This window comes from Aedes aegypti, chromosome 3 (genome assembly GCF_002204515.2).
Source record: "Aedes aegypti strain LVP_AGWG chromosome 3, AaegL5.0 Primary Assembly, whole genome shotgun sequence".
NCBI lineage: Eukaryota > Metazoa > Arthropoda > Insecta > Diptera > Culicidae > Aedes > Aedes aegypti.
This window is the reverse complement of record NC_035109.1, coordinates 28,169,417-28,234,979: the sequence shown is the minus strand read 5'-3', so window position 1 is coordinate 28,234,979 and position 65,563 is coordinate 28,169,417. Positions and strand designations below refer to the sequence as shown.

Genomic DNA, 65,563 nt, shown 5'->3' with positions numbered 1-65,563 from the left:
CCAATAGCTTATCACCCGACATACGGAACGTCAGAAGCTGGGCATCAGAATTCCACATTAATAATTTCTCTGAACACTGAAAAATTAACTAGCTGGCTTCTTCTTTTTTCACATACATCTGGCTGTAGTTTTTTGTCCCCATTACTTTCACAACCGGGCGCAAACCCCCGATTTTAATTTAGAAGTTCTTCAAACAAAAGCAGCACTAATGTTTTTTTTCCTCTGCAAACGTACTGCACCAATCGTAACTGCAACATCAATACAATAATTCAATTAATCAATTTTCACAAGCAAAAATCCTCGAATATAACATTATTAATTAACGTTTTTATGTTTTCCGGGTGGCATAGCACTACCAGCCGTTTCAAAATGTTGTCAGCCGAATCAGAAATTGAACGCGGAATCGAAACAAGCACGTCAAGAAATTCAAAATGCAGCCAAATGCGTGTAATATTTATCGGATCCGAAATATGATCCGAAAAGCAATCTAAAAAATTAAGGTGAATATGCATTTAACCCATGTCTCAAAACTACAAGAACACAAATCTAGAGAACCAGAAAGCGGTTCGAGCTGAAAACTTAATCGATTAGTCACGATCAACTTATTATCCTATATCAAAAATTCATTCTTCAAATCATAATAAAGAAATTTGCCGAAGAGATAAACTCAATTCAACGAATAGCAGAAGAGATATTCATAAGTTTGTTTGTTATTATTAAGCTCAATATGAGATTAAAGCCCTGCAAACATCTACAAAAATCCCAAACAAAATTGGCTCAAAAGGGATTTGTTTCTTCAGCAACATCCTCCATTAAGGTTTGAAGATTGAGTTTTCAATGTGGGATGATAAGTTTCTACTTACATTACAGTACCAGCGTGTTTGGAACATTTTTCAAAATTTCTCCATAGTAATTTCCATATAAACCTACATTGTCTTTAGGCCACATTTAAATCACCACCTGGAAAGCTGAAAATTTCACAGAACACTATTTTTATGGTAAGGATGGTAAAGCACATATGGGAGATTGGATTTTCAAACATTTTTTAATTTTGAACCGCCCTACTCGACACCTATGATAGTAACAAGTTCATCATATCACCCACAACCGTCTACGTCGGCGGGTCATGCTGATAATCCCGACCTGGTTGGTCAAGCTAGCTTTGATGATTCAACCTGGGATCTAAATTTGCCTTCAATTTTTTTTTTGAATTGTTAGGATCCAGATTGAGGGAGAAAAAGCTGTCAATAACAGGCACTAGAGCCGCAAATAGGTCGAGGGTTGATGATTTCCGCTCAACGTTCGATGAACACATCGGAATAACATATTTAAGGAATCTTCGCCGGCTGTTTGAACTTTTCGAGGTCGCACATGATCCAACTGAAGGGCATCTTTTTGTAACCGGAAGTGTATCGTCTTTAAAAGCCTTGTTACTGCACAACGGAAATGGTTACTCCAGTATTCCAATGGCTTACACTTATACTTACATAAAGAGGAATATAACGTGCTGCAACACCGCTGACGTTATGACGGATCCCTGTAGTAACTTGTCCGTATGAACATGAAACTATTGAGAACCAGAGCTACCGGTCCAAAGCCCGGATAAAGTGTGGATGGTTGTGATGGTTGTTATCCATGGCCATCATGTAAAGAAAATGGATACAGTGGGGGACCGAAATCCGTTTAGTCTCGAAATCGTAGACGTACGAATCTCGGTCCCCCACAATGAACCCCAACGCCAAGGTGTGATGCGACCCGTGCCGATGGAAGAATGGTTGAGGGGGTTTCATAAATGCTCAATCACACACGGAGCCTGAAGAGCACCAGGGCGAACTCTTCAGTATGCAGCTCTTGCTGCATTATGGCAGGGTAATGATGCAGTTGACCTTTATTTCCCTAGCGACTCGTGGGACCAACAAAATGAATACCAGTGTTAGCAAACCAAACAAAGGTGACGACTGCCTCACACAGTCGGAAAAGATGGAAGTGGAGAACTCACTAAGCCAGCTTGGGCTTACAGAAGACCAGCTACTGTGCAGTTCACAAGAGGAGATGGAATCTATTCCGTCCCAGAAACCCAACGCACCGGGCAAGTCCAGCGCGGGACATTCAGAAGATCCTGGTATCCCCTCGTCGATTGAATCGGTGAACACGGACGACGACAAGGATGATGGAATCAAGGTCGTTATCAACACCCCTAAACCTGTACCATCCAAAAAAGGACCCAAAATGGACGATCCTATGGATGGTGAGGAAGCTGAAGGCAATGTAACTCCCAGAAAAAACCTAACGCGCTCACAAAGGAAGCAGCTCAAAGCTCTCCGGGAAAGCGGACTAAGCCGAAACGAGGCTTTATCCAAAATCCTGGCAAATGAGGGTACTGTGCTTGCTTCTTCTAAGCGAACGAGAAACGACCTTGATAAATCTGCTACGGTTGAAGAGGATTCAAAGCCGAAGAAGATGAAACATCAGTTAGATCCCCGAGAGCGCGCTGAAAAATCCTCAAGCTCAGTGCCACAAAATGGTGGGTCCAAACGACAAGCCACTGGTCAGAGCTACAGCGATATGACCAAGCGTGTGAAGGTCGGGATAATACCCAAAGACTTTCCAACCGCCCAGCTCACGACGGCTCAACTAGACGTTCTACAGGATGCTCTGTTGCTTAAAGTGGAACAACAGCGTGATGAGCCACTGAAACCCGAATTCTGTAACCTTGTCTACAAATCTGGCTACATGGTTCTAATTTGCAAGGATCAAGAGACAGCTGAGTGGGTGAAAGAAATAACACCTTCAGTAAATACCTGGGAAGGTGCTGAGTTGGTTGCACTGAACGAGGAAGACATTCCCCGCCAAGAGCTTCTTCGAGCATTCTTCCCTCAAAGCTCAACCTTCGCGGACGAACGCATTAAGGCTCTCATAGAGAGCCAGAACGGGTTGAAAACAACGAATTGGCGTATCGTGAAAAGGTCCATCCTCAATGACATCCATGTCGAATGGATCTTTACGGTAGATGGATCGTCAATGGACATGCTGTCGAAATCCAAGTTCATCCTCAACTACCGATTTGGAGAAATCCAGTTGAGGAAAATTAAGAGGACACCCTCCGTTTCCAACCACAAGCCGAATAAGGAGCTGGCCCAAGAAAGTTCTGAGGAAGCCCCTGATTCAAACAGTGGTAAAAGGAACGCAATTTCTCGCCCAAAGACCACCATGAAGGCTAGCGTGTCCGCTCCTAAAGGAAAAGTTCCGAGCTCAGCTTCAATTCCCTGCTCAAGTGGTACCAACCCAAAGGTATCTAAAACTAGCAGTGGAAAAGAAATGAGTGAAGTCTTGACCACAGGGGCGAAACTCGCAGGCCTGGATGTGATGGGTGGGAAAAACAAAGTTCTGAAACCTAACCCGAAACAAAACCGTGATGATCCGCAACATCCAAAGAAGGGCGATGCTCGCCTGGATAAAAGCGGAACTCCTAAATATGGCGCTTAAGGCAGTTCAAGTGAATATCCACCACGCACAGAGTGCAACAGATGTACTCTGTCGGAGATTCACAAAAGAAAAATTGACGGTGGCGCTTATTCAGGAGCCGTGGGTCAATAAAACCAGGATACTAGGTATTCAACTAAACTCATGTAAGTTGGTATATGATGATAGCCAGCTATCTCCAAGAGCGGCTATCTTAATACGCAATAACACTAAATGTTTTCCTATTACAGAATTCATTAAAAAGGACATCGTGGCAGTCAGGATGGAGGTGCCCATCGCTAGGGGAAAATCTGAGATCCTCATGGTTTCAGCGTATTTTCCTGGCGATGCGGAGAATATTCCTCCACCAGAGATAGCTGCGATTGTCCATTACAGCCGTATCCACAACATCCCGTTCGTCATTGGTTGCGACGCGAACGCGCATCACACCGTATGGGGAAGTACAGATATCAACACCAGAGGTGAGTATCTTTTACAGTTTCTTTCCTCCAAAAACATCAATATATGCAATGTTGGCGACAAGCCTACATTTTCAAACTCCATTCGACAGGAAGTGTTGGATTTGACTTTATGTAGTCCATCTATTTCTGACAAAATAAAAAATTGGCATGTTTCTGATGAAACATCAATGTCAGACCATAAACACATAATATTCGACTGGGAAGGGGGTCTAACGATAGAAAGAACGTTTAAAGATCCTAAGAAAACTGATTGGGAAACCTATTCAGCAATTCTCCAATCTGAATCATACATAATTGAAAATAATATTAAATCCATAATGCAGTTGGAATCAGCGTCCACCTGCATTAAAAACAAAATTCTTAATGCTTTTCAAGAGAGTTGTCCGACTAGAACAACTAGTTCGAGTAGAGATGTTCCATGGTGGAACAAAACTCTAGATAAGCTCAGAAAAACAGCGCGTAGAGAATTTAACCGCGCTAAGCGTACTTCCGTTTGGAGCCTATACAAAAAAGCTCTAACAGACTATAATAAGGAGTTAAGGCGCTCAAAACGGAAATCATGGGTTAGTATGTGCGAGAACATAGAGATGACCCCCGTGGTAGCCAGGCTTCAAAAAACACTCTCAAAAGAACACTCCAATAGTCTGGGTAGTATCCGTAGAGTCGACGGTTCATTCACTGTAGAGCCAAGCGATACATTGAGTGAAATGTTAAGAATTCACTTCCCTGACTCAATTCCTCAATCAAGAATCAATCAAGAATAAGTGAGATTGTTGTTTCAGTTCCACAACAAACCATATCTTTGGTTTCTGGGACAAAAAGAGACGCAATTAAGGTTGCCAAAGAAGCTTTTACTTGTGCCAGAGTTGAAAGGGCTGTGAGATCTTTTGAGCCATTCAAATCTGCTGGCATGGATGGGATTTTCCCAGCGTTAATCCAAAAAGCGGAGAAAACGCTAATCCCACACATGGTAGAGATTTTTAGGGCGAGCTTGATTTTAGGGCATGTTCCAGATGATTGGCGTCAAGTTCGAGTTGTCTTCATTCCTAAAACAGGTAAAAAAGACAAAACAAATCCCAAAGCATTTAGGCCGATCAGTTTGTCATCCGTGATGCTTAAAATCATGGAAAAGGTATTGTGCGAATACATAAATTCTAAATTTATGAAAGCAATGCTTCTTTCACAACACCAATTTGCGTATCAGAGTGGCAAATCCACGATCTCAGCACTACATTCGTTAGTCAATAAGATCGAAAAAACACTACAAGCTAAAGAAATCGCTCTTGTAGCATTTCTTGACATTGAGGGTGCATTCGATAATGCTTCTTATTCGTCTATAGGATCGGCAATGTTGAGGAGGAATTTCGACCCATGCATTGCTACCTGGGTACATGCTATGCTAGCCAATCGACAGATCTCCTCTGAGCTAAGTGGTTCGTGCGTCACTGTAAAGGCTACAAGGGGGTGCCCACAAGGTGGGGTACTTTCACCGTTGCTTTGGTCACTGGTGGTGGACGAGCTTCTCGATAGCTTAGAAAGGAGAGGCTTCGAAGTGGTAGGATATGCAGATGACGTGGTCATTATTGTACGAGGCAAATTTGAAGACGTTATATTCGAAAGGATGCAGCTAGCTCTTGATCATACCTTTTCCTGGTGTCAACGAGAGCAACTAGGAATAAATCCTTCCAAAACCACCATCGTACCTTTCACAAAACGTAGGAAGGTACAATTGAGAACCCTTCTCCTAAACGAAACACAATTGACTTGCTCAAAGGAAGCCAAATATCTTGGTGTCATACTTGACTCCAAGCTAAATTGGAATTCACATCTTCAAACAGTGGTGCAAAAAGGCCTCAATTCACTCTGGGTATGCTCCAGAGCACTTGGTAAGAAATGGGGCCTGAAACCAAGTATGATTATGTGGATCTATAAAACCATTGTTCGTCCTAGAATAACTTATGCTTCTCTTATCTGGTGGCCTAAAACAAAAGAGGCTACGGCAAGGGCAAAGTTAAATAAAATCCAACGTATTGCCTGTATAGCAATTACTGGTGCAGCACGCAGTACACCCACCTCTGCCTTAGACGCGATGCTTAATCTGCCCCGGCTGGATCAATTCATAAAGCTGGACGCTGAGAAAAGTGCGTTGAGGCTGAAACGAACAAAAACCCTACTATCAGGTGATCTTACGGGTCACCTCAGTCAGAGCCGTAGCGTTGCCTCATGGCGCCCTTGGCGAACCTCTATTTGCGCGCCCCTAGTCAAAGTCAAAATTTAACTTTTTTTTTCTCATGAAACACGTTAAACTTACCATAAAAATTCCAAAAGGTTTATTTTCAATTTTTTTTCTGCGGCTTCTATATGAACTCATTTTTAAAAACACAGAAGAAGTGTCATGCTAAAGCTTAAGTGTTCACTTACATTTAAAATACATGAACTGTTAATTGATTTTAAGAAAAACCCTAAAATTTGTTTTTAGATGAACTGTCTGAGTATTGTGTTGTTAATACATTTGTTGATGAAATTCCATGATATTAGCGTGAAAGAAATCGGCGGAAAAATAATAAGCTTTTAACAATGTTAGCATATATTAATAACAAATCTCAATACTATGGAGTTAAATTTTTTGAATTGTGTGTGATAAGTTCGTCTGAATGAGTCATTCTTATTCCGTATTTTTTTAAGTCAAAATTGGTGTAAATATTCTGTTTAGGATTCTGAAGATAAATTTGTCAGGTCCCTGTACAGGTTTTATCTACGATTCTGTCAGGGAATTCTTTGAAAATTGTATCCAAGACGGATTGCAGTGATGAATTTTGTAGAATCATACTCAAATATAATGCAATCAAAAGTATTCTGACTAGTATTCAATCAAAATGACACCAACTACACACTTAAATTATTTTACGGATTCCTGTGAAATCTCAACAGCTGAACGGTTCGGTAAAATATATTAACGGAGTACGATAAATTTTCACAGTATTCGGTAAAAAATCACCGGAATCCGTAAAATTCCGACGAAATTACGGTGTTTTATTTCACCGAACTGTTCAGCTGTTGAGATTACGGTGAAATTCATTATAGGAGCTTAGTGTGTATTCTGTTAAAATCTAGATATATGTCCACGATTTCCTGTGATAAGATATGTTGTTTTCAACAGCGTTCTTATTGTTGTAATGAACGGTGTTTAAAACAGTCTTAGTTCTAAATTCGTATGAAATTTCTTCTCACAAAAATAAATCATTCAGCTAAATGTCAGAATGTACCTGGCTGCCAGACATACTTGTACACTAGTTTCAAAAAATAGTAATAAATTTCAAAAAATAACTAGCAAATTTTAAAGTAAATTTAAAGAGTTTATAATTTTAAGAACTCTTGTCAGGAATCTTCAAGTTCTGAATACTGAAATCTTCTGAGATGCTTTCAACACATATTGTTAAAATATCACAAATGTGTTAATTTTTCCACTTTGAATTTGACACTTATTGGCTATGACTCTTCCAAAACTTTGCCAAGTGCGTAACGCATTTTGGCGCCCCCTGAGAGCTGGCGCCCTTGGCGGGTGCCAACCTGGCCAACCGCACGCTACGGCACTGACCTCAGTATATTAAATGAATTTTCTATAAATCCAATTGTAGAAAAGTGTAGTGACAGGATGGAAATGGTAGTCAACTATGACATACCCTATAAGGTGATCATGTCTTCTCGTCAAGAATGGGAAGAAGGTGGACCCAACATCCCTCCAGGGTCTATTAAATTCTACACAGATGGTTCCAAAATGAATAATCTGGCAGGTTCTGGAGTCTACGGACCCCGAACAAAAACCTCAATTCACTTAGGACAGTGGTCTACAGTATTTCAGGCAGAAATATATGCTATCTTAGAATGAGCGTTACTATGCCTGAAGAGGAAATACAGACACGCAAGTATATGTATTCTCTCCGACAGCCAAGCGGCTCTTCAGGCGCTTAACACTTACACGTGCAACTCAAAACTAGTGTGGGAATGCATTCTAGCTTTGAAAAAACTAGCTCTCTGCAATCGAGTTAACTTATATTGGATCCCAGGGCATGCGGGTCTAGAGGGAAACGAAATTGCTGATGAGCTGGCCAGAAACGGATCTGCTAATAGGTTCACTGGCCCCGAGCCATTCTTCGGAATATCAGACAGTTTCTTAAAAATGGAACTGAACAACTGGCTGGTTAGCCAGACCTCATCAAATTGGGATGCATCTCCTAATACGAGTCAGTCAAAAAGGCTTGTAAATATAAACCCAAAGAAAACCCAACAACTATTAGGTCTCAGCAAAAGGGATCTCAGTTTATACACTGGTCTAGTAACAGGACACTGCCCCAGCAGATACCATTTACAAAAGATCGGTGTTGTTCAAAACTCCAACTGTCGCTTCTGTGACGATGAGCGAGAAACATCAGAACACCTCATCTGCTATTGCAGTGCACAAATCCATTGTAGGTCCAGGATATTTGGTAAGCCCTTCTTAGAGCCTGCCGATATAAGGATCGCAACCCCCAGCAATGTTATAGGCTTTATTAAGCTAATTGCACCAGACTGGGGGAATCCTCACACTGCAGCTTAGGACCATTATTTCTCAATAATAAGGTGTTCATGAGCTCAGAAGTACATAGATCATTTAGTGACATACATGTCACTGGATGATGTATGTACTATACATACAGTAAAAGGGTATATCACAATAGTTCAAGTTAATTGGACGCAGTGATTCAACACCCGACAAAGAAGGAAAAAAAAAAACGTGCTGCAAGACATTTTGTATTTGATTAATTACCATAATTTTAAGGTGACACGGGAGACCGTGTTATTTTCCCTATCTTTTGTCTCACTCTAACAATGAACATCAAAACTTTGTGGAAGCAAATCTCGAGTTTTAGTGAACCGATGATGCTGAAAATGTACTGGGTTATGCACTACATATATAGAATCATAGTGATATAATTTTCGCATCGATATATGGAGTGATTCTTGGGATTTGCTTCTTCAAATGGATAGGGGGATTATGATGACGTCTCGTGCGGCCTTAAATGGAAAATAATTGCAGATTTCAAGCCGATCGATATTCCAAAGTTTCCATGTTTTGTTTGCCTGTGGGACAGGAGCAATGATGGGGATAATGAATCAGCACGGCCATCACGTCTTCCTTTTAATAAGTACCCAGACAATAAACCAGTGCTTTAAAAAAACAGTGCTATAAAAAAAGGCTAGCTATAAAAAACTAGACATTGATGTTACATTGAAAATGCATTCTTTGATTCGTCATCTTGCAAGGATTCCTTCAAACCTTGGAAGTTTTTCAGACGAGCAAGGTGAGCGACCTCATCAAGATTTTAATGACATTAAACAACGGTTCAAAGGGAAAAATAACGTTAATGCAAATGGAGCATATTGCTGGAGATAAAATCGACAAAAATAGCTAGAAGAACATAAAGGACAATCACCAACCAAAACAAAATATTTCGTTGTTCACAATACATGTAGAAAAAGGGTAACTAAAAAGTATCATGAAACATATATGTATTCCATTTTATTTTTCTCAATCCGAAATTCTAATTTACCGTGGTGCATCAATATCCGGACGCTTAGGAGGCACTAAATGTTCCAGCTCTATTTTCACCCCTTTATTGTCTCATCTAATTGAAGTGTGGTTCTCATACAATTAGTTTAGGCTCCCATATTCTTAGAAACGACGAATATTTTAACAAAAATTGCAAAAATAGCATGTAAACTGCGAAAATAATGAAGCATGTCGTGTCCAGAAATCCGGACACATGAATAGATATGCCGGACACTTATAGATCGAAATCCGGACAGCTTTATTGAAATTGACCATTTCTATACGAAACTCATCAAATCAACTTTTCAAACCTCAGAACATGACTTTTCTGAGAACGTATCACTCGCATAAGCTACGTAATGGCTATATACACACAACTTTACATGTAACTTACCTTTTCTCTGACCTCCGTTCCTTGCTTGCGGTTGGATTCGAATACTGTGTTATAGCGTTACTGCAATAATCATTTTGATCAGTTTTTATGTGCTGAACTATTGAGTTTCCACTGATTATGTTGATATTCAACTTAAACCTTGAATTTTCTACGAATATGCTTGCCAAATATTCGTTTACACTGCATATATATGACGATATAATATAAGTCCGGTTATAGAACCACTGGCTCATAAATCCGGACAGCATCTTTTCACTCCTAAAATAATCAAATTACACATTAAATCACCATTTTCACGCATTAATTTTAAAATCTATCATCACAATCACCATTCTGAACAAAACAAGTAAAAAACTAACAGTTGCCTACACTTTTGCGAATGGACCAATGCCGGTAAGTCAGTACAAAAATACGCAACCAAAACTTGCACGACGAAGGAAAAGTCCCAAACAGCAGTTGAGATTTTATTTTTGTTTTGATGTATTTTGGCAAGGCTTACTAGATGGCAAATTATAGTTAAATGATTAAATTAAATTATATCTAAAGATAGGGTCAGTATTCTCTTAGTAGGGGTATAGTCGCACCAGTGGCTTTTACGGCCATTTCGCTATTAAACGTTTCAAAATATTTTTTGACATGAAGGGAGGAGAGGAGCTTTTTATCTAAGTACCATTGATACACAGCATAATAATGTTCAAAAAATGATCGAAATAATTAGTTTTGCTTAAAATTTGAGCTCCCTTGAGCCTATAGTAAACCTATTGTTCCTATAGTAGCACTACTGAGAGAAACTATTTTTTATTATACGAAATTATTGATAAATTAATAACTTTTTATACATCAAACACACCTTAAAGGAAAAATATAAAAGTTTTGTAAAAATACGGTTTTGATTTGTATTTTGCCAACGCCATGGTGCTAGTGCTACTATAGGAACAAAAATTAGAAATAGTGCTACTATAGGCACATTTGTTCCTTTAGTGGCACAAGCGATAATAAATACAAACATATGAGTTTTCGTAGTTTTAATATTTTTTCTACAAAACCAAGATAAAAAGCTTTCAGATGATGTAAAAATAATGACTGTTTGGGCAAATGCACTGCCCTATTATTGTAGTAGCGTATGTCAAATATAGATGTCATTAGAGTTAGATCCATCGATGTATGTATTAATAAAGCTTAGAAGTTTCTATACCTCCGCCATGGCAGGACGGTTCATTTTACCACCTTTCGTTAATAATTAAAACACAACGTAGGAAGAAAAATTTATCCCTTGCGCGATCAATGACAATAGCGTTATTTTTCGATTTTATATAAATATTTGTTCTTAGCTATGCGGCTATTAGTACATCGACCCTACGTAAAAATATTATCAGATTAATGTGGATTTTCATCGTTAAAATCATGAATTCTGATTAAGCGTCCGGATATTGGTACCGTCCGGATTTTGATTCATCACGGTACATTGTAGCAAAATCATAGAAAGGTGATGTACAAAAAATAAAGCAGAAGATAATGTAGCTGCAAATAAACTCTACTGTTATATCAAGGAATTGTAGATCTCCGTGAATAAATAAATTCGTTTTGAAAATGTATATTTTTGATACCGCCATGCGGGGTGACATTGGGCCTAGGGGGTAACATTGACCGCCTCTTTCGATGCATCTCATAATAAGTAGGAACGTCAAAAAACTAATCTATGGCCATCTATTGCCTATTTTTAAAATATTCTTTAAGTTTGACACATTGTTTTCATTGTTCTGGCATTATCTTGCTGGAAAAATATTGGCCCAAAGTTACCCTTATGGACCAATGTCACCCCGCCTTACGGTATTTGTGAAAATGCTTAAATGTCCAATAACAATTGAAAGGCACTTTTTGTGACCATATGAAGTATTGTCATTACACTGTTCATATGTATTTGAGAAATGAAGGCATATAGCCATCACACTAGCATAAAATTTGATAAAAATAAGTGAAAAGTTTGTTAGTCTGATAATAAATCTTCGAGCTGTTTAGTAGAATACCTATAAGTAGATGAAAAAACCGAATTTAGTACTATACCATTTAATTCCACTAGAGTTTGTATCCTTTGACAGATACGCGTATTTCGACCTCAACTGTAAGGCCGTCTTCAGTGTCGTGTACTAGACTCGACTTGTTAGTCTGGTTTATTTTAAATTCATTATAGTAAACAAGAAACAAAATATACTGCAAGGGATCCTCCATAAACCACGTGATTGTATTTTTGGTATTTTTCATCCCCCTTCCCCATGTGGTCAACTCTTCAAATTTTTATTTTTATTTATATGAACCGTAACTTTTGAACAGACCTCCTCCCATAAAATGAACACGCAATCTATGGACGGTTCCACAGTATGGTAAAAGAGTTGTTCATAAACCACGATATTTCTGGTTAGCTGGTGGATTGTAGTACCATTAAATCCGCTTATTTCAACCATTTACATCAAATATTCCATCATTTGCAATATTTTAAAAATGGGGAGGGTACAAAAAAGGGGAGGGGGCTCCCTTCAAATCTTAGTACAACTCTTCATATTGTATTTCAAGTTTAAAACATAATATGGCACATGAATTCCACTATCCTGAATATAAAACACTGTGTCGGTTGATTGATTACATTAGATTTTTAAATAAAAGAATGCAAAATTTTCAAGTATATTTTAAAAATGACCTGGGGCAGACACCAACATTCTGAAAACGCCATTATTTTTGTTTATTTTTATGCCCGGGGTGTCCGGTCTCTGTGCATTCAGATCGACTTTTTTTGTCGAACTGTGTAATTCTTCTGAAAGCCAAAAAAAATTGATAATTTGTCTAATTGGATTTAAAACCTGCATAAAAATTAGTACGAGCTCCGTAAAACTGCCCTAAACTGCCATTTGATTTTCCATGTTCATCACTGAAAGTGTCCATCCTCATTTGATGGTCTCTTTCACTTCGACTGAGGGGAATTGATTGTAACATCATATTAATTACGTATATCACCGCCTTTGATGTTCGTTTTGGCGGTTGATGACATTGAGTTCTTCATTTGCCTGATACAGTTTCTAGAGAAATGTAATTACTTGATTTTCAATTTGATTTACACAGATTGGATAACGTTGCGTTGGTTGTTAATTAAATTTGATTATCTTATACATATTCGGAAGATATCGATAATTTCATGTTACTTTTAGTAAAACTATTCTGACTACTTATTTATATTTGAGAATTTTATACAATTCATCTACATAATAGTTCATTATTGTCAACGTATCATTGTTCTAACCAGTTTTGTTTCTCATAAATGCCTTGAATATCCAATCGATAAAATACTTCACTCCTCAAAACATTTTAATTTTCAACAACTCAATTCCTCAAACAACGTTATTAAATACATTCCTCTAAATTATAATTCTTCACAAGCTCTGGTTTTTACATCAATCACCAAACCGCACCGCAGATCGTCAATCTTACATTGTTTCAAGCCATTACCAGCTCAGGCCATACAGAGCTCGCAGCGATGCAATGACAGAATCATCGAGCAGCAGCAGCAGATCTCGAGAAATGGTTATCACACCGCATGAAGAAAACCCACCCGGCCAAGAAGGAATGCACCCTCTTTTGCTATTGGCTAATGACAAGCTGGGCCCCGAAGATCTTTGGTAGGATTCTACAAACATGGACTAGCAAATTGGTCACATAGCTGTTCTGATAGTGTCAACTAAAATTTTTACGCGAAGCAATCGTTATGAAACGGTGCAGGCAGTTGCGTACAGGCGTAGCCCTTTTGGGCAGCGCACAATTGTCGGGCTTCGTACAAAGAGGTGGTCAAAATAAATAAAAACATGATTTTTATATTGTTATGTTACTTATTTACTTAAACATATCGTATGAATTATATTCTGATGATCATTGATTGAAACAAAAAATACCAAATACATAGCATGTTAAAAGTTAAAATTTATTTGATAAAGGTAAGAAAACAAGTTTTGGTCAAACTTTATATTTCTCCGACCATTGTACTGCGTACCGGCCGGCGTTTTACCAATAGAAAATCGAAATTTCATTCAAACGGCGCGAATCGTCACATGTGCGCACCACTTTTCTCCAACCCCATTTCACCGCGATCTAGTAATCTGCGAGATTTGACGTGCGCCAAGTTTTCCGCTTTTCCACGCTTGCTACTGCTAGCTTGGGAAAAAAACCAACCGACTTATGGTCATCCCAGTAGGCCCTGTTTGGCATTGCGCTCGGTACTGCGCTCGGGGACGAATTTGGAGACCCTACCGGTTACATGATGCGTCTAGTCTATGGGTCCTCCAGCTCCGGCTAATGCTCCAGTAATCTCATTTCTCGGTATATATAGTAGGAGTAGTTTATCAAATAATCATCAGTCAGAAGTAGCTCGAACGAGTCGGCTGGTGTGGGTTGCACTTTTTCCGATTAGCCATGAAGTTGCAAATTGTAAGTGATTCTGTTCTTGACCGAGGTGTAAAGTGAAAGTTCTGGAAACTAACATTTGTTCTATGGTTTTAGTTCCTTAGTGTGTGCCTGGCGGCAGTATTGGTGTCTGCAGCTGCAGAACCGGCGGCAGCTCCTGCAGGTCCAAAGAAACGGGCCGTTCTCGGAGGTTATGGACTAGGAGGGTATGGTGGAATTGGGTTGAGTGGATACGGACTTGGAGGATACGGACTAGGAGGATACGGATTGGGAGGGTACGGATTGGGAGGAGTGGTAGGTTCAGCGATTGGTCCCGCTATAGGTCCTGCTATAGCTGCTGGTCCAGCAATTGCAGCTCCAGCCCTCCCAGCCCTAGCAGCTCCAGCCATAAATCTAGCACCGACCATCACCAGGAATATCCATACTCATTCGACGGTGAACCAACCGGTTCCGGTTCCGGTGCCAACTCCGGTGGCCGTTCCAGTTACCCGACACGTCCCAGTGCCAGTGCAGGTTCCAGTTCCCGTGCCCGTGGATAGGCCCGTACCACAACCTGTTGCCGTGCCAGTGCATGTGCCCAGACCATACCCGGTTCATGTTCCGGTTGATAGACCAGTGGCCGTTCCAGTGCCACAGCCATATCCAGTTACTGTTACCAGGTGAGTTGTACGGTGATGTACTTTATGCTCTTCAAATATTCAAACTGGGATTTTGTGTACGATCCCCGATTTCTACTGGCTTGGATACCCAAAAGTTCATGTTCATACAAGTTGGGTAAATGTGGGATTCGTGATCGTGTGGTTAGTTCTGTGTCCATCGCTGGCTTTTCAGGCGAATCGTTGACCACATACCGCTCCCAATCTTCAACTCCATGAAGGTTTCGCTGAGTTGGTGGCCTCTTGTTTAGCAAGTGCTACATGAACATTTTCTTCCCCTATCACAAGTTACGCTAAAGTAGCGATGGTCGTGGCCGGGAATAGCAATATTCATGATTTTGGTAATCTTGTTCAAGACTGGGCCAAAGTTTACTCCCGAGTCTTGTTCCTGAATGCAGTCTGGATGGGGCTATCAAAGGAAACGTGAATGTTGCTAGTAACCAATCAACGAAGCATATCATAGCTACGCTAACGCTAACGCTGCTTTATCGTGTGGTTAGTGTCGTCAGGCATTTGGGCGCATCACACTGAGGAGTGCGTTCAATTCCCGCTTATCTCTGGAAAACTTTTCGTCATGAACGTGTTGTCATTGGGCGTTTGGGCGATTTGCTACAAAGCATGCTAATATATTTTGGCCTTTTTCGTTGCCGTTCGCTAATTAATTTTAATCATTTCAAAATCGTGAGATAATTAAGCGACAATGACGTTCTTGAGATCCGGTAAAACTGTAAAACTACCAACCTATAGAATCTTTTGTTTCTACTCCATTACCTCAAATACCATGACCTCAACCATTCCATTTCTGCATCATCCCGAGAGTTGTGGAACTCCTAATGCTGTTACCCAAAATCAGGGCCCAAAATCTCCCAGAAAAAAAAACATTTCGATACTTTAGCATGGACTAGATATTTATAATGTTTTATAAGGTGTTCATGACCAGATTCAAACTATTTTATGACGTTAAAAATACTTGTAATCCCCTATGAGCGTAAATCAATTTGAAATTTAAATTATTGTAGGTGATGCTTTTTTATATACTTAATACATCTTAGTAGATTTTATATGTTAACAGGTTAAATTCAATGTATTTGGGGCTTATTCGTCAAAAACAAAATTCATTTGATAATTATTTTCTTATAGGCACCTAAATTCAAATTATGCTTATTTTCTTCATGTTTTATATTCAAAATGTTGGACAAACAGATTTATTCAACAGTTTTGAGTTGAACTGTTATTCAACTAGTAATGTTTGTTGGGTAGGTATCTATTTCAATGAAAGTCTCTGAATAGCCTCTATTTTTAATGTAATCTATTTTAATCAAAATGCTCTCTTTCAAGTATTTGTTTTCCCTCATTAAGATTGCAGTGAGTCCTGATGAAAAATTCTACGGGCTCCAGAGAAAAAAATCAAATACTTTAATGGAGCTTTTCAGCAGGTTCTTCAAGAATTTCCTCTCACATGTCTCTTAAAAAACTTCAAGGAATCTTCTAGTGATTGTTCCAGAGATTCATCTGAAATACTTTTAGGGATTCATACTGGGATCCCTCTAGATTTTTTTCTCTACAGATTCCTCTAACAATCCTCCTAGAAATTCTTCCAGCAATTTTGCAAAGGATGCTTAACCCTTTGGGGCCGGCGCGGTCATATATGACCGCAGTACAAAAAAGGCTGTAAAAAAAGAACCAATGAACAAATGTATATACTGTCTTCGGCAAAGTTGTCCTAAATATACTCTTTTATCAGAAAAAAATATGAAGTATATGCCTTTATGACCTAATTGACAACCTAGAACATCCTGAACATCCTGAAGTTTGGAAAATTGAACTATAAGTACATACGAAGCGTGAAATGCTGTTTGTGAACATAAATGATGTTCAGGCTAGATAATACAGAATTACTCTTTTAACGAAAACACTATTTCACTTGCTTTGCTATGTCCTGGAATGTTCTAGGACGTCCAAACTGTCCTGAAGCACACTCTTTGAAATCTACAACCGTAACAGTAATTGTTTGGGTTAAAAACAATAACATTACAAATTCAAATATAATCTACCAACCTCTGAGAATCTCAAGAGCTATTTCAAGAAACGTTTGAGGTATTCCAGACCCTCCAAATTACCCTGGAAATCTGAATTTCATGTCTACATTTATTCCAGTAGTATTTCTTGCTAAACTGGGTGAAGTTATATAATCTACCATGTTCACTGAACTTTCGCACGTATCAATAGGATGTTTTAAAGAACGTTTGGAGTATTCCAGGCACTCCAAATCACCCTGGAGTTCAGAACTTCAGGTCTACACTTATTCCAGTATTTTTTCTTGCTAAACTGAGTGAAGATATATAACTTACCAAGTTTACTGAACCTTGTCACGGATCAATAGGCTAATTCAAGGAACGTTTGGGGTATTCTAGGCCCTCCAAATTACCCTAGTGTTCGTAACTTCAGTTTTACATTTGTTTCAGTAATTTATCTCACTAAACTGAGTGAAGTTATATAATCTAACATGCTCACTAAACCATCTCATGGATCAATAAGCTCTTTCAAGGAACGTTTGGGATATTCCAGGCCCTCCAAATTACCCTGGAGTTCAGAACTTCAGTTCTGCCCTTGTTCCAGTAACTTTTCTCGCTAAAATGATCAAAGTTTTCCCTTTGACCGTGCTGGCATTTATGACCGAAGTCGGAAAATGGCTGTATAAAAAGAACCAATGAATAAAATTTACTGTCTTCGGGAAAGTCCTTGCAAATATACTTCCCTGTCAGGGAAAAATTTTAGGTGTATGCCTTAATGTCCTACTTGGCAACCGAGTAATGGCGCTCAAACCAAAGCTTCTTAGCTAGGGCACAAGGTGGAAATACCTGTGTCTCATCCCTGGAAGACGAACACGCATGGAGTGACTTAAACTTTCTTAGCAACGTCACTCCCAACGATGATGAAAACATTTCATTCACACTTACACTCAATTACAAAAATTATACTAAACTACACATACACTAAATTTCAATCCGGTCCCATCACTCGCTCATAGTGAATCCTAGACCATTTCCCTTCCCATCATCCAACTCCTTGACATCTATGAGAGCGTCGGTGAGTCGCTGGCCTCTCTTCAAGTAGGTGTCATATCATCATTTTCCTTTCCTTTCCTCGTAATGGAGAAGATGGGCGTGGCCGGCAATGGAAATTATCATGTCTTTGCATCTCTGACATCCGATTGGATAACTATTTGATCCAAAATAGTTTTCCATGAGCAATTGGAACAAGTGTTGTAAAGTTTCTAACATGACAGTTTTCAGTATGCAATCTACGAAATACTCCGTTACCACGCAACGCAACGCAACGCAACTTGGCAACCTAGAACATCCTGAACATGCAGAAGTCTGACAAATAGAATAATTAGTATAAAAGTAGCTTAAAATGCCTTTTGTAAATACAATTGATGTTCGTACTTGGTAATACATACCTATTATGTCAAGAAAAACGCTGCTTCACATGCCTTTTCATGTCCTGGGATATTCTACGACGTTCAGACTATCCCGAAGCTCAATTCTCGAAATTTACAGCAGTAGTTGCTTGCGCTAGAAATAATCAGCGATGCCAGATTTCTTTGGAAATCATTCCGTAGACGAAAAGTGATAAACGGGGGGAGAGATCCCCGGCATTGCAATTCCGTAGATTTCCGTTGGAAAAATCCGTAAATTACCGTAGAATAATGAGAATTTCCGTAGCTTTCTGTAGAAAATATACATTTTCCGTAGAATTATCTTACGGATCCGTAGAAAGTGCTCAATTCGGAATCTACGGAAATTTCCGTAGATCTGGCAACGCTGCATATAATAATATTTTCAACTCAAACGGAATCTATTGACCTCTGAGAATCTCAAAAGCTTTTCCAAACTATCCTGGAGCTCAGAACTTCAAATCTGCCCTTGTGGCAGTGTTTTTTTTTTCGCTAAATAGAGTTCAGTTCTATAATCTACCAGGTTATATAGGGCCCCCATAGCCGAAGCTGTAAAGACGCGGGTATTCATCATGACCATGCTGAGGGTTCCGGGTTCGATTCCCGGTCGGATGTACCATGAGCTTCTCAAGAGTGTTATGTCTGTTTGTCTGTGACAGTACAGTAGTGACGCCTCTACACGGATAGTCGTGTTGCACGATTGCAAAAAAGAAGTAGATTTGTATGACGATTACCGGATCTTTTCGTAAAGAAAAGAGTCTTGACTTCCTTGGGCACAGAGTATGGGCGCATGCCTGCCACACGATATATCCATGCAAAAAGGTCATTAGCTGAGAAAGATCTCAGGTAATAAATGTGGAAGTGCTAAACTAACACTAAGCTGAGAAGCCAGCTTCCTCCCAGTGGGAACGATATGCCAAGAAAAAAGAAGAAGATTCGTCGACAATCACATACATATATTCAAAACGTGTTTCTACTCGTTTACGCATTTAGACTCTACTGACGTTTTCACAAATTGTTCTCAAACAAAAGGTGAAAAGCAGGGGGGTTGAAAATAGTATATTTTTACGTGGCATAATTTATGGATGCTTCCCAATAGATGTCGCTAATTATGACTGGAAACTTTGTCGAATTCACCGTGTTTCGGAAGTGCTTCGTTTCGTGATTATTAATTTATTATCACTAAATCCAGACTCTCATCGCGTTGTAGATCTTATGTACTGAACATCCCGACAAGTTAGATAATCTAGAACATTCGAAATGATCTGATAATATTTGCTGAACACTCAGAAGGTCCAGAATATACGGTAGATTACAATTCATCACCTTGTATGATGAGCAAGGTTGTTATTACAAGCATAGACTTCAAGTTATGAACTCAAGAGCAGTTTGGAAGACCTAGCACCTCCCAAAAAAATATTTGTCATCTATTCTTGTTATGTTTAGCATTTTGAGCACCAAAACTATTGAAAGGCGTTCAAAAAACTGTATAATAGTTCTTGGAACAAATCAGGCCCCAAAGGGTTTAAGGACTTTTTCCAAGAAATCCACCTCCAGTTATTTCATCTCCAGGATTACCCCGAGTTTTTTCTAAAGACTAAAGAGTTCCTCCAGAATTTTTTTTTTTTTTTCAGTAATCCTTCAACAGAATGTACAGTTGTTACTAAGGAAATCGATGAAAGGATCACCTGATACAATCATGGAGGACTTAGGCTTACCTTGAAAATTATCTGAAACAATTCCTGGGTAATTGCTATAGCTATTCTATTTAAAATCCAGATAGAATATATGAAATATCCGAAACAAAATTCTTGGAAAAAATCCTTAGAAAAACTATGCGAGGAATTCAACAGCAACTAATAACTTTATCTTCGGAATTATCTCTGAATCTTTGGGGCGAGCGATGGAATCAAGACCAATTGTTTTCGGTCCGCGTGGCGCGAGTGCGAAAAGAGGTTCGCGTTAGTAGTGTGTGGTCTTTCGATTCCATAGCATGCTCTTGCAGGGTGAGCAATGAAATCAAGACCAATCTTTTTCGGTCCGCGTGGCGCGAGTGCGAAAAGAGGTTCGCGTTAGAAGTGAGTGGTCTTTCGATTCCATAGCATGCTCTTGCAGGGCGAGCGATCGAATCAAGACCAATTGTTTTCGGTCCGCGTGGCGCGAGTGCGAAAAGAGGTTCGCGTTAGTAGTGTGTGGTCTTTCGATTCCATAGCATGCTCTTGCAGGGCGAGCGATGGAATCAAGACCAATTGTTTTCGGTCCGCGTGGCGCGAGTGCGAAAAGAGATTCGCGTTTGTAGTGTGTGGTCTTTCGATTCCATAGCATGCTCTTGCAGGGCGAGCGATGGAATCAAGACCAATTGTTTTCGGTCCGCGTGGCGCGAGTGCGAAAAGAGATTCGCGTTTGTAGTGTGTGGTCTTTCGATTCCATAGCATGCTCTTGCAGGGCGAGCGATGGAATCAAGACCAATTGTTTTCGGTCCGCGTGGCGCGAGTGCGAAAAGAGATTCGCGTTTGTAATGTGTGGTCTTCCGATTCCATGGCATGGAGTTGTGTTTGATCTTCCGACCTTGACGCTTGCTCTTGCGGGGGCCGGCGATGAGGGCAGGATCAAACATGTCGCGCGTCGATCGAGTAAAGTGAAAAAGTGCCGCTTTTGATTAGTTCTTTTTGATCTTCCGACGTTGACGCTTGCTCCTGGGCAGTGCGTCAAGAAAGCCCGAGCAGTCGTCAGTTGTTTTCCCTCACGGGTTGCACGCCTATTTTCTCTGAGTGCTTTTATATAGCCTATTAAACGAGTGAAGTTCAAAGAGGATTGTTGCTGCTCAAGGATGACGGATCAATTGGTGAGCTCGTTTTATGCTACTGTTTCTAATCTATAAAATATGTATGATTGCACCCTTAATCGTTACAACGGTGAGACGTAAATATGATTTTTCAAAAAAATATGAATGGTTCGTCACTGTGAGTGTCGACATAAACTCTGATTCATAAATTATTTATGTCTAATTTTTTTTTTTTTCAAAACACTTTCTTCTTTTTACCTTTATTTTTGTAATTAAAAAAAAACTTTGAATGGTTCGACACTTCAAGTGTAGACTTCCAAAAGGTTCACTTTATTCAACAAACTTTGAAACGTTCGTCACATCAAGTGTCGGCATATTTTTTCTCTACATAGATGTTGTTCATATCAAATGAAAATATTATATTTACATATAAGCATGTTTATATCTCACAAATAATTATTTATCATGGTCTAATCGCTTATCAAAGTGAATCCTGTGACCCAACGATCCTTCCCATTAACAAACATCCCTCCCAGTAACCTTTGTGGAGATGCAGAGGCAAACACGGTCTCCAAATAGCAAAGGTTACACACTAACATTCCTTCCCCCAATCCCACCTGACTGCAAGGACGTGGCCGGCGCCGTTATTGACCATGTATAAATAGAGGCACTGAATTATGCACACTGAAGAAGATTATGGCCAATCCCAGCCGAACTTCTAGTTGATTCTTTGTGCATTTTCACTGACTTTGGTCAATCACGGAATAGCAACCATTGATATGTGTAGTCAGTCTAAGCTAAGCTAAGCTAAGCTAAGGAATTATCTCTGAATCTTTGGAAAAATACTTTTGATTCCTGTCTGTTCTCTTTTTTGGTCCATTTTTTAAGCTAGAGTTCTCTAAAGTTCCTATATTCAAGGCACTTAAACGCTATCATGTCTGCAATTTTATCGACAAAGAAATTTTCAAAATAAATAATTAAATAATTAAGTCCTATTACTTGATCTGCAGATATATAAATTGCATTCGAACCTAGTCATAAACTTCGTTGAGAAAGCTTTTGTTGAAGTTGTAGTACTTATTAGAGTTTATTTCCAATAAATTCGCCCATTTTCCCAGATTTATAAAATAAAATGAATCTTTCAAATCATATGATGCGTTTCCGAAAAGTATGTACTATTGCAATGGTTCTAATTATTCGTGAAAGTTTAACTAAAAATATTTTTGTCGAGATTTGTGGGGGTCCCTAAAATGTGGGGGCCCGGGGGCCATTACTTCATATGAAATTATCCTGGGCTAATAAAATTTATTTAATAATTTTATAATTTTATATATTTATAAAATTTGAGTCAATGGCATTCGAGGTAATAGGGTAGATTTTTTGTTTTTACGAAATGCCAGTAATACTGGAAACCATAGCAATCATCAATAAGGTCCTAAAGCCCTGTTTTAATTTTGGTACCAAATGCTTGACTTTAGGCCAGAAACACATGTTTGCTCAATTTTTATGTATTTTTCGTTGGTTTAACTAAAAAAAAATATCTAGTTTTTGAGATTTTGTCAGATTCTTTGATTTAAACTCAAATTTTGTGTGTATTTTGTAAGATAGGCACAACTCCAGTGTTTGCCCTTTTTAAGAAGTTAAACCCCAGAGGAAATTTGTCGGAGGAGTTAAACATAAATAAAAGTGACAAGGTTCAAATTTGGATCATTTTTTAAGAGTCAAAGTTTAAACATAAGAAAGCCGTTATTTGCGCGGAAAATTTTGCTAAAGTAGTAGCAAGGACACGCTCTGTCGTGTTATTTAGTAATTTTTTTTTTTTTTAATAATTTAAAACCCCATTGTCAATTCACGGATTATGTCCACTTCCAATGATTATCATTAATACGCCATTTCGGTCCCTACTCACATTATAGTGCTCTAAAGAGAAGAATATTTAATCAGTGTTAACGTCCGATCTACTTATAAAATGTTGTTGCTGACTTCGTGAGATTTATGCTTTTAAATTTTTAAAATTGGTTAGAAAATTACAAAGTTATGTAGACTTCACTGAAAGTGATATATTAGAAAACTCACCTTCAAGTCGCTTGCGTCACCTCTAAATCTTAATATTTTTGGCGCAATCTTTGAGGTTTTTTTTATGTGATTTGAATTGAGAAGAGCACAGGAATTTTTGGTTTTAAGATCTTTCGAAATTTAAGCCCCACCCTACCGTACAATAATAGTTCCCAACTGGGCAATCATTTCATAATGCAAATCATTCCAAGACTAACATATGAAAGTGGCAGAACAATATTAGCAATTAAAAGCTTCTTGCTTCCACCACAGGTTTATTTGGACCAATGCTTGTAGATCTATCCTATTAACAGGTAGAGGAGAGTCAGATCTTTACTTCACTGTTGAAAGTGTTATGCAATAAATCAATATGCGTGTTTGGGAGGCGGAAGAAACTTAGACTTATACTTAAACTTCTCTCGAGTATAGGCCTCTGAATTGTTTTAATTTTGTATGGGATTTAAACTTTTACAGGTCTTGATAAACAATTTTATGGAGGAGTAAATATAGCGCAGGTCTGAAAAAGATTCTCAAGCGGCATTAAAAGACTAAAAAGCGATTTTCAGAAGTTCACGAGGACTTTCAACTGATTTAATATGAATAAACTACAAGAATCCTTTGAAATCTCTTGAGAACTTCTGGGAAAGCTTTATAACCTCTACTTGGTCATACGTAAATGGGGGGAGCACTGAATTACTGAGAATGATATTGGCTCACCACACATATCATATTGAATATTTAGGTCATACTGATCAATCCGCAAAAAACTATATTGTTGATGATTCTCGCGTTCAGTATCATAAGGGCGTAACTACAGTGATCGATTTCTCTTCGTCGATTTTCTCATTAACTAATTACTTGAAATTAATTACTTGAAATTAAATGTTTCGAAAATTAATTGAATGTTATGTCATAATGCAAAGAGAAATACGACGGAGAGACATTGATCAGATACGCCTTTATGATACTCAACGCGAGAGTTGTCTTTTATTTCTCTCGATTTCGAAAAATACTACTTTCGATATGCAGTCATATAATCACAGACAAATAGACATCAAACTCTCATCATAGTCCATCGACCACCTTTTTAACGGTCGATTCAATTATATGGTAGGTGGCCAATCCGCCACCCGCAGCGCTAGTATCGTTTTTGTTTGTGTTTGACGTTTTCACGCTACCGCCACCTGTAGGCCCATCGGCCAAACACAGTGATTTTAGCATTGAGCGTACATATAGCCTCGTGACTATGATTTTGATCGTGACTTTTTTTAAGTGTTACGTTTGGTTGTCTGTGATATAATTATAGCCTTAGGAAGTACCTTCCAATCAGTGAATCAAATTGTCATCAAAAAAGACGAAAAACAAACAACAAAGCAAGCTCGCTCACAACCGTTTGTCGCAACTGTTGAGGATAAAGACACAATCATAAGCAAAATTGTCATGACAATCACAGAGCGCAACATTGTTGCAACCTTTTTAACTCGCGATTAATCAGTTATTTTAAACACAAAACCAAATCTGTTTTATGGATGCTGTTTGATAATGTGTCAATGTTTACCAACACGGAGAAAGTTCTCGAAAATTGCAATGCGAAGCCTAGAAAATCGCTGCGCACGTGGTGATCAATCTTTGTCATATTCTGTTCAAGTGATGATAAACTAATGTTGTGGGATAATATTGTTGCAACAAGAATTGGAGGTGACAATGTTTTTCTTGCTGCATGTTGGGTGCCAATTGATTCACTGCTTCCAATACTTCATAAAAATCTTGCCAATATTCTTCATTTTTATAACTCCCCGTTTGTAAACACGGCTCTACCCCATATAGCATAATGTCCTTTGACATAATGGTCATTTGGCATAATTTGAAGAATACATTTTTTTTACTCTTGTTGGACTTGTTGATAATGAGCTTGAACCAAATGTATGCCATCTTTTACTCTCTACCCCATCGTGTATTTTCATCCGTAAAATTTTGCTTGCTACTTAGAGCTCAGAAAAACAGTCCGAGCTTGTTGTAGTAGGTTGGTGAATTACCTTGTTTTTTTTTTACAATTTCATTAATTCTGTTAGCAATCAGGAAGATTAAAAATCAAAAAAATGTTTCTCAATTGAAACTTTCCAATATTTCTTCTTTTTGGTAGGAAACCAGCGAACACTCTATGAGCCAAAATTGAAGAAAAAATAACATCACCAGAAAGCTTAATCTTATCATGTTTCCATGAGTGGGTATCGAGTAGTATTGACTCATGAGAACAACAATTTCACTTATTTTGATACAGTAATTTTTTTTTTATGAAAAAATGTGAGCACAGAGTTAGAAGAATTGATGTTGCAGGAAAAGTACGGGAGAATCAAAGAACTTAAAATTGAAAAAACCTTGTAAAATCTTTTCAAAATCGCATATATAGGGGTGATAGAAGATTTTTTACAATACCATTTAAGCTTGTTCATGATATAACAAGTTTGTATAATATTAAATGACTGTTTGAAATAAAAAAAAACAAAACTTAAATTGAAAAAAAACTATCATCTAAAGAACGATTTTAGAAATTGACTCAATACTTATAAAATTAAACCTGTTGCGACGGAAAATCATCACGCCACGATGGTTTTTCGGACGCTTGATTTAAAACCACTTCTTAAGTGTTGTACTGTACAAAAATACGAATTTTAACATATTTTCATTGAAATTTATCTCAAAATACTTAACAAAATTACTCACATTTTTAGTTTGGACCAGACAATAACAAAGTTTGGATACAAAATAATGCGTGGTATGCACCTGAAACGTAAAGCACTCAATTAAAATTTCTCCTTTTTACCAAAGTAATTTTGACAGCTCCAATATGAGCGAAATGTCACTTATACTTGCGGAATAATCAAGCGGCACATTTTTCCGTACGGAAAAGTGACAGCTCCATTTGATTTGTAGGCAGGCGTTACCGATGTTATGAAATCAGCTCTACTTCTCAGCAGCGTACATCTCAAGTAATGTCGGTAGCGGAATCATTCCTTGACCGTTTCTTGTCCTATCCTTTTACACACACGGTAAAAAATCAGCACGTTCAATTGAATAGATTGATCACTTGACTCAATTCAAAACACTAATCACCATGATTTAAAGAGTTTCAACTTTGGATTTGCTCTACTGTCTCTAGAACTAGACTCTGAAGTGAAAAGTCGTTGATTTTGAACATCATGTCTTTTGTATGAGAGCAATCATTGACAGCTTGTTGTAGAAAGTAATTGAGATCAATTCGATCACTTTCAACAGATGCGAGTTGGTGTCGAGGTAAGACACTAGATCTGCACTCCGAAGGTTGGTGGTTCAAATCTGGGTCAGGCGGAAATGTTTATTTTAACTTTTTTTTATTTCAAATCAAAACATGCAACGTTGAATTCAAGTGCTGTTACCTTGATTTTGTCAAGATTCAACAGTAGTGCAAATCCAAGTGCAGAACTATTGATAGCATGGTGCTTATTTTTTACCGTGCAGTGCTTATGATCAGCGTGCCAGCCATAATAATCTACACACATAACATACATTTTAACGTTTCGTCTAAACATACAACATAAAACTTGAACGATTACTTGCATACAAGTTTAAATCACACAACTTGTACGCAGGGAATCTACAGTGCCGTTCGTTTTTGACGGAACATTTATGTTCGCCTGTGCCACTAACAATGAGCGAATATGTAATTACCTTGCATAAAAAGTTGTGTGGTACAAACGTTCCAAAAGGATGTTCTCTTAAGGGACCGCCCATAAATGACGTATCATTTAAGGGGGGAGAGAGGAGTCCATGATTTTGAAACGAATCATGTGTAAGCAGTGCCGGATTTGGGCTTCGGGGGGCCCGGGTCAGATCTCATAAAAGGGGCCCTTTTATACAAAATTCAGCACGTTTTGGGATTGCATAAACCAACGTATTGAATTCGATTTTTGAACGCGATGGTCTATCCAAAGATATGAGAGGGCCAAATGCAAAGTGATATAAGTGATATTTTCGGTTGAGAGCTATATACATTGAAAAATTCAACTGGTTTCAAGCTTTCCAATATGTTATAGGTGATTTTTCCGTATAATGGGAAAAATATAACAAAACGTAGAAGACTGGTTCATTTTTTGGCTTCTATATAATTTGTAAGAAGTGAAACATTGTTGAATATCTTCAAAACTGTTTTTCTCCAATGCTCTATTTGACTTTATTTACTACAACTTTACAGTTTGTCTCTGGTTGTGAAGAAAGTATTGACAGTACTGGTAAAGTACACAAAAGCTGATTTTCAAACAAAATAGTTGACCTGAAATTTGAACTGCATGTTGGGAATAACTTCAAATTACATCTGTGAATCATCAAATTCATCAAAGTTATTAAAATTCGCATATTTTGACAAAAACGTCCAAATTTTGATACTAAAATATTTCAAAAACAAACATTCTTCTACAAAGTTTTGCATTTTATCTAAGTGAACAAATTTGCAGAAGCAAAGCCTGCTTCTAAATATTCGCATTTCCCTTACACTTTAAGTTTGTGATAGAATTGCAAATATGTTTAAATTTTTAAGTTCTGATAGGAACCCAGTGAATGCTTTACAGGTTTAACCGTATTTTTAAAGATCCTCCAAAAACGTTGAGCGCATTTCTAATTCCAATATTTGTTTTTTCCTAATTATAATTTTTTTTTGAAGATTTTGGCTTAGCATTTATGTTTTCTTGTAATATATTGAAGGATAATTATTGACCAAATCATACTGTGAGATTAAGATATTAGGTAAAGAAAAATAATTTACTTAAATATTGGAAAGTTGACTTAAACGTTTGAATTATATGTTCTAATGTCTAAAGAGGAAGTATTGAAAGGTATTTCAAAATGTTTTTTTTTTGTTCTTAAGGGGGCTTTGTATTTGTGTTCTATCCATCTATCATCAGATTATCTCGTAGTTAGGTAAACAATTGAGCCGAAATCATTCCAATCCAAAATATTGTTTAATCTTGTATTGTACAGTACAGGTGCGAAAATACACGCCTTGCGACACAGCATCAGTTAACTGCTCTTCGTTGAGGCTAATTATGCTACAGCCCGAGGGTTAATATAAGTGTATACTTTACTATGTGAATGCAGAAGTAAATTCTACTGCACATGATATATCTATCGATCGCATACTGCGATTGAATAAGATCAAATATCTAAATAGATTTAGACAAGACATTCTCACCATTCTATAGGTAGACCATGAATTTTTTTTTTTCACTCGCTATTATTATTCACTTGTACATATGACTTCTAATTCTTATAAATTGCTCAAGAATTATTTAACGTTGCTACACAATTTTCTAACCAATATCTTATCTTCTGAAACTCCTTTATAAAAAATGCAATTTCAAATAGAAAATTGTTGAAACATTTTGTATTCCACTATATTCACTCAGTTTTATGTTCTAATTTCATATCTGGGCTCAGACATGGCCGTTTTGAGATTTTTTGTAACTTACCGTAATCCGGGGTAACATTGATCATTTTTTTGAATATTTGAAAATGCATATGTTGCAAATTTTATATTTTTAAAACAAGTACTGCCACCCATAGCTCATGACTATATAATGTATTTTGATTTAGCTGATTTGGGGTAACATTGATCACCTATGTAAACAATGTGTCATCCTTACCCATTGAAATAATTGTTTCGAAAAGTTGACAAATTTACGCATAATGTAAATGTTATGTTCCATCAATAAACAATGATACGAACTTGTTACGAGATGAGTTATTCCGATCAATTTTACCCCGCTGGTCAATGATACCCCGGATTACGGTACTTCAAATGAAAACAATCCAGAACATATATTGATTCGCCTTAGATCTTCAAGCTCAAGTTAAATTAATGAATGCATTCAAGAACCTTATTTTTAAACACCTTAATACATAGAAGCTATATTTTAAGTGGTATTCTAGATGCGCCTGATGCATCCTTAATGCAGCTAAAACTAATTCACATTATCGAGCTTAGGCATATAAGGCACGTTTATATTGATTCTCAAGGCCACTCAGCCAACATTCCAGCGGTCTTCTAGACACGCCGCAATATCCACTAAAAACAAATACAGTCCAGTTCCACGACCTATTTGTTTTGGTATTGTCAGCCCAAAAGCGTACATTGCAGTGGTTTTCTAAACACACCTTTTCAGTCATCTGAAGTCTCAGCTTGAGATCCGACGGTATTCTAGACGCGTCTTCGACATCCGAGTTGAAACCAATTCAGCGATGGTTTTTCAAACACACCTTTACTTTGACACCACGAGTCAACTAAGCATAAACTCCGGCGGTCATCTAAACACGCCTTCGACATCCAAGCCGAAACATATTCAAAGCGATGGTTTTCTAAAAGCACTTTATTTTGACACCTCGTACTGCATGTTAACTTAGCTTGACTTCCGGCGGTCTTCTAGACACGCCTTCGGCATTCGAACCGAAACCAACTGGTGTTCATCCAAATACCTTTATCGAGTCTCCACCAGCAAGGATTTCGACGGCATTCTCGCGCGCCTTTGACTTTTCGAACAAATTTAGCACGTTACAATCATGCAGCTAAAGTCAACTTAGTGAAAAGTCCGGTGGTAAACACCACGAACAATCTGCTTGGCAAAATTATCGGGCATCTTCCATGTTCACTGCTTCTGTCTTGAATTGGTTATCACTTTAGTTTCCGAACAAATCGGGATTACTTAGTCAACCTCCAAGATAATTCTCATCTGTACCGTTAGTTCTTGAATTCATTGCCAAAGAGGGATTCCACGGAGGCATGCAAGTCGATTCTGATCGACCATTTCAAAAATATCTGAAACTTTGCACAGTTTTTCAGTTCCATATAAATCGTCATTTTCCGATATCAAATCTTCAAGTTGAGTCACGACTAACTTTTTAAAAGGGTGTATGTGAAAATGGTTCAAAAATATTCAAAAAGCTGCACAGCAAAAACGGTTCGTTCGATTGTTAGACAACTAAAGAAACAAAGTTAGACAACTAAATAAAGATTCAAAAAAAAATACACACAGTAAAAAAAATTTTTTTTTTTTGCATTAAAAACATCATTTTTGTCACAAAAGCTCAAATATCTCAAAACCCTATCGGAATACCAACGTAATTTTTTGAGGGAAAACGGTCCATTATATTAGCTATCTACCATAAAAATTTGGTGGTGGTAAGCCAAAAAAGTTATGACATTTCAAATAGAGTGCTCGACACTGAAGAAGTCTGTAAGTCGCAGACGAAATAGGCCTATATGTCAAGATAAGCAACACATATTAGAGTTTAAAGGTATTTGCTCACCTTAGTGATTTTAGTATTTTATTTTTTTGCAAAAAGTGAAGTGTTAAAGTTTATTTGTAGTTTTAATGTTACATAGTTTGAAAAGAATCAATTTATCAAAGGATAATAAAATGTTAACTGGTAGACTTTTGTGTGAAAATACAACATCAAATTGCTATCTACGATCTTGTTCGGATTGTCCAGATTCTTCATCATTGGAAAATACTTTATTCGCTGAGTTTGAAGAAAATTATATTGATCAGTTATCATTTGAGCAATGGGTGACCACGGATAGGTGTAACCTAGAAACTATTGTAAAACCTGTAGATGAGTTTGTGTCATTTTTTTGCTTGAAATTAGAAAGTTTAATTCCTCACGACTTTATTAAAACAGAGCAATCCCGCTTTTTAAAAAATACGAAAAATACATTACAAGATGGTGAATTTTTAGTCATTTGTGATTTTTCTGAAAACTATAGCTTTGTATTGCAAGATGAAGTGCAGTCCCATCACTGGAACGTACAACAAGCTACAATTCATCCATTCGTTATTTATTTCAATGGAAGTACGCAAATTGAACATTTTAGTTTTATTGTAATTTCCGAAGATTTAAGACACGACTCAGTATCTGTAAATTTGTTCATTGCCAAAATGATTAACTTTTTACGCGTTGATAAGGATAAAGAAATCAGAAAGATATATTTCATGTCTAATGGAGCAGCATCGCAGTACAAAAACCGTAAGAATTTTTCGAGCCTATGTCAATTTAAGGCTAAGTAGCCCGTCATTCGTTTTGGAAATAATGATGACTTTTCAGCACGCATTTTAAAGTGATAAAACTCAGCCTTGATAGTTTATATTGACTTGAAAAAGTAGCACAGTACGCTCTAACATGCATAAAGTATGCTGATACTTTTTCAGCTGTGTCAGTGTAAAACCAACTGATTTTCTTTGATTCTAAATCGTGGAATGAATAAGCAACAATCATCAACGACGCGTACAAATTTCAATGACGGCCTACTTCGCCTTAAATCAAAGTACGGAATTGATGCAGAATGGCATTTCTTTGCTACGTCATATGGCAAAGGTCCTTGTGATGCTATTGGAGGAACCATAAAGCGCATGGCCACAAGAGCAAGTTTAGCCAAAGAACGTGAGCATCCAATTAAAACTGCAAAAGAACTATTTGATTGGGCGAATCGCAGAAAAGAAGAAGATTTAACAAAATTATCATTTTGTTTTACTACTACTGAAGAGTACGAATTAACGGCATCAGAGCTCAGCGAGCAATATAATAACGCGAAAACGATCCAAGGAACCCAAAAATTTCACTGTTTCATTCCATTGTCAGAAAATAAAATTAAAGCAACTGATAATGATGCAAAAGTGTTCGATATTGTAAAAAAATTGAATAACAATAAATAAATAAATAAGTATTAATAAAATGTTTTCATGGTCTCATAACGCATACCCAAATCCAAAACTTTTAAAGTTTATATATTACATTTAGAAACTCATCGATCATACTCTAAAAAAAATATCCTGGTAAAAAAAAAAAATATTTTCGTGTAATCTGTTAATTCATTTTAATTTATACATATACACATATACATATAATATTTATACATATACATAATATTAATATATATAATATACATAATACTTATGAATACATGAAAACGACTTGTTTTCACGCAAGGCCCTTAACAATAAAATCAGCAACAAACTGCGGTTCCCGTAATAATTTACACCGAAAAAACAAAAATTTTTTCTACTAAATGTGAAAATTGTGACATGTTTGAAATGTCATAACTTTTTTGTTTATTCGTTTACCATCACCAAATTTTTATGGTAGATAGCTTATATAATGGACCGTTTTCCCTCAAAAAAATACGTTGGTATTCCGATAGGGTTTTGAGATATTTGAGTTTTTGTGTCAAAAATTATGTTTTTTAATGCAAAAAAAAAATTTTTTTTACTGTGTGTAATTTTTTTGGAATCTTTATTTAGTTGTCTAACTTTGTTTCTTTAGTTGTCTAACAATCGAACCAACCGTTTTTGCTGTGCAGCTTTTTGAATATTTTTGAACCATTTTCACATACACCCTTTTGAAAAGTTAGTCGTGACTCAACTTGAAGATTTGATATCGGAAAATGACGATTTAGATGGAACTGGAAAACTGTGCAAAGTTTCAGCACAATAGAAAAAAATGAATTAAAAAATTTACCAAATTTTGGTGCTGTTGCTTGGAATCACTCCAAAGCAATAAAGCTGGCACGGATCGCCATGGTCCAATGCACGGGTTCACTATTTGACGTTTTAGCGGAGTCGTGTTATTTATGGGACCATGGCAACCAGTGAATTCGACACCGCTCAAACGTCAAAAGAGTGAACGCGTGCATAGGTCCATTGTGGGAAACGTGATTGCTGCTCTCGGATAATGATTGCACCGAACATTGAGATGGGTCCAATGGCTAACCGAAGAAAGAGGAAAAGTCATGGCCTGTCATGTGCTGATTGCCAGTCAACGTTACGAGGACGCTGTCGTCCGTAACACATATGCTATGCACTCTAAATACAATCTACAGGAATACGATATAATACACTCCACACAAAAACGCCTACTATTTGTATGAAATGTACAGATTTTGAACCTGTACGGATTTCGGTCCCCCACTATACCTTAAATTTAAATTTTGTTTATTTAGCTTGTTGAAAGTGACAAGTCTTGGTTTTCCCGGTTGCCGAGAATGATCTTGACAACAAGGAAAAAAATAGTCGAATACAACAGTAGTTCTCTAGTTTGAAGAAGTGAGGACTAGGATTCTGATGCATGGACAATATCAGTGTAATTTCTTGGCTTTATCAAGGGATCCGATTTTGACTGATAAAGGGGCGCGCCTGTGGAGAGTGTACCCACCACATTCTTCAAAGGGTATAAATAGCGGAACCTTTCAATTAGAATCCTTTCCTGCGATCAAGTTAGGAATTACAACTGTAAGAAAACCGAATACTTTATCACTTCTCAATAGTGATAATGTAACACGACATGCACTAAACAAAGGACACGAGATATACTACAATAGATCAAATGTTGGTCGCAGTGGTTTATGTTACGAACAGAAAAAAAATGTGTCGCTTGATATGGATTACAATTGTAAGATTGTTCTCCTTTTTCAGGGTCCCGGGATAGGCTTCAGAACATCCCGGAAGTACTTATGAATTATTGTGTGTGCATTGTTTAATATCCCAGCGTAAAAATTTGAAGATTGATTGATTGATGGTAGCATAGGGTTTGCAATCATCAGATTGATGTCCTTTTCCAGAATATTCTGTAAGTACTTATATAATACCTATATATTGGTCTTATATTGCACACAATTACTCAATATGCATTGTATTATACTTCTGTTGTAAAATCTTGAAAATTGATGTTTCACATGGTATAGCTTGTCCTCGTCAAATTTTGGTTTCCAACTGATGCCACCAGAACCGGTTCCAGGGAATCCTGAACTGGCCAGAATGGTTGCAAATGAAAGAATTGGAATATACTAATGGTTTATGATTCAGTTACAAATACTGTAATTATGGAAATGTCTCAAATGACCTTCGGAAAGACCCCACGAAACATCCGTATAAATCCGGAACTGACCATCCGACTGAGGTTCCCAGTAAAAGTCACAAGACTTGAACAGCGTTGTGGTACTGCGTTAAAACTTTATTGAAATCAGCAAGAAATTAAGGAAATTAAATGATCACGAAAATTTGGCTGCAAAATTTGTCTGGGACTCAAAGGTATTGAAAAACAAAAACTATGAATCCCGAGTCCCTGAAATAAGAGCCTTTACACAAGATCCCGTTAAAAGAAATCACTTATTAAAATAATTTTTTATCTTTCATTATTATCCACCCTTAGAACCGTTCCAGTGTCAGTGCCGCAGCCCGTGCCAGTACCCCAGCCGTACCCAGTGCCGCAACCAATCCCGGTGCCACAGCCGGTTCCAGTTCACGTACCAGCCCCAGCCCCAGCAATTGCCATTGCTCCGGCCCCCATCCTGCCTTCGTACGGACCTGCGATAGCGGCCGGTCCCTCCCTTGGGCCCATCATCGGAGACGGTGGCCTCATTGGCAGTGGCATCATCTCCGGCGGAGTGCTCGGCTCTGGTGGCCTCATCAGCTCCGGAGGTCCAATTATCAGCGGAGGTCCGATTCTCAGCCATGGGCACCTGGGACTGGGACTGGGCCTGAAGAAGTACTTCGGCTAGAGAGCATCGCTTCACCGAGCAACGATTCGATTCATATTACAAAATAGTCACTTAATTGTTAGGAGTTTTCTCTATAGTGTTTTACGTAAGACAAACAGAGTCAAGAAGGGGCATGGACCGAAGTTGCAACTTCGATCCGATCCAAAACTAGGTCTTAAGCGTTCTGTTTTTGGACAGACATTTACCCTTTTAAGAAGCTATTTTTTTTTTCTTAATGCGAACGACTGAGAACGAAACGAGCAAAGGAATGACAAGACAAGACGAGACTCTCTCTCTGAATGGGAGTCCGTCGGATGGCAGGTATTACACAGTGTATAATGCAATCAATAAACACCATACAACAACGAGCAAAGTGTCACCAAGAGTGGCGGCGGAGATTGAAAATGGAAACGAGCAAGTGGTTTGGAGTTTGCTGTTTATCTCACAGTCCCTTACGCTCTGACTTGAATCGGGGCCAGTGGTTCCCGAACTATATTCCACCATACTGCCGTTTTTACGCAAGTCAGTCCCATCTGTAAAAACGTAAGCATTGAGACGTATCTTTATGAAACTTTCACTAACAACTTTCAGTATCTAATCTTTCGAGAAAAATATGAAAAGACTAAAGCAAGGTTGAATTTCGTGCAACACGGAACGGAAATCTGTAATGGGACGGATATGCGATTATTTTCCATAATGTGATAATTTTACAAGGCGTTTTTTTTATTAATTTTATCGAACAAAAGTTTTGTAAGTGCAACTGAAAGATCATTGGAAAATATATACATCAGTTGAGAAATGATATCAATAAAATTCTGACAAAAATGATGATGAGATTAATTAGCGATTCATAGGTATCAGAGGCTTTACGTTCCAGCATGAGCAGAGCTTGCTTTTTAGCTAAGTGTTCTATGAGCATTTTCGCAGTTATTAACTTAGAATTTTTCTTGTCAATTGGCCATTTTGGCACAAATACGTCCAATCCTAAAAGATTTTCGGCTGGACAGGGATTTGAACGTGCCACCCTCAACATAGTATTGCTGATTAGTTGTACGAATAAACGTAGCCAGGATTTAAATTGATGGAAGGGGAGAGCTATCTCAAGATCATTATTCACCAATATCTCACAAAATGATCTTTATTAATACTTTTTGCAATCTTTTTGTGTGGTCATTAGGGTGCGGCTTATTTTTCAATTTTTTTTAGAAACCAAAATTCCGTGTACTGAATTTAAATAACATAATTTTTTTTTTCAAACATCTGAGCTTAAAATATTAAAATTAAAAGGTGACATAAGTGACTTAGAAGGTAATGTTCTAGTTATAAAATCTAGAATGATTCGCGAATCAGGCGAAACTGACAAAATGTACACAATTTAAGAAAATATAGCGTTGAAATTGTAGCTCGATTGTCTATTCACTGCACTTGAACTTTTCCCCTATCGATAATTTAACTATTCAAAAAACGCAAATTTGTAGAAGACGAAACTTCACCTCATGCCAAACCACACACTTTATTGATTACGCCTGTGTTTTTGTTTATCAAAGTGATGGGCGCATCTGAAATCGAAATCAAAACACGGCGAGAGTAAACGGCGACACTGCAAACAAAAAATAAACAAGGCGTACATGGCGGGCTTAATTGAAACCAGAATGTAAACACGGCGCAAAAGTAATAGGCGACACTGAAAATAATATCGATTACAGGCTCATAACATTAGGCGATACTAGCATTCTTGAGTGCGTTTAAGGCGAAACCTTATAATATTTTTTTATTACGAAATAGCTAGGGAAATTGTAGGAGATGTGTGTGGTATTGATGAGGATTTTAAAACTAAGTTTACAAAATGTGTATTAAAGTGAAAAAGTTAAAGTTTGAGTATATTTTCTACAATTGGGATTAAAAATTGCATATGAGAATTTCATTGATTATTTTCTCATTGTTATTGAATTGTCAGATAGGCCCTTATCGCGAATCCCTCTCGAAATATAATTTTCAGTAAAGTTTACATAACTAAGCTATTTTCAACCAACTAGGATTCCTCTAACACATTGCACAGAAATTTAATGCATGGGGCTTGTGATTAGCTAACCATTCTCAATGTGCGCAAATCGAGAGTCCAGAGTTTAAAAGTCAATAATGGCGCCGGCCACGCCCAATGCGGTTATCGGGGAAGGGAAGGAATATTAGAAAGACAACCATTGTTACTCGGGGCCGAATATAACTTTGTATCTCCACAGTGTCTTGAAAATATCCTTTCCAAGAAAATTGTGGAGATATAAAGTTATATTCGGATGGTGGTAATGATCTTGGAGGGAGGAACCAATACAAAATTTAGTACGTCATAATGAGCCGAGATTCCGCTGTCACGAACTGTCACTGTGAGCCCAGATCTCAAACATTGGACTAACATGGAAAAAGCGCGTAACTGATTAAAACACATTTTCGCATTTCATCATAAGTGACAAAAATCGAATGATGCACATAATGCAAGTAATGTCACGTGAGCACATTTAAATCTGATTGAATGGAAAGCATTGAATAACGCATCTTTTTACTTTTTCCAATGAAAATGAATATTTGGTGCATAGAAAACTGTGGCCCTTTTTCCATGTTTGTCAGGAAAGATCGAATGTACACAACAAAAGAAAACTACAGATTTTCCCCAAGCCTGCCTTGATTGTTGTTGGCAAGCTGGAGTTATCTTGCAGTTCAAACAAACGTTGTTGTATATTTCGTGTGTAGTATCTGTGCCTCCCTCCCAGGTAATGATAAAGTGACATAATCAATGGACCAAATCAGTGTTATAAGCAATCGCGGTAGTCGACACGTTTTCGCTGATATTCGGCAGCGCTTGCATTAAACACTCACAATACAAGCGATCAAACGAATGTTGGAAAGAAAAATGTCAATTGAATGCCTCTGATCACGATAGCTTCGCTAGGAAACGTTACGGTTTTGTATGTTTCTGTCATTGTTCGTAATAAGCGCTGCGTTCACTGTGTGTCACATCCGACATAACAAGCAAGATCAAACTATTCATGTTGTTTATGATCCTAAATGTCCGAATTCTATGCAAAACTGCTGACCATGGTAATGAAACGAACTTCGCGCAAAGTGTCGAATATTTACAGCACTGAAGCATACACTACTTTTTGAATCACCATTCTAGTTAAAATTAAATTCATGAAAAGTTTGTGGCAAATTTGACAATCACCTTTATATTCAAAAATATAAATTTCTGCATGCATTCTGAGGATTGTTCTACACTACCCGTCATAAATACGGACTCACTAAAATAAGTATTGCAACACTCAGCTGAATATTGAATCACCCTGAAAAGTTTAGCATCACCTCAAAACAGGTAATTTCACATTGCTATATCTCGAGATCCGTACGACTTGCAAAGAAGCGATCTTAAGCAAAGTTGTACAGGGGATCAAGGACATCCGGAAAGCGAACAGTTTAGTTCGCAATTTTGCCGCTAGGTGGCGCTAGTGAGCATGCAAAATTGAGCATTTCAAACTAGTTCTAGCTTGTGATCCATAAGAGATAGAAAGTTCGGGTCTTCGGCAAAGTTGCTCAGGGGTTCAAGGACATACGGAAAGGAAACAGTTTAGTTCGCGAATATAGAGTGAATCAAACCCGAAAGACATGAATATAAAGAGAATAAGACATCAATCACTTGGATATGAAGTCAATCAAACTTGAACCATGAAGAAATTCTGACTCGAATAATTTGAATATGATGAATATGAGTCCTGACTGAGTCACTCGCACATGGAGTAAGTCATACCAGAATCACTAGAATATGAAACAGATATGATACACTTGAATATACATTTGAACAGACCTGAATCACTTTAATTTAATACGATTCCATCCCTAATCACTCCAACTTCCAAATGTCAAAGGATTTCTGAACAGCATTCTGGAAATTCTATCTTATCAAATTCATAATGTTAAGGTACAGTCATCCCTCTAGAGCAGGGATTGAATCCTGAGAAAATTGAGAGAATCTCTCACGTATCGCTCTCTGTAACTATCATAACATGCTGCACATTATGAGAGACTGTTTATCGTATATTGCTACAACTTTGATCAGATTGGGGGGATAGTAGGGCATGATAAAACCACTCTAAACATGCTCCAAGCCTGGGGGATACTATTGCTATTGGAAGTTTGTGGATTGGTTATCGTGCCAGTAAAGAAAAACACCTATCCCCAACGGTAAACAAGCGAGAAAAATGGATTTTATCATCGCTCTCTCTTTGGGGCTCTCGCTCGCTGCTTCCATTTATCAGACTTGTTACACCTTGCGATACAAAGACGATCGTGGACTGCAACAGATGGGAAGTTTTTCTTTGCTTGCTTTGATCGTGCTTCATTCTCAAATGAGAACGAATTCTGTAATGCCTGCTCTAGAGTAAACTGTTCCCTGGATGCCCTTGACTTTCCGAACAACTTTGCCGAAGACTCAAACTTTTTATCTCATCTTGCTCGAATGATAGAATTTGTTTCATATATTTAGTTAAATATGCATACTAGTGCAACCTAGTGGCAAAATTAGGAACCAAAAAATTTGATATTTGGATGTCCTTTACTTTATTTCTGTTCTTTACTTACCGAAGACTCGAAATTTCTATCTCATGTGGATCAAAAGCTAGAACTAGTTTGAAATGCTCAATTTGCATGCTCACTAGCGCCACCTAGTGGGGAAATCTACAACCTAACTGTTTGTCTTCCGGATGTACTTGGCCTTCTTAACAACTTCACCGAAGACTCGAACTTTCTATCTCTTATGGATCACAAGCTAGAACTAGTTTAAAATGCTCAATTTTTAATGCGCACTAGCGCCACCTAGCGGTAAAATCACGAACTAAACTGTTCACTTTGCGGATGTCCTTGAACCCCTGAGCAACTTTGCCGAAGACCCGAATTTTCTATCTCTTATGGATCACAAGCTAGAACCAGTTCAAAATGCTCAATTTTACATGCTCACTAGCGCCACCTAGCGACAAAATCGCGAACTAAACTGTTCCCTTTCCGGATGTCCTTGAACCCCTGAGCAACTTTGCCGAAGACCCGAACTTTGTATCTCTTATGGATCACAAGCTCAGTGCTTCGAATACATGGAACCTCGGGACAAAAATCATAACCTCCGTTGTAGGCGTTTTAGCTCAATGATGTTTAAAGAAAAGTTGTCAGGAATCATTAGGGCTATAATTGACATAAATGACCTATGTGATAATCGTAATCGCATAAGTGACATAAGCGCCAATTTGTATATTAGGTTTCATAGAAATGTGATCTCCTCTTAACATTGTTGGAGATGGCAAAATTTTATATTAGCAAAAATTACTCGCAATTAATTGATCCCATGAGTGGCGTAAGCGCCAAACGATCATAGTTTATTTCCCAAATTATCACGGATAAAATAAAAATACAAAATTACTTCTGTAAAAGAATCTTTTATATCAAGTTTATTAGGAGGTATTCTTTAGCGAACAGATCAAAGCAATAACCTTGACATTGAATTTGATGATATTTCATCACTTTTTTTATTTCCCAGATATTATAAAATCGAAGTTTGCAGCAAATATGCCATCAAATCCTTATGACAATGAAACCAAAAAAATATGTGAAAATGTAAACTCTTCCAAACGTGAGCGATGTTAATCAAACAATAAAATCAGTCGATCTAGCTATGAAGTACATGGATATCACAAATGTCATTCCCGGCGTTACGAAATAAGAGAATTAACCCAAATGACAAGAAGGTAAATTTTCACCGCAGCAACTCAAAGCAGAGCAATGCAGGTTATTGCAAACAAATCAAAATCTATAACCATTTAAAGAAATTATTCAGCAATACCATGCTCATGGCCGTAGGTTCTAATGTCAACATTTGAGGACCTTTTCGAGTTGAAAAATTCCGCCAAAAATGTAATGCAATTTTGATCAATTGGCTTCTTCTGTTTGTGTTCGGGGTGAACCACAGCGACTAGTTTTCTATGATCTTTTGTGGTATACCCGCATCCTTTATTTAATGCACGTCGTTCTACTCCACTATTATTGAAAAATAATGAGGTAGTCGTTTTTAATACAATTATTATGCTTTAACATTTTGCATAGAGCCTCTTAAAAAAAAGACACCGCTATTTATACCTTTAGGAAAAAACAGTTTGCCCCATTAAACTCACAAAAGCGCGCCCCTCAATCAGGTTCGGCTACTGAGCTGGTTGAATGATACTGATTTTGACCATGCATCGGTACTATAGCGTATCAAATTATTGCTTCTACTCATAAGTTTCAAAATCGTGTTTTGTAACTGGGAACAGATTTCATCGCATTAGACATTTAGATTGCTTGTAACAAGAAGCTTATTTTATAATGTAGGCGGTCTGCTACTCCACTGATTCGGAATCGTTTACTTCCTAAATATCAAGGGAAAGGAACTTGAACTTGGGAAGAATTTGTCTCATGAATTGAACCCAGCCTCAGTTCCTAGTTGAGTCATTTTTTCTCTTCGACCCCCTCATCATCTAGGATAAAAAAAAGGTGGGTCTCAGTGGCTTGCTAGTCTCTTATACTCTTCCGACCGTAATTTATAAGTATTAACAAGAACAGCTACAACAAGAGTACAATATGGTAGATCTTATCTCGTAACGCACCTCGATAAGGTGATCTACCCGCGTTACGGATAAATTGGTTTAAAAGCTCTCAATTGATTACAGTGGAAATTGTTACTAGAATACTAAGCTGCGAAACAGGCTGTGTTTCAGTTTGAACGTAACGCTGAAAGGAAGAAGTTCAGAAGTATTTGCAATACAAAGTGCTTGATCCATTGGTACAAAAGCTTTCAATTAATAACAGTGGGAATGCTTATTGGAGAACTGAAAAGCAGGCTCGGTTCCAGTTGGGATGTAACGTCAAAGAGAAGACGTTCACTGCATCTATAATGAAAAGTACTTCCGCTCTTGTTCAAACTGCATAGGAAGCTAAGCAGGTGATTACTTTGTTTCAATAGATCAGCAATGCACAGCTGTTCACAAATTCTGGTTATTTATCGCAAGAACATCATCCACAAAATCGAAAATTGCAATCCAAAGAGCAGACGGGAGCAGCTAGAATCATTTTCAGTGTTTAAAAGGCATCCCTAATAAGAACTGATGCAAAAAACAGAGAGGTGTTTTGAAGTGATTTTTTGTTTGAACTGTTTAAAGTTTTGCTAGTCATTTTGTTCTACGTGAAAAAGAAATTATATGGGAGCTTCAATTCTCACAAAATTCCTGTATATGTTTTTTTTTTGTAAAAATACACAATTTTCGTGGAAAAATGCAATATTCAACAATTTTTGTCTCTCTTTCACTCTTACGAGAAATTTGCCAACATCAAGGCTAATAAAATTCAAAATTCCATTCAAGATATAAACAATATAGAGTCTCATAGCCGCCATATGTGCAGTCAGTCTAAACTATGCTAAACTCAGTTATTTACAAATTGATCTCTAACAAACATCCCGACTAAGAATTCATAACAAAATTATATCAGCATATGTTATTATGTTATAAGTTTTTTTCGAACACATGTTGTTACAAACTTGATGCAGGATGTTGTTAAAATAACTAAAATTATAACAAAAAGTGTAACATAAACATAACAAAATGTGTTTTAATTCTATCAAAAACATATCATACCAAGTTATAATGTTTGATACAAAGTATCAAAAGTATAATACTGTTGGATATACTATAATATTGTATATTAATGAAATGTATAACTATCTATTTATTTTGTTTTAAAGTTGTTAAAAATGAACAAAAAAATATCATAAGGGGAAATAAAATACATTATGTTATATTTCTGTTTCATTATGTTATATGGATAACGGAGCCTAACAAAATTATATCATAATATGATATGCATATCATATTCTGATAAAATTTTATTATATTTTTGTTACAAGCCTCTAGTCGGGATACCATCATATAAGGTAAACACATACACTTCCGTGCATAAGTTTGGGTTCACCCCCTCAAAAACATACAAAAGTGTTCTGTCCATATCTCTGTGATTACACGTCCAATTGAAACTCTTTAAGCCGCATTCGAAAGGCAAAGAGTTATTCTTACCTCGTATGTATTTTTCCAATTTTTTTTTAATGTTGTATGCTAAATGTATACTTAAAATTGTGAAATTTTTCAAAAAACACACTAAAATCATATCTAATTTGCTCAGCATTGGGTCGACCAAAATTTTAAATAAAAGTGTCATTAGAATCGTAACTTCATATTCTTTGAAGAGACCCCACGAAATTTTGGCAGAAAAATCTGGAATGTATTCAAAATCAATAAAACAGTCAGTCAAGTCATCGTGCAAAAGTTTGGGTTCACCCCTCAGTATGATGCAAATCGTGCAAAAGTTTGGGTTCACCTGAGCCGCACGCACATCATTTTTGTTAATATCTCTGCCATTTTTCAACCGATTTTAATAGTTCAAAGCTATTTTGAGCGCAAATAATGGCGCGTACATGATTGGTTTAAGATTTTACAGATTCAAGTAAGTTCAGGTGAACCCAAACTTTTGCACGATACACCATACTGAGGGGTGAACCCAAACTTTTGCACGATGACTTGACTGACTGTTTCATTGATTTTGAATACTTTTCAGATTTTTCCGCAAAAAAATCGTGGGGTCTCTTCAAAGAATATGAGATTACGATTCTTATGATACTATGATTTAAAATTTTGGTCGACCCAATGCTGAGAAAATTAGATATGATTTTTCAGTGTGTTTTTTTTTTAATGTCACAACTTTAAGTACAAATTTAGTAAAAAGAAGTTCAAAGAATGTTTTTGGTAAAATACATACGAGGTAAGAATAACTCTTTGCCTTTCGAATGCGGCTTAAAGAATTTGAATTGGACGTGTAATCACAGAGATATGGACTGAACACTTTGGCATGTTTTTTAGGGGGTGAACCCAAACTTATGCACGGGAGTGTACATGTGGCCCTCCCAATCAAACCCATCAAAACATTACCCAAATTTAAAAAAAAATGCGGTAGTTGATTCCCAAACAAACAGCGTGAGAAGAAACAACGCATACTACTGAATCGCCGAGGCTGCTAACGAAAACATTGGTGCAATGCCTTATTGTTATCCACATAATCACTTTTGCAAGGAAGTGACATTTCATTCAGATATGGCAGCGGCAACGCGGTATGATATAATCAGTATTACAACTACCGACAAGAGGCCTCCATACGCTGCTCATACCGTCCGGGTTTTGATTCACCACGGTACACCGTAAATAAAAGCCCTTGAGTTGCCCTACAAAACTTCATATTTAGTTTTTTGACCTAGTTCGGTTGACCAAAATAAGTCGATTTGATATAAACTAATTTTACAAAATAACAGGTTTTTCTCGCTTTGAAACATTTTTTTTACCCAAATACAATATTCATTTTGAAGTTCATATAACGTAAAGTAAACATGCCAAATTTCATATAAATTCGTGCATTTTACTATAGCTATAGCAGGTTAATGGATTTTGTATTTTTTTAAATATTAAATCATTAGTGATTATTTTGTACCACTTCCCCCTAATATAACCATTTTTTTTTTGTTATTATGTGTTGTGATGCACTAGGTACAAAGTGTACGAGGGCTGGATTTTTTGCTCTTTATTTTAATGTGTTTTGTGTGAAAAATATTAGTGCAATTATAATCAATTGACGAAGAATTCGAATCTCTATGTTTTTATGTGACTTGTGTGTGATTCTCATAAATATATGTTGAATAATCTGTGAAAAGAGAACATAACTATAAGGCTACAAATCGTTCGGTTAAAGCTATTGTTTCATCAGAGCAGAGCGAAAATGCCTCTCGGTGAGAGGATTGGTGACGATGTTGCTTCTGATGTAGAGACAAATGTGAAAATGAAAACATCGTTGAAATTGTGCGCGCGATGTGATGAAATTATTCTAGAATCGGATCCATACACACTTGAATGTTTCGGTCGTTGTAAAGAAACGATACACTGGAATTGTTTTCCGAACGGCACTCATGAGGAGCTAGACGTACTTCGGAAGATGAAGAATGCTGTATACGCATGTGATACGTGTATTGCGTTGCACGAGTTTGATGATACAGAAGAGATGCAAACTAAAATGAATGAAGTGTTGCATGGTGTAGCGAAACTACAGAGAGTACTCGATTTTGTTGAAGGCTTTGATGTTAGGGTGCGCAAAATTGTTAGAGAAGAATTAGTCGAAAGCGGGAAAATTCCTGTAACTCCTACTTGTGATCCTGTCCGGTATAATTTGCGGTCGACAAGCAAGGCTAAGCGGGAAAATGGAAGGATGGAAAATAGAAATAATCCGCCAGTAAACGGTACTGTTATGAATAACAATATTAATTATTCTTTTGGGTTCATTCAAATATTACGTAACGCAAAATTTGCCAATTTTGGACCCCCTCCCTCCCCCACGTAACAACTTTTGTATGGAAATTTTTAAATTTTTGTATGAACCGTAACACTATGTCAGACCCCCTCCCTCCCCCTGTTGCGTTACGTTATATTTGCTGACGTTGTGAAAACTAGTAAGTCTGTGGTATTATCGAAAGATATTCCCAAGACGTTGAATTCCAAAAATGAAGAAAATAATAATAAAGCTAATCATGCTGTATCACCAAAGAAACCAAACTCAAGAATAGTAATCAAACCGAAAACTGGTAAAAATGCGAGTGAATCAAAAAAGTTGCTTAGCAAGAAAGTCAAGCCATCAAACTTTAGGGTCAAAGATATTTATGCACGGAAAGATGGTAGTATTCTTGTAGATGTACAGGATCACTCCACGATGTTGAAGTTAAAGGAGACGAAAGAAAAAGAATTGTGTGATCACTGTGAAGTCGAAGTGAGCGATACTTTAAAACCAACATTGAAGATAGTGGGGATCAATGAAGAAATGAACGAAGACGAACTCAAAGCTACGTTGATCGAAAATAATGAAGTTATGGAAAACGTGAAGCATTTCAAGGTAAAAAGTATTGTTGCAAAAGATAAAGAAAATAATGATAACTTTGATGCAATTATTGAGGTTGATGCGATCACTTTTCACAAGGTCCTGAAACAAAAGAAAATTATGTGTGGGTGGGAGCGATGTCAAGTGGTAGACGCCTTAGATGTTGTTCAATGTTACAAATGCTGTGGATTTAATCATAAATCTGTAAAATGTACGGCGAAAAAAGAAGCTTGTCCACGTTGTGCTGGTGAACATTTGATAAGAGAGTGCAATTCTTCTGAGGTGAAGTGCATTAACTGCGAGAGATCAAAATTGAATGGTGACAAAGATGTGGATTCTAATCATTGTGCGTGGAGTGAGCGTTGTCCGCTGTATATGAGAATGAAGGAGCGCAAAAGGCAAATGATTGACTATAGTGTATAGCAATCATCGGTACAGGTGTTGTATGCGAATGTAGCGATATGCAAACACATTGAAGAGATAAGGTTATTGTTGAAAAGACGAAGACCCGTAGTGAATATATTAACAGGAACGCATCTAACAGGTGATCATGATATTAATCAATTGGAAGTGCAAGGATATTCTATGATAAATTGTCTATCAACATCACGGCACACTGGGGGAGTAACTATGTTTGTGAGATCTGGAGTCAAACTAAAAGTGATTTCAAACGAGTCAGTTGCCGGTAATTGGTTTCTCGCGATTGATGTATCGACTGGAAATTTTTCTGGGATTTATGGTGCAGTATATCACTCACCGAATGCAAGTGATGCCGAATTTCTACAGCATCTTGAAGATTCGTGGCTGCCGAACGTATTTGACGACGAAAGAACATACTTGATAGTTGGAGATTTTAATATTAACTGGATGAAAGTAGGTGACAGACGTGAGCTAAAAAATGTAATGGATTCTGTGTCATTGAGACAAATTATACAATTCCCCACTAGAGTAAGTATTAGAAGTAGTACTATGAATGACCTGGCATTCACGAATGATGATAGAATAACTGCTATTGAATTGATAGATGACAAATTATCTGACCATGAAACAATTGGACTCAAATTCAACATAACGGACCAGACAAAAATTAGCGTTAAAAGCTGGAGACAATATTCCAAGGAAAAATTTTGTAGCAAACTGCAACACAAATTGCGTGATTTCAATTTGCTTGATTCAACTGACGAAAGTGCAGCACTTCTGGGATGTTCTTTGGAGTCTGCAGTGAATGAAATGATAATAGATAAAGAGATTGAAATATATGACGATTGCAATTGGTACAATGGAAAGCTACATAGAATGAAGGAATCAAGGGACAGGGCATATGCCAAATTTAGAAGGACAGGTGACGCCACAGACTGGAGATTGTATCAAAGATTGAGAAATAAGTACGTTATAGAAATTCGTAAAACGAAAGCTGAATACATAAGCAAAGACTTACAGGAATGTCAAGGTGACTCGAAAAAAGTATGGAAAGTTTTGAAAAAGATGATGAAACCTATCAGAAATCGAGATCCAGAAGTAGTATTTGAAAACGCCAGCGATGAAATCGACGTAACAGTGAAATCAAACAAATTGAATGAATTTTTCGTTGAGAGCATCAAAGATATCCATAACAGTATTCTAGATGAAGGAAACGTTGAGTTGCCCCAAATTGGAGTTGTAGCGTGGAACGTATTTCATAAAATAAGCATGATCAATTTGGAAAAAGTAGTAAATGGGTTAAAGATTTGCGGAGGTGTTAATAATCTAAGCACAAAAGTCTTTTGGGATGGATTTCAAACAATAAAGAATGAATTTTTATGTGTTATAAATAAGTCGTTGATGCGGGGAGAATTTCCTTCATCTTGGAAAAAATCTTTGGTTGTGCCTTTACCAAAAGTGGCGCAATCAAAGAGACCAGAAGATCGTAGGCCTATCAACATGTTGCCACTATACGAAAAAGTGCTAGAGTTAGACGTAAATTAACAACTATGCGTTCCTAGAGAATAAAAACATTTTGATTAATGAACAATCTGGCTTCAGAAGAAATCACTCGTGTGAAACAGCACTCAATTTATTATTATTGAAGTGGAAACGAGCAATTGGAAGCAAAAAAGTGATCCTAGCAGTGTTTATAGACTTAAAGCGAGCATTTGAAACTATTGATAGGACTAAATTGTTAGGGGTATTGTTCAAGATTGGCGTGAGAGGTTCAGTCTTGAAATGGTTCGAAAGCTATTTGACCGGCAGACAACAAACAACCATGTATGATGGTAGAGAATCAGCAGCCATTGATGTCGAGTTGGGAGTTCCTCAAGGAAGTGTATTAGGACCCTTGTTATTTATTATTTATATGAATGATATTAAGGAGATTATGACAAACGGTGAAGTAAACATGTTTGCTGATGACACAGTAATATTCATCATCGCTGATGATTTTGTTGAGGCGTATAATGCACTTGAAGCAGAACTGCTCATAGTAAGCAATTGGCTGAAATCTAAAAAGCTTTTGCTCAACGTTAAGAAAACAAAATATTTAGTCATAACTAACAAAATTAAGGTGATTATAAAACGAAGCCAAACTTTGAATTTTCAAGTGCACAAGACGAGAGTATCCGACAACAGTTCGCTTTGAAAACCAATCAACTTGCTTGCTTGCTGGTGGTGACCAATGGGATAGATTTTTAACGCGGAGCGCTGTTTGGTTCTTAAGTCTTGTGCTCTTGAAAATTTGAGGTGTGGCTTCGTTCTATAATCACCTTAAGGAAGGAAATATTCAACCGCTACATATCGATGGACAAACAAGAAATAGAAAGAGTGGATAACTTAAAGTACTTAGGAGTAATTCTTGACGATAAGCTTTTATTCAATGATCACGTAGACTACACAATAAAAAGCTGCACAAAAGCTAGGTGTTATTTGCAGAATTAATTCATTTCTAGATGTCGGATCAAAAATCATGCTATATAAAGCAATCGTGGCGTCACATTTTGAATACTGTCCGTCTGTGCTGTTCCTTGCCGACAGAAGACAAAAACGTCGAATGCAGAAAATACAGAACAAGTCCATGCGACTTATACTAGGGTGTCATCGTACAACTTCTTCAGCTACTATGCGTGAGTGTCTCCAATGGATGAATGTCGAGGAGCGGATCATTGTAAGAACATTGGAATTCGTATTCAAAATTAAGAATCAATTACTACCAACGTAATTGACAGAAAATTTTCAATATGGAACGGATAAGGTACCGTGGGGGAAGTGTAGCAGTGAGGTAAGTGGATCATTCGTCCGTAATAAGAATAAATACTTTAATATTTCGAATGTTTTCACACCTTTGCTTCATTTTAGGTTATATTCTCACGTACACACTTATACTACTGCAAAACTGATACTACACGTGCACTAACACAAACAAACTTGTTGACTGCAAAAATCAATTCATTTTAAAGTTGTTTTCTGTCGATAAAAAATCCATTGTATCTCTGCCTAAAATCGAATACTATTAGTTTTTTCAACACATGGTGAACATTTTAGTTCTAATTGTATGAATCACAATGAAAAAAAATTTAATTTTTGTAAATAAATACAGATTTATTGGTCATGGTACACTTACCCGCACTTTTTAATGGGATGGGGTAAGTGGATCAACTATTGTTATCAAATATTGGCAGACTACTTACGTGTATTTGAATAAGCTTTAGTGTCATCAAGTGTTGTTTTCCTTTTACATTTTTCATTCCTAGCTTGAATTTGCCAAATTGACCTGGGAAAAATTTCAATTGATCCACCTAAAAGTGTTGTACAGTCTTTCTAGTACAAAAAAAAATGAAAATTGAAAAACTCAAATAAAATTTTTCTTGATTTTTCTAAACTGAAATGCAAAAGAGCAAAATAGACAAATTCTCCACCTGCAAGCATATTATCGTACGTTTTTTGACCTATCGATTGTTCTAGACAAATATTTCCATAAATAGAATAAAAAGATTTCAGTATGTTAAACAAAAGTAAATGTAATTAATATTTTTAAACTAAGAGTGTAACGAAAACATCGTTAGAAATAATCCTCAATTCTTTTGTATAACTCAGGTGTATAAAATGAATGAATTTTCTCCACAATATTCTAGTTACAGTGTTTGTTTTTGTTCGAATAAGTGTGAACTAATGTACAAATAATTTTCATAATATTTTGATAAAATAAAGATTTTTTTTAATTTTAAAGCTATCAAAATATAAAACATAGCGCGTATAACAAGAATGACAGTAATATCATTCCTACTATACATGATAACATCACATTTGTTTGGATAATAGATTTTTTTATAGTTGATCCACTTACCCCACCATGGTGGGGCGAGTGGATCATTTTGGCGCAAAATTTCAAGTCCTTCATGCTCAATAGATAACAATCAGAAATATCATAATAATTGACGATTTAAAGTATTATAGTCCCTCATTTGTCATGCACAGAAAAAAGTTTGAATTACAGTATTAACGTAAGCTGTACATAACAATGAAGTTGACTATTGATTTTTCTGTATCCACTTACCCCACGGTACCTTATACATAATTATAACACAAGAGCAGCATCGGATCTACGACTACCGAACTTTAAGAAAACTGGAACTCAAAACTGTATCTTTTTCAAAGGATTCCAACTCTTCAACCGACTACCTACCGAAGTAAAGCAGGCAAACAGCATTTATTCATTCAAGAGAATGTGTATAAGATGTGTCAAAGATGGATTGATATGAATCATGATGATGGACATACGCGGGAGCAAGAATGAAAGTTAAAAAGAAAATGAAGAAACATGAATTAAAAACCAAATATCACTATGATAACTCGTCCAATAGGCCTCCCAACTACTAACGAAGCGTATGGGGTGGAGGAACAGAATCTTAATAAAGATAATCTGAAAGGAAATGGGATATTGTACCTTTTAATTCCGCCCTAATTGCATTATCTTTTGACAGATGCACGTATTTCGTATATGAAATGATACTAATAGAGGAATCAAACAATGAAACATATCGCTCAAATGTGGAATCACTGATCACAGACCGAGTCACTTATCATTCGGTCAATCGAACTTGTGCAACTTCCCGGCGTTTGCGACAACAAAAACAGCATCGAACCATCGAGAGCGGATAGAACGTGCAGCGCCCAAATGGGCAGTTAAACGATTGCAAGTGTGATAGCTTGCGTTGCTCTATCCTACCCGACCCAGCCATCACAGATCAGAGATCTGTTTGATACGGTGCAAAAAGTCGATTATAGTCGAACATTGTCCAATGCGTAAGATTTAATTTGGTTTGCAATCGCCGGTAAGTATCGACCGGCCGGCCAACCGACCGACCGAACGGTTAATCAGTCGATTGATCTTGATTGGGACCGGAGTTGGGCGTAACTGATAACTTGCATGTCAGCGAGAGTGTCAACTCGCAGAAGGGCTTCGTGAAAGTCGATGTCATGCATGTGTCGGTTGGAATTGATTAATCATAAATTGTGTGCATTATTATGGAAACTCAACGATCTGCGTCAATTTGAGAAAACACATTGGAAGTATGTTACTTCTATTGATCCGTTATTAGCTCTCATATGAGTACATAATCTTATCGAGTTCGAAGTCATCCTTATTCTCCAAAATATTACAACGTGATTCAAATTCCAATATTTCACACCAGACTTACCTGAATGAATTCAGAGTTGTCAAAAAAATTTGTTTGCGGGTGATACAGGCCTTTCCGCCAAAGGATGAAGCCGGCGTGTCGTCTGTAGTCGATTGCAAAAATGTTTGGAAAATTTTTCTTCATACTTGCAAAAATGGAAGATTTCTCCTAATGCTTCCAAAACTCAACTAATAATATTCCCACATAAACCAAAAGCTCTTTATTTGAAACCTTCAAGTAGACATGTTGTTACGATGAGAGGGATTCCAATAAATTGGTCAGATGAAGTTATGTATCTAGGGCTCATGTTAGACAAAAATTTAACTTTCAAAAAGAAAATCAAAACTTTGTTTTAAGAACAAGCTTTTGATCTTCGAAGAAATTTTCAGGCAATCCATGTTGTATGCTGTACCAATATGGACTAACTATTGTAATACCAGGAAGAAAGCTCTGTAGAGGATTCAAAATAAAATTTATCGTAATAACATAAGTTCTGAAGTTTTCTCTCTGGTATAATACCAATGAATTACATAGCATATTCAATGGTGACACATTGGAACAAATGTCGAATAAAAATAATAATATTTTTTGATAAAAACCGTTGCTGTCTTCTATTTCAACGGATCATGCGTTATGTATTTAGGTTAAGGGAGGTTTAGTTAATTTAAAGCGTTTTTTTTTTCTTTCATAAGCAGGTGTAATTAACTCACATGTAAAAATTCTGAACTGCTGCGGCAAATAAAATGTAATATGTTGTTAACAACATTTTAATAAAAGCTTTATTTAGTTCCATCACTAATGAAGAAATTAAACAAAGCTAAAAAAATCTCTTCTCTATACCAATCCGATCAAAGCTATCCACAGAAACTATCTCAAGTTACTTTTCATACATTTGAATACCCTTCACACATGGCCTCAGAAGCCAATTATAAGTTGACCATTTATCTGTGACATAGAAACCACGATTGTTCAAACGTCTCAAACAGTTGAGAAAACAGTCGATAATAACCGGCCCAAGTTGACAGTTAAGCCTTTAAGCTGGCCACCCCTCATTAAGACCGATTCAAAGAGTCGAATAATTGCAATCATTACCATTCGGTTCCGTTCTGACAGACAGCAAACCACCTTTCAGCACCCTTCCGAAGGAACCCACCACGGTGACAATGTGCAACTTACCTCTGCATGATTAGGGTGATTCAAATCGCTTGCTTAGATCGTGCTTCGAAATCAGTTGAGAACGAATTATACAATGCCTGATAAAGCCATAAAAATGAAAGTTTCTGGAATGAGCAAGTAAATTCGAAAGATGAGAGAAGAGGTATCCATCAGTCCAGTAAAGTTTACAGAATTCTATTTGCATCACAATAATTTTAAGGATATGGGTGATTAAATTTTCAACCTTTTTGGGTTATTTGACCCGCCCTAATACATCATGCATGCAAGGCCAATCTCCTGTTGATTAGCTATGCATGCATGTCGATCGTTTTTTTTTTCGACTCCATCGGACGCACTGGTGCAACAAAATATTTATGGCCCAGATCATAACGCCAGCCGGATGAACTTACCAACCAGCTAGAGCTATGGAGGGAAAAATCCAGTGCCAGAGGGCAGCACAGTTGTGCTCTGTACCGACCGTTCTGCCTGACCGGGGACAGATTTATGACCCTGAATCCACGTGGTACTGTCCATTTGGATAAAAGTGCAACGGTTGTGTGGTCCGATCATGCGTGTGCGGTCCAGGGGTGTAGTTTTAAACTTCATTCTGGATAGATTTTTTTCAGGCTGGTGAGATATGTGCAAACATGAAATGGTACAATACATTTTTGTAAATAACGTCCAACGTGACGTAAAAGACTTTCAAGAAATATCCTTTCAACAAAATTACAGAGAAATCCGTGGAGATATTCTAACAAATATCCGCTTTTTTTATTTATATTTTGAGAAAATATTTGCTGATTGAATCTCTAAAAAAATTTCTGAAAAAGTCTATGAGCATTATTGCAGAAGGGATTGTGTAAAAAAATCTTTGTGGAATTAATAAAGAAATACCAGGAAAAATTGAAACGATTTTCAGGGAAACTCATGGATAGATCTACGAAGAAAATGACAAAAGAATAACTGAAGGGGCTCTTAGTATTTGTAGAGGAATCTCTGAAAAAATTGTTCGAAAAATTTCAGAAGAAATTCCTTAATAACAGTATACTTCACTTTGGCATGGGGAGTCGCATAGCCGACGTAATCGCCAATATGACCAAAATGCATTTTTTCACCCTACCTCCTCACGGTACTTGCCGGGGTAACCTTAGGGAAGATCTGGTAACCAATCCCCGGTGGGAACTTTGGTCGTATGCTGACAGGGAACGGGGGGGGGGTTTGCTTTTGCTTCTGCAAACCTTGAGCGTCTGTACTCCATGTTAGGAGTGGCTCACAACAGCGTCTGTTCCCCATGTCAGGGGAGGCTGATCATCGTCCGAGTGCCAGAGAAGGACTCTAAGCTAAACTGCGCACTATGGTCCTCCGAACATTTAAGGGGTTGGTGTCAGGCCCTGCAAGCCAGCCATAAAAAAATCAAGCAACGAATAATCAACGAGAGAATACGAACCGGAACAATCGGCGAAGACCACAGCGACGTAAAGGGACTAGCGATTGGAAGCTCGGTACGTGGAACTGTAAATCTCTCAACTTCATCGGGAGCACACGCATACTCGCCGACGTGCTGAAGGACCGCGGATTCGGCATCGTAGCGTTGCAGGAAGTGTGTTGAAAGGGAACAATGGTGCAAATGTTTAGAGGTAACCATACCATCTACCAGAGCTGCGGCGATACACATGAGCTGGGAACAGCTTTTATAGTGATGGGCGATATGCACAGGCGCATGATCGGGTGGTGGCCGATCAATGAGAGAATGTGCAAGCTGAGGCTCAAAGCCCGGTTCTTCAACTTCAGTATAATAAACGTGCACAGCCCTCACTCCGGAAGCACTGATGATGATGAAGACGCTTTTTACGCGCAGCTTGAACGCGAGTACGACAGCTGCCCAAGCCACGACGTCAAAATCATCATAGGAGATCTAAACGCTGCTCAGATAGCCGTAGCGGTAAACGCAGCTATTCAGTAAGACCAAGCTGAGAGTCGTGGGTTCGGATCCCACCGGTCGAGGATCTTTTCGGGTTGGAAATTTTCTCGACATCCCAGGGCATAGAGTATCTTCGTACCTGCCACACGATATACGCTTGCAAAAATGGTCAATTTGCATAGAAAGCTCTCAGTTAATAACTGTGGAAGTGCTCATAAGAACACTAAGCTGAGAAGCAGGCTCTGTCCCAGTGGGGACGTAACGCCAGAAAGAGAGAGGGAGAGAGAGCTCTAAACGCTCAGGTTGGCCAGGAGGAAGAATTCAGACCGACGATTGGAAATTTCAGCGCCCACCGGCTGACGAACGAAAACGGCCTACGACTAATTGATTTCGCCGCCTCCAAGAATATGGCCATTCGTAGCACCTACCTCCAGCACAGCCTTCCATACCGATACACCTGAAGATCACCACAGCAGACAGAATCGCAAATCGACCACGTTCTGGTTGATGGACGGCACTTCTCTGACATTATCGACGTCAGGACCTATCGTTGCGCTAACATCGACTCTGACCACTATCTGGTGATGGTCAAACTGCGCCCAAAACTCTCCGTCGTTAACAACGTACGGTACCGACGGCCGCCACGGTATGATCTAGAGCGGCTTAAGCAACCGGATGTCGCAGCGGCATACGCGCCGCACCTCGAGGCTGCATTACTGGAAGAGGGTGAGCTGGATGACGCCCCTCTTGAGGACTGCTGGAGTACAGTAAAGGCTGAACAGTGAGCTGAGAGCAACGTCGGGTACGAGGGACGGAGTCGACGGAACGATTGGTTCGACGAGGAGTGCCAGGAGGTTTTGGAGGAGAAGAATGCAGCGCAGGCGGTCATGCTGCAGCAAGGGACCCGGCAGAACGTGGAACGATATAAACGGAAACGGCAACAGCAGACCCGCCTCTTTCGGGAGAAAAAACGTCGCATGGAGGAGACGGAGTGCGAGGAGATGGAATAGCTGTGCCGGTCTCAGGAAACGCGTAAGTTCTATCAGAAGCTCAACGCATCCCGTAACGGTTTCGTGCCGCGAGCCGAGATGTGCAGGGATAAGGATGTGCAGGGATAAGGATGTGCAGGGATAAGGATGGGAGCATTTTGACGGACGAGCGTGAGGTGGTCGAAAGGTGGAAGCAGCACTTCGACGAGCACCTAAATGGCGCTGAGAGCGCAGGCAACGAAGGTCAAGACAACGGAGGAAATGCCTTCGTCAGTGAGGTACGTTAAGAATGCCATTCACTAGCTCAAGAACAATAAAGCTGCTGGTAAGGATGATATCGGAGCTGAACTCATAAAGATGGGTCCGGAGAGGCTGGCCATTTGTCTGCCTCGGCTGATTGGCACAATCTGGGAAACAGAACAGCTACCGGAGGAAGGGAAGGAAGGGGTAATATGCCCCATCTACAAGAAAGGCAACAAGTTAGATTGTGAGAACTTCCGAGCGATCACCATTCTAAATGCGGCCTACAAAGTATTATCCCGGATCATCTTACGTCGTTTGTCACCTGTAGTATACGAGTTCGTGGGAAGTTATCAAGCCGGTTTCGTTGGCGGCCGATCGACAACGGACCAGATCTTTACTGTACGGCAAATCCTTCAAAAATGTCGTGAATATCAGCTCCCAACGCATCACCTTTTCATCGATTTCAAGGCGGCATACGATAGTATCGACCGCGTAGGACTATGGAAAATCATGGACGAGAACAGCTTTCCCGGGAAGCTCACTAGAGTAACGATGGAAGGTGGGCAAAATTGTGTGAGTGTTTCAGGCGAACATTCCAGTTCGTTTGGATCCCGCCGGAGACTACGACAAGGTGATGGACTTTCGTGCCTGTTGTTCAATATTGCACTAGAAGGTATTATGCGGAGAGCCGGGGTACGATTTTTACGAGATCCAGTCAATTTGTTTGCTTCGCGGGTGATATGGACATTGTCAGCCGAACATTTGAAAATGTGGCAGACCTGTATACCCGTCTGAAACGCGAGGCAGCATATGATGGATTGGTGGTGAATGCGGCCAAGATAAAGTACATGCTAGCTGATGGCACAGACAAACAGACGTAACACTGACGAAATTTCCATCGACCACTCATTTAACGATCATTTCAAATTCGTTATGATACAAATCTCACAACCAGAGGCGCGCGCATCGTTTTTCTTCGCGTTTGACGTTTCACACTACCGCCATCTGCCGGTCTTGTTTCACGAAACACCTTTTCGTGCAACATGCTCACCAGATGATGATGGTGTAAACTGGGCGATGGATTTTGAATAAATTTGTTCTAAGTGTTACGTCTGTTTGTCTGTGCTGATAGGGCCGAGCGCGACAGGGCTCGCCTAGGTAGGTGGTCGACGAGTTCGTCTACTTTGGATGCTCACTGACGGCTGACAATAACGTTAGCCGTGAAATACGGAGGCGCATCATCATTGGAAGTCGGGCCTACTATGGCCTCCATAAGAAGCTGCGGTCAAAAAAGATTCACGCCCGCACTAAATGTACCATGTACAAAACGCTCATGAGGCCGGTAGTCCTCTACGGGCATGGACGATACTCGAGGAGTACCTGCAAGCACTTGGAGTCTTCGAACGTCGGGTGCTTAGGACGATCTTTGGCGGAGTGCAGGAAAACGGTGTGTGTGGCGGCGAAGGATGGATCACGAGCTCGCCCAACTCCTACGGCGAATCTAGTATCCAGAAGGTGGCCTGCTGGAAGGATACGATGGGCAGGGCATGTTGCAAGAATGCCGGACAGCAACCCTGCAAAGATGATGTTCGCTTCGGTCGGTACAAGAAGGCATGGAGCGTAGCGAGCTAGGTGGGCGGATCAAGTGCGTACCGATTCGGCGAGCGTGGGGCAGAACCGAGGAGTATTGTGGCGTGAAATTGTTGATTCAGTGTTATCTGTTTATATGTTAACTAAATAAATGAATGACTGATTCGCCCAGATAATTCTCCAAGATTTCCATTGGGAAATCCTCCATGGATTTCAACTAAAATTCTCATAGGAATACGACCAATATTTTGCAGGTAATTTTACCGGGAACTCAAAAAATCCTCCAAGGATTCCGCCAAGATGAGCTTCTTATATACCATAATAAATTTTTCAAGTGATTCGACCACAATTTCCTATAAAGATTGCACCCATAATTCCTTCAAAGACTTTACCAGTTTCTCTGATTATTTCCCCAGTTATTTTTCGAGAGAGGAGTTTTTCAAGGAATTTCCCCAGGAGTTCTTCCAGGGTTAACACTGAGTCGGAATAGGAATTTGAAGGAGTTCCTAAATGATTCTTCAAGGTGTTTCTTGGTTGATTCCATAGAAAAATTCTTGTAAAAAATACTGGATGGAATTGATGGATAAATTCCTTTTAGGAATCCTCTGAAGAATATCTGGTAGATTCTTGAAGTAATTCCTGAAAAAATCCCAGGGTGAATGCCTCGTAGGGTCGCTTCAGAGATACCAGGTAGAATCTTTGAAGGAAACACTGGAGGAACATATAAAAAATATTTTCTTGAAGATTCCCTAAAAGAATCCCCGGATTAGAACCTGGGGAACCTCTCGAAACAATTGCAAGCAGAATCTCTAAAAAAACTCCTGGTGGAATCCCGTAGAGGAAAATTTGGTGAATTCTTTTTTCAGTAAAATCCCTAAAGACTTCCTGCTGGAATCTTTAGAAAATGTTTTGGCTGAATACTTAAATAATTTTTTGAAGGATTTTTTGGAACTGAAGAAATCCCTTGGGGAGTTTTTAAACAAATCCCCGGAGAATTCTGTAGACAAAATACAAAAAAAGAATCGCTGAAAATTTTGGAAGTTCTGCTTTTCCTTACTACGATTATTGTTCAAAAAATCGTAGAAATATCCTCCCCACAGTCACAGAATTTGGAAAAATAGCAATCACTTATCCCCTAGACTTGCCAAAATCATTCAAAGCATGCGAAGCAATGTAGTGTTGCTGCAACAAACTTTGACAGTCGGTCCAACGGTTGCATCAACATAAATCGGTTTGACTAACTTAAGAGCGGAGTCAAAAGATTTCTTAGAGAATATTTAGTACAATCGAAATGTTACACCTTGTTAGGAAGTGCTTATTTAACGCTGAATACTAAGAATTTCTCGGAGAATCAATTTACTAACTAAGAGGTGTAAAACTTATTGTAATTTATTCTACTTTTGTTTAGGATATGTGGAAATTTCTACTATTTCCAAGAAAATTATTCGATCAACTTAAATTTCAAAGTCTTATTTTAAATTTTACAATAATTCTTGGTTTATTTGGGATTTTTGGAATATAGGGAAAATGTGCCAGTTATGGCCATAGTGGCCCTATTTGGCCATATGTGAAATTTTGATAACTTTAAAATTCTAAACCTTTTTGAATGCTTTAACATCAAGTTATATCTTAAATCTAACCACTACAACAAACAAAAATTTTCAAAATGTAGAGATATTAATTTTTACGTATAGCGAAATAGGGAACCACTATGTCCATAACTGGTACACTTCCCCTATTACAGCTAAACTAACAGGAAATTTACGAAAAAAAAATGGCTTGCTATATTTTTTTAGATATTATTTCTATCAACTAAAGTTCTGCTGTTTGGTTCATTACTGAATAAATCAAGCAAAAAAAGGTTTTTGAAATTAGGCAGCGTCCATTTATTACGTAACGCAAAAAAATGAAAATTTTTGAAACCCTTCCCTCCCCCCTCCACAACGCTTTTTGTATGAAAAATTTTATATTTTTCTATGAGCCGTAATGCTTAAGCCTACTCCCCGCTCCCCCTAGAGCGTTACGTAATTTGTGGATGCCACTTTAGGTATGTGAACGAACGAAACTAAGTTCAATTTAGTTTCGTTCGTTCACATACCTAAAGTGGCATCCACAAATTACGTAACGCTCTAGGGGGAGCGGGGAGTAGGCTTAAGCATTACGGCTCATAGAAAAATATAAAATTTATAAATAGGCTTGCATTTTTTTCAAATATTAATTAGTTTATCTAATAATACTAAGGATTTACTATTTCAATCAACTTAAATGTTCGAACTCGATGGTAATCGTTCATCTATGAAAACTTATCTGATCTGGTTTTAGGACATTTCCCAGAATGTCAAACCCCAGAACGACATTCCACAGAATGGGACATTCCCCAGAAAACCATTCCCCGGAATAGGACATTCCCCAGAATCGTTTTCATGCGTTTTTAAAAAGGGGAAAAAATTAATTTCTGGGGAACGACATTCTGGGAAATGTCGTACAATCATCTGATCTTGGTAGTTATCTCATCTTCAGGATATTCTCTTACGATTAATTAAAATTCAAAAAATTGGGATTGTTGCAAAACCTCGAATTAAAAACATAAGGGTGGCGCATTTAAAAACTAGTCATGGAGTAATCTGCCTTTTTTTTGTCTTTAAAGTTAACTCATCGTTAAATGCTTCGACTGTTGTTTGTAGATGATGTTGGATTGAATCTTAGTCTTGAAAAATTGATAACTGTTATTATACTTTTCTAACGTTTCGGCCCTTTTGAGACCTTCTTCAGGAACTCAAGTTTTACAATTCTTTCATCCAATGCAGTAACTGTCTTGTGGATCAATGGAATGTCGTTGGAAAATATCGTTGTCGATGGAGACATCAATGCAGAACATCGCTCGTAAAATAATGCACAAAACAATTCCAATGTGGTCTCTCGGTTTCCGGGAGTGGCGCCTAAGCCACCGAGTTTAAGCAAAACCTCGTGGATTTTGAACGGTTACAAATTGAGTAAAAAAAAAACCTTTTAAACGGCGAGTGTTTGCTTCTCTTGTCTCAGGCTAACCATCTAAGGGGCCGTCCATAAACCATTTGGTCATCTATGGGGGGGGCATGGTTAGTTTAAAGACAAGGCCTTTACAAATTTCAAAACGTTTGTACGGACAAAAGATCACGAAGGGGGCAGGAGATGTTTTGAAAATCCAAAATAAATGACAACGTGGTACATCGGCAGACCTAACCAAAATCTTAAGGGAAAAATGCTGTTTTACAATTTTACATCTACTTAACATGATTGTACTACTTTTATTTCCCTGAATATCATTTCCCGGAATGCCACCTCTCAGAATGACTCGTTTTCCCAAAAGACATTTCCCCGAATGACTCGTTTCCCCGAAAAAGTGATGCAGTTCAAACAGGTTCAAGAATAGTCTTGAAGGACTGGGTGCTGAACTAGAATGAAGGATAAGCAATTAATAGAAGAAGACAACATGGATTATAACGTCATCCTCGACTGAATACATCTTGTCAAAAATGCCGATGATGGTGAAACTCGAAAGAACCGTCAATGAAGTGAAGAAGGGTGCATCATCACTTTGAAACACAAAAAGTTATGACAACTATAAGAGCTAAAAACTTTTCGGGAACTAGGTTATTCGGGGAAACAGGTTGTTCGGGGCACTGGTATTCTGGGAACTGGCGTTCGGGAAAAAGACATTTGGGGATCCGACATTCGAGAAAAAGTAGCACAACCGTTTAAGATAAGCTGCTCTTACATATGTCATACTATGTTTATGATCAAACTTGACCCAAGCTATTGGATTTTTTGTTTTCATTGTTATTCTTCCTTCTTTTTAAATTGGTTGTTCTTTCTAATTGTATTTTCAAAGGGTAATTTGTATACAAAATAAATTGATGGAATATGTTTTCTAATTTCATAGAATATTCTCCCTTCTTTTGAGCATATGCTGTTCTTCCTGGGTTTATTGTCTTCGTAATTATGTAGATTAATGGAATACAACCCGAGCAACACACATGTTACAAATGAGTATTATCAACTTATATATGACTAGTTTTGGTCATATATCAGTTAATAATACACCACTATAACATGTGTGTTGCTGGGGAATTTCACTAGAAAATTTCTCTTGCCTTTGGTAACTTCCTTTCATAGCATAACTAAAGCTACAAAAGATAGAAGTCTTTGTGCACTATGGTGGCCAATGTTAATCAGACTACAATAAATACTGTAAACATTTGAACAGAGTCAATCAACTCTAAGGAGGGACTAAACGTGCTTGAAGTTTATAAAGAGAAAATCGTCAAAAATATATAAAGAATGTTCGAAAGGTTCGAATTACATTTCTGACCATAGGTGGCGCTGTCTTTGATGAATTTCTAGAATTTTGGATTTAAAGATTCACCAGTCAAAAAATGAAAGACTGCAAAAAAATGTCGTTAAAAAAATACGAAAATGTTTTACCTATGAAAACTATAATTTGGTTTTCCTCGAATTTTGCGGTTAAATGCGTTCACTATTTACTATTAACCATTTAACTGGATTTTAAGGTGATTATAAAACGAAGCCAAACTTTGAAATTTCAAGTGCACAAGATTGGAGATTCTGACAACAGTTTGCGTTGAAAATCAATCAAATTGCTTGCTTGCTGGCGGTGACCAATGGGATAAATTTTCAACGCGAAGCGCTGTTTGGTTCTCAAGTCTTGTGCTCTTGAAAATTTGAGGTGTGGCTTTGTTCTCTAATCACCTTAACACCCCAAAAATCTCTTGTTATTTTTTTTTTCTTGGGAATGTCCCATTCTGGGAAATGGTTTTCTGGGGAATGTCCCATTCTGGGCAATGGATTTCTGGGGAATGTCCTATTCTAGGGAATTGCGATCTGGGGAATGGCGTTCTGGGGAACGTCATTCTGGGAAATGTCGTACAATCATAAAAACGAAGCAAGGTAGTCATCGACTAATCTTTGACTACACTGGACTGCAGCCCTGTGTTTGCAGACTTGGACAAACAGTTTATAAGGTAATAGAGCAAAGAGCGATTTTAATGCATGCACATATTCTAACATATTGAGATCGGGATAAATTTTCGAACTAACTAATGCTAATCTATTCACTTTTAAACGTTTGGTCGTCAGAATATGTTGAACATGTTTTTGTTGATTGTGTTCACTGCTGAGTTGACCACAGGAGACTTTTTCCATCATTTTGGTTCCTGATTCCGCTCGCAGTCGCAAATGTTGTAAACAACATCCAACATAAAAATCATTAAATCTCATCTCATCGCAACCTCCCACCACCACCCTCTGTCCAGTCCACGCAACACTGTCCACGTGTATCGTTCGCCACCTGCGTATCAAAAAGCGATTATTGTTGCCGTTGGCGATTGATGTTGCCGCTCGACGCACGTTTCGATGCCGTCACGTGACCGCCTGGTTGTTGAAAACCACCCAAGATACATAGGTGGCAGGCCATTCAGTCAATCACTTCGGGGTCACGCTCTCGTCGTCAAAGGGCTCTTTTGATCCCGACCTTGTTGCTTGGCCAGAGTGCTGAAACTTCGAAGCTGATTCCTTTTGGGAGATGCGTGTTTATCGGACGATGAAGGTAGTGGTAATTTGACATGAAAGCATAAAAAGAATGGCACAACTCGGTCGCCCATTTATACGTATGTAAAGTCTGTTCCAAGGAGAGTGTGGCCTCAAGGGAAGCGATCCTCAGCTTCCACTTTTGCGGCTCCACTAAGGGGTATTTGAACAATCTAGTTGGGCAAAAGTATTCCGAGGCATTTTTTGCATACTTTATGTTTATTATGAGTAGATAGCCCAAGCAATCGAGTTCGGGTTTCTCATGTCACCGGAGCCTTTTTTTTGTGTGAATTGAAAATATTGAAAGTACCTTATGACTGTTCAATCAAGAACGAATCATCAATTTGGTGAGCTCGTTCCATACCTCTATTTTAAATGTATAATATATTGTGTACGTTTTTATCAACTGTAGAAATGTTACTATTATGTATTTCTTTCATCAAAATTTAAATGATTCGACATAAAATGATGTTGTGCAAGAAATGGACTTTTTAAAACTTTATCAAATAATGATCGTATAACAGATTGTTTGAAGCGTTTCAAAAATGCTCCAATATCATCAATTTCCAATATGAATAAATGAAGCCTGAAATATTTTTGGTTTTAACGAATGTAGCTCAGACATGAAGTGTCTCTTTTAAGTGTGAATCTTTTAAGTTTTTCATTAATTTTGTTTAACTGATAAACAGGTATTATGCTGTTTCGATTTTGAGGTAATGGAGTGTCAACTGTGTGGAAAAACTGAGTATAAGCCATTATTGGACAACTGTTTATGTTTCATATGCAATGTTCTGCATTTCAACATCTGATTTAAAATGTATTCACAGTTTCGCCTAATAATCTGATTTAATAACTCTTCTGTGCGTCAGAATTTCACGATATTCGGATCACTATTTTGAGACCATAAACGTCCTTAACAATTTTGCTAAAACATGATCCTCAAAATACTACATGGCCCTGTGCCACAAAATTCTGTATCCTTCAGACCACCTTTAGTAAATCATAAACACCTGCACACGTTATGTCTGAACCAGCAGATTATAGATATCGAATGTACATCGGATATTTTCATCATCTTCAAAAGAGATCAAAAGAACGGTTAAAAAATTTAACCCAAAAAAAGTGCAATCACCCCACTATACAGCACCTACATATTTTTCGTCCCATCATTAGGAAGCTTTTATGGTCGTCTACAAATTTCTGAAACAATATTCTTAAAATAATTTATTGAATCTTTTTTAATATTTTTATAATAGCGATTTTCGAAAATGATTTTGGCCAGCTAGCATCCCGAAATACCCCTTAGTGCAGTCACGATAGGTCAAGGCCACCGCCAGTTGATGAGATTTATGATAATTTTCACGACTGAAATACGTGTTTACAATCATCAATATCGTATTTTCCCTGTTTCCGCCTGCAGACAGGACAAGTTCACATAATCAAATCGGCAATTTTAATAAACTCTCACGCGCGCGTGTGGGGAAATCATTCGGACAAATTGTTTTCCGATTTCCAGCCGTAAATTCAATTAGCCTTTCTGGGCACGAAATTGAGACACGAACAGCGAGTCAATAAAATTCTCGTACCTCTCCTTTGGCGATGTGGATGTAGATGCAAACATTTGGCCTTTCCTTGCATGATTCTGCCGAGAAGGGTGAAATGCAATGTCCCATCGGGTTTCTTGCTTGGCTGGCAGTTGGGGCCCGGTGGCAGAGCAAAGCCCAAACCGAGAATCGAGCCAAATATGGTTCCTGGCGTTGTTGACTTGATTGCACTGGGTCCGGAGGTTGTTTGTGACAGATTACGCGAGTTTCGCAACTTCGTTTCGATCAACCTGCCTATGGGAGGGTACCTACTAGTAGTGGAGGCTTTGAGCATTGTCAATTGCGTTCCATGCGTATCGCGGTCATAGGCATGCGCAGGCTTCTCAAAAAGGGTACTTTACAAAGCTATTAAATTGGATTATTTGACATGCAAAATCCAAGTGCTAGTAATGCAGTTTTCAATTGGCTTAGAATTACCCCAACGGACTGCCTTTTTCGGTGGTAGAAGTCCACCTCACAGTTGACCCTCGATTCATGGTGTGATGCGGCTTCATACTTACCGTGCCTACCCAAGCAGCACATATTGTTACAAGTAGCTTACAGAAACGGCTACTTGACATATCCAATAGTTACAATATGATACATTTGCAACATGGAAAAATACTGCTATGTAACCGAAAAAGCGCAAAAAGTCGAGCCTTATGTAACTTGTTTGTTCGTTACATAAGAAGTTAACAAGCGACTGCTATGTAATTTGTTGATTACGCATGGGTTTTCCTGCGACAAAATAAATGAAACGGCGTTGAAGTTGTTGTTACTTTCTGACAGTTTTGGAACCGAACAACCATTTAAGAATTGAATGTCAATAAAAGAAATGCGAATGATTTTAGAACGCGTAATTATTCACAAGTACATAATAGATTAAACATGCCGATTTAAATTTGTGGTGAAATCAATCCTTTTACTTGCTCA

The 65,563-nt window shown here is 38.0% G+C and overlaps 1 protein-coding gene across 1 annotated transcript; it reads left to right on the top strand.

Annotated features, from left to right (window-relative positions):
- Positions 1 to 14,383: 14,383 nt before the first annotated feature.
- On the top strand, positions 14,384 to 34,908 carry LOC110679889 (tetra-peptide repeat homeobox protein 1-like). The gene is made up of 3 exons (XM_021855984.1): positions 14,384 to 14,398; positions 14,471 to 15,033; positions 34,560 to 34,908. Exons 1-3 carry the CDS (start codon positions 14,384 to 14,386, stop codon positions 34,906 to 34,908), a joined length of 927 nt encoding a protein of 308 aa, XP_021711676.1.
- Positions 34,909 to 65,563: the final 30,655 nt, after the last annotated feature.

Coding starts and splice junctions, on each gene's coding strand:
- LOC110679889 (XM_021855984.1), top strand. Junction 15,034..34,559: donor TATCCAGTTACTGTTACCAG/GTGAGTTGTACG, acceptor ATCCACCCTTAG/AACCGTTCCAGTGTCAGTGC.